Source organism: Furipterus horrens, unplaced genomic scaffold (assembly GCF_987537825.1).
Source record: "Furipterus horrens unplaced genomic scaffold, mFurHor1.1.pri manual_scaffold_5, whole genome shotgun sequence".
NCBI classification, from domain to species: Eukaryota; Metazoa; Chordata; class Mammalia; order Chiroptera; family Furipteridae; genus Furipterus; species Furipterus horrens.
The window spans coordinates 122862647-122923349 of record NW_028327175.1 but is presented as its reverse complement, the minus strand read 5'-3'; the positions used below and the strand labels follow the sequence as shown (position 1 = coordinate 122923349).

Below are 60703 nucleotides of genomic sequence, written 5' to 3'. Positions count from 1 at the left end.
CCAGGGTCTCCCTGGGAGGTAGAGGTAGAGCCTGCTCATTCCTGGACACAGCCAGGGGTGGGCAGCTCTCACTTCTCCCTTGGCCCCTTTTCTGGGGGAAGTCTCAGAGCTCCGAGCTTTGACCCCTGGCAGGAAAGAACCTCCAGTCTTACCTCAGGCCCACCCTTGCCCCCTGGACTAGAGCCAGAGCAGTTGGTGGTAAGATGCTTCCTGGGTGTGACCTTTCACCCAACAAAAGTAGCCCTTTGATTGCTGGAGCCAGATTGCTCGCCCTGGGCCCAGAAGGACCATAGACTGCCAGGACTGTGGGCAAGTACATAACCTCTTTGTGTCTCATGGCCTCCCTGTAAGATAGGAACAATGCATCTTATGTCTTTAGTCATGTCAAATTACCTGCAGGATGGTTTCTAATATATGAAGGACTGTTTATTCAACAGCACGAGGATTACTTCTAAATGAAACTAATCCCATATAAGTGAGATAATGATAGAGGAATTCCTGAGTTAAAGATTTGAGCTGTAGTTATAGTTGATAGGCTTAAGTGATTAATGCACATGGAAAGCTGTTGTTCAGGGAACTGGAATACATGTCTCTAAGAGGTAGACGAGCAAGTCAACCTCTGTGCTCCAGGGGGTCTGCAAGTGATAGAGATGGTATCTGAACATCCATGAAGCAGATAAGGAACTGTTAATCAGTTGTCGGCAGCCGTCCGTCTCGAGAGACGATGGTGTAGCTTCTTAAGAGTCTATCTGCTCCGCCGGGAATGGCTGTGCAGTCCGACTCGGGAGTGACATGGTATCTGTCTCCTCCCGTGTTGAATCGACATCTTGCGATGATGCTGAAGCTACAGAGCCTGGGCAGGGTGATATGGAGGGTCTGCTGTTGCCCATGCAGCAGACCCCCCCTCTCTTCGCAGCTGAAGGGTCCAAGGGGTGCGCCGCAGGAGTTGCCGGTGTTGACTACAACGTCAAACCGCCTTAGGGACTCCGGCTCCGGATTTTCTGTCGGGGTTTACTCCCTTAGCCTTTCCCCTGAAGAGGTATGCTGCAAGGCAGCGGAGGCTTTTTGGAGTCAGAGTTTTCCTTCTCTGATGTGCCCTGACTGGAAGATCGAACCAGCGACACTTAGCTCGCAGGCCGACGCTCAATCCACTGAGCTAAACCAGCCAGGGCTGTTAATCAGTAGATAAAGTAATATTAGGAAAATCGCTGCTGGACTGTAACTCTTACCTGATTAACCTTTTTTCCAATATAAAAAGGTCAGCTTGAGATGATACATTAAGACGTATTTTAGGGTACACAACCTGCAGTCTTCTCAGATCACTGGCATCTGAGTAAAGCGCCCACAAATATTCAATCCTTATCTCTGCTTATTGGTTTTGGTACTGAAAGGCAGCACAAATGCTGACTTTTCCAGTTTCAAAAATATGAGGTTGAATGCTACTTTTTTAAAAAAAAAATTGATATCTTGTTCACCACAGATTTTTCACATTAATTTTTTTGAAATATTGCATTCAAATGTTGTTTACCTTGAATACTAAGTTTTGGGATATCACCTTAAATTCTGTGCTTAGAGGCCAGTGCCTCAGTCGCTTCACCTTAATCCCAGCCCTGCGATCCACGATCCACGATCCACAATCCACGGTCCTTCAACCTCACGATCTTAAAGCACTAGGACTTTCCAGCCACCGCTTCTCACCACTGCTCTCTGCCACTAGGGGGCGCTGTCATCATGCCGCAACACCTCACATCCTCACTCTCAATTTCCAGGTGAGATGTACGTCTGGGAGGGGAGGAGTGCAGTGGGGGTGGAAACCTCTGATGGAGGGGACTGTGGCCTCATGGGTTTGCTGAGCCCCGAAGCCTTTCTCTGGAGGAAAGATCACCCCTAGCCATTTCCTTCCACATTCTTGTTGGAGAATGGGATGGCAGTTCCTACTGGCTCTCTGTGGTGTGCTCAATGCTCTTACCATTTGGCCTTCTCCTTGGGAATGTCAGTGTTCAGGTGGCGGCATGTTTGGGGAAGTAACGAACAAGCAGGGCAAGCTGGGAACGGAACACCTCCTTGCTGAGGGGTGAGGATGCCTGGGACCTTTGGCATCCCAGTCTGGGGGGCGGGGGCCTGGAGGATGTCCACATATGTGATTTTGGGAGCAGGGGTTAATGCACCTCCCTATCCTAGTGTTATAATAGGTAGTTAGCTAATTATTACTAAGAAAGAGAGCAAAGGAAATTAGACATTGAACGTAAGAAACTGAGGTGCATGAGCCTGTGTACTTCACCAGGAAGCTACAGCTTCACACCCCAGGGGATCCCAGTATCATTCTGCCAAGGGGATTAAACTACATTTCCCAGCAGGTACACAGAGGCTGCCAGCTGAGGGGCCTGAACCGCGTTCAGGAACACAGCACCCAACACAAGGACGTGGTCTCTGAGCCCACCCCTGAGGGTGGCCCTTCTCTGAGTTGGGGGTCTCTGAGTGCCACCCAGTGACCCTTCTGGAGAGTGAGGGTGCTCCTCCACGTGTCATGCAAAAGACATGTGCGCTGGGGATCTCACTGGGTGAAAGCTAGCCAAGGGCAGCACCAGGACATGTGCCTCCACCCAGCCCCTGTGCCCTTTGGTGGTGCACCCTTCATAATCCCCACCCCCCTAAGCACATTGGTGTTATCAAAGGTGGAAGAGACTGGGCAAGGATGTCCACTTCCCCTTTCAGTTTACCACTGAGAAAGGAATCTGCTTCAGCTTCTCTGACTTCATCAGTGTCGATCAATGGTCATTGGTGCCAATTCAACACCAACAGGAATCCCCAATTTGGGGTGTGGTAAAGAAGGAGACTTTATTTAGTGCCAACAGCTCAGTTGTGATACAGCATCATTATGAGAACAGCACAACTGTGAAAAAGCTTAATAATGTTACAGCATGGCTGCGAAGCAAGTGAGGTGGCCCTGGCCTGAGACAGCCCTGTTCTACTCTGCCCTGCTGAGAGGTCCATGTTCTCAGTGTTTCAGCTCTAGCCAGAAAAACACAATATTCAGTAAAATGGAAAGTATAGCTCTCCAAACCAGAGGGGAGCTCACCTATATAGATAGAAGTCCCCCTTGCCCTCGGTCCCACGTTGATCTGCCCTCATGTAAATGAAACTTTAAATCTTTGCAGTTTGATTGGTTCAAAAGGCACTGTCCTGATTGGTCAAAACAGAGCTGCTCTGACTGGTTGGTGAAGATTCTAACGTGGATATAGTCACACAGTTCCAATTGCCAGGGAATACCTCAGTCCCATCTGTTGAAATGCATTTCCAGAAACTTCTTCATAAGTAAGTGCTGGCTCAGATGTAGAGAATAGTTTAGGCAGGTAGTTCAGTTAGGGAGGCAGACAGTTAAGTGCAGGCTTCTGAAGTGTGGTTTGCATGTGAGGACCTGGTTTAGAACCAGTTGCTAGTCTCTGCTTTTAAATTTGAACCTAGTTGGCCATCAGGAGCCCTTCTGGATAGGTATCTTCTTTGTCAGGGTCCACATCAGTAACCAAGAGAAAACAGCGAGCTTTCTTAAAATTTCTTAGTAAGGCACAAATCATGGGGGATAATCACATTTGGGAGGAACACAATTTTAACATTAAAAGTCAGTAGCAATGCCTGTTCTTAACATCCTGATAAAAATCACCTCAAAGAGTTTCAAAGTAATTTACATATTTTTCACACTATAAGATGCACCTGACCATAAGCTGCACCTAGGTTTACGGGGGAAAACAGGAAAAAAAATATTCTGATCCAAATGGTGTACTAAAATATTTAATAAAATATAACAGAATAATATTTAAGCCATGTAAAGTGAACAGCAGTCAACAGCAGTATTAAGAACCATTATCACTGTCATTCACAAATGAGGAGAGACTTTAAGGTTCAAGTACTTTTCTAGTTTTCTGGGAACCCCAAGAACTCATCATCACTAGTGTCAGAATTTATGAAGCTCATGTTATGAAGCTCAGTTGCTCACAATCACTGATACACTTTTTTCGCTATCTTCATACATGTTACTATCTTCAGTTCCATCTAAAGCATTGCTAATGCCACATTTTTTGAATGACTGTACAATGGTTTCACCCTTCATTGAGTGCCATGATGTTTTCACCCATTCACAAACTTGAATGATAGTGGGCCTCTTCTTCCATCCAGTAGGTGTCAGATCATGTTTACCAGCAGCCATCCATTTGTTCCACTCTTCTCGAATAAAGACTTTAAATGGTTTGTTGATGGAAACATCAAGAGGTTGTAACTGGCTGGTAAGACCCCCAGGAATTACAGCTAGATGAGTCTTCACTTCTTTAAAGCTCTTCATTTGGTGTTGAAACCCGGGTGGGGCTCCGCCAGCAGTCAACAACACCTCGCAGCTAGAGGAGCAGTGGGCTGCGGCAGCATGTCCCAGGCTTACCTCCTGATCCTGTCTGTTAGAACCCTCTCACCCCCTCCTCTCACGCCTTGCTTGAGAGATCTTCCCATCTGACAACTTCCGCCTCTGGACCCTTTGCTGTGGCCTGCCCTCCATCCACACCGGACACCGACTCGTCGAGTTTCATCTCATTGGATGAGTCTCTTGTCAGGTTGACAGTCTTGTCTCTGAGCCTACTGTGGCTCTGCTCGAAAATCCTAGGCCTAGGTCGATCTTCCTTGGGGCCTTGTGCCTCGTTGAAATTCCAGCAGCGGTTGGGGATGCTCACCCTGTGAACAGTTCGTTTGAGGCCTTTGCACCTCGAGCCTTTGCACTCGGTTGAACTTCCAGAGGTGGCTGGTAACAAAGGGCAAATGTAATTAAAGGGTCTTAAGGGCAAATGTAATTAAAGGATCTCTGAGAAGGGAGTAGACAGCATTAGCATATTCACAAATCACAAAAGCGGCATTTAGATGAACGCGTTAGTATTGTAACTCTGGAGTATCCGGTCATGGAGAAACGGGGAAGGAGAGGGGAGGGGAAACTAGTTGCGTTAGGGCAGGGAAGCTAATTGCTCTCACTTTAGGGTGGCAATTTCAGGGTGGGGAAGCCAAGACTATAAAACCAGGTTCCTTTGTCTATTTGGCGCGCACATTCTCCTGGCTGAGGGTGCGCCCGGCTCTGCAGACTCGTGAATAAAGGCCTCGCTTTACTGCTCAAGTCCTGTGTACCGGTTTTTATTGTGAGTGCTTCTCACACTATGTCCTTGTTTCTAACAGTTCATTTAGTCTCAGGCTCACCCTCTGGGTAATTACTCTCAGCACCATGGGAGCACATCAATCCCTTTGGGTTGTCTCTGTCAGAACCTCTGGAACCTTAAAATAGGGTCCCAGGTAAAGCTAAGAAGGTTAATTTTTCCCTCCATTGTTGCATGGCCTCAATATCCTCTTGATAACCAACACCGGTGGCCAGAAAATGGAACATTTGACATCCAAATTCTTACTGACCTCAACAACTTACTCAGATGTAATGGCAAGTGGTCCCAGATTCTCTGTCCACTCCTCCTCCCTCCCCTTTCAGTTTCAGCCTGACTGCAACCTATCCCTCTCCTCCAGGAGGTTGCAGGACCCCAGGGACGCATTAGGGTACATGTCCCCTTTTCCCTCTCCTTGGAGCTCACTGGCATTTTTCTCCACTCTCTGTCTCAGCCATCCACTACTCCCCACTTATCCCTCCATTATCAGCCATTTGAAATGCAGCAAGTATGGTCTCTCACCTTTGAGGTAAAGGAAATGCTGTGCTGTGGGGGTGGACCATTCAAATTGGCTAGGCCAGTGTTTGGAGGTAGAAACAATGAAATCTGAAATGAGTGCGTGGGGTCTGCTTGGGTTCCGAAGACAAAAGAGGCACTTCCTCCCTCTGGCCTGAGTTCTCGGGTGTCCCTATGTGAGTGGAGGCCTCGCCAAGGTGTCTGGCATCAATCCCTAAGATGTACAGGGGCCTCATAGAGAACTCCCATCACTGTAATGTAACTTTGGCTCACCTGGGGATGTGCAATATAAGGGCTGGTAACCCAGCACTCTGAGCCCTCATAGCTGTTTTAGACAGTCAGGGGAGAAACTGAGACATGCAAGAGTTAGGGATGACCAAAGGGATAATGGTCTTTGGGAACCCTACTCACAAAACAGCACACTTTGACCTACTACATGGATTCCTTAGTCATTTCTGCCTCTGAATCTGGCCAAAAGAAAGTGTATTTAAATTATTGGTCTGTTGTATATTTACAGCATTTCTCTCTACCCCCAGGTGACTTTAGCAACTCAATTTGCATCTGAATACTCCTTGCCAGAGCAGCAAGGAAGGGCAATGTTAACATTGTCAGGTAAATGTCTTGATCTCTCTCCTCTAAACTGCCACGCCCTGTGGGCACTGGTCAAGCATTTAACCCTCCAGTGGTTGCATGGATAACAGTAGTCATCCACACAAAAAATCATCAGTTTTAGTTCAGTGTTGGCATTGTTAGAAACAAGGACATAGTGACTCCCAAACCAGTAAAAAGTCATTAGTAACAAAGGGCAAATGTAATTAGAGGATCTCTGAGAAGGGAGCTGACAGCACCGGCATATCTACAAACCACAGAAGGGGCATTTAGATAACCGTGTTAGATTGTAACTCCGGAGTAACCAGTGATGGAGAAACGGGGAAGAAGGAGAGGGGAGGGGGAGCTAATTGCGCTAGGGCAGGGAAGCTAATCGCTCTCACTTTAGGGCAGAGAAGATAATCACTTTAGGGTGGCAATTTTAGGGTGGAGAAGATAATCACTTTAGGGTGGCAATTTTAGGGTGGAGAAGATAATCACTTTAGGGTGGCAATTTCAGGGTGGGGAAGCTAAGACTATAAAACCAGTTTCCTTTGTCTACTTGGCGCGCACATTCTCCTGGCTGTGGGGGTGCGCCCGGCTCTGCAGACTCGTGAATAAAGGCCTCGTTTTACTGCTCAAGTCCTGTGTCCCAGTTTTTATTGTGAGCGTTTCTCACAATTTAGGGGCTCGTCCGGGATCCTCCGCCTGTGTGCGGGAAGGGCTCTGAGCCAAGGTGGGGAGACGCGTCCTACCCGCTTTTGGGTGGCCCGCTTGACCCAGGGCCCACCCGCCCCAGTGTCCGGAAACGACCCGAGACTTCTTGTTGGGACAGCAGTGGATCGACGCAGGGGGAAACAAAAGCAAACACCGCGGCAACTAGGCAACCTCGTGCACGGGCCAAGGTAGGAAAATTGGACTTAAGTACCGCCTTGGTGGTTGGGCATCCTCGGGAAGCTGATTGTGCGTGTGGCTGGTACGAGTTGTGCGTGTGGCTGGTACGAGTTGTGTGTGTGGCTGGTACGAGTTGTGGAGTGCCTCTCCGCTGGGTCCGCTGTCCCGTGAGGGAGACGGCCGGAGTGCACCTCCGCTGGGTCCGTCCTCCCGTGAGGGAAACGGCCGGAGTGCACCTCCGCTGGGTCCGTCCTCCCGTGAGGGAAACGGCCGGAGTGCCACCTCCGCTGGGTCCGTTCTCCCGTGAAGGGAAGCGGCCGGAGTGCACCTCCGCTGGGTCCGTTGTCCCGTGAAGGAAGCGGCCGGAGTGCCCCTCCGCTGGGTCCGTTGTCCTGTGAGGAAATGGCCGGAGTGCCACCTCCGCTGGGTCCGTTGTCCCGTGAAGGGAAGCGGCCGGAGTGCCCCTCCGCTGGGTCCGTTGTCCTGTGAGGAAACGGCCGGAGTGCCACCTCCGCTGGGTCCATTGTCCCGTGAAGGGAAGCGGCCGGAGTGCCCCTCCGCTGGGTCCGTTGTCCTGTGAGGAAACGGCCGGAGTGCCACCTCCGCTGGGTCCATTGTCCCGTGAAGGGAAGCGGCCGGAGTGCCCCTCCGCTGGGTCCATTGTCCTGTAAGGGAAGCGGCCGGAGACTAACGAAGCATCTCGGTCTGTGTGCAAGTAAGCGAGTGTGGAGTGCCCCTCCGCTGGGTCTGTTAGATTGAGAACACAACCGGATTCAGCCACGGGAATCAGCTGAGGATGGGAAATAGAAATTCTAGGCCTAGGCGTGGGGCCAAGGAAGGCCTCACAAACATCCCATCAAACAGTCCATTAGGGAGAATGTTAGAGCGTTGGGAAGAGGATCCCCTGACCAAAAGTAAGGAAAAACAGACAATGGTAAAATACTGTTGTCTCCTTTGGCCAAAGGAACCCATTAAGGGGAGATCTGTTTTCTGGCCCCAATTTGGGTCTGATGAATGTTGGGTTTGTCAAGCCCTGGTTTTTTTATGTGAATGATCGGGCATCAGCTTCTAGGGAAGAGAAAGAATATGCTCTCTGCTGGTTGCAACGTACCAGCTGGTCTACGGGCCTCTTCCCCGTAAACGAAAAGGAAAAAAAAGAGGATAAAGCCTGGGACCCTCTGTCATGTCTTCCGCCACCTTACGGCCCTGGCCAGCCGGCAGCCAACTGGGCGGAGGCAGCGCGGACAGACAGTACAGACGGAAGAGGCCAGGAACGCCTAGCAGATACCCCACCAGTATGCGCCCCCACGACACCTACAGCGCCGGTGGGAATCTATCCTAGATTAAGAAAGGAATTAGAACAATGTAAGAAAGACCTAAGGAACTTCCCCATTCCCTCAGAGCAGCCGATGTTTCCTCTCAGAGAGGTCCCTATAGGTCCGGGGCAAATTGGATATGTTAATGCTCCTCTAACAAGCACTGAAGTCAGAAATTTCAAGCGTGAGATGAAGTGCTTGATAGAGGACCCCCTTGGACTGGCGGAACAGCTAGACCAGTTTCTTGGACCATGCACATACACGTGGACAGAATTAATGTCTATTCTAGACATCCTTTTTAGTGGAGAAGAGAGGGGAATGATCAGACGGGCTGCTATGAGGAAATGGGAAAGAGAACACCCTCCTGGTCCGGGAGTTATCCCGGCTGAACAGAAATTCCCCAACGTAGATCCTGAGTGGAATCATAACAGGCCAGAAGATAGGACTCAGATGAGAGACCTTAGGAGTCTCATCATCAGGGGAATTAAAGAGTCTGTCCCTAGAACACAAAACGTCTCAAAGGCATTTGAGATACACCAAGAAAGAGATGAGGCTCCGTCTGTGTTCCTACAGAGGCTCAGGGACCAGATGAGGAAGTATTCAGGTCTAGATCCAGAGGACGCTGTGGGGCAGGGACTCCTAAAGGACACCTTTGTAACAAAAAGTTGGCCAGATATTAGTAAGAAATTACAGAAGGTAGATGGGTGGAATGAAAGAACGGTTGAGGAACTCCTCAGGGAAGCTCAGAAAGTGTACGTTAGGAGGGAGGAGGAGAAGCAGAAGCAGAAGGCCCGGATCATGGTCTCAACCGTTGAGAAAGTCATCCAGGGGAAGCAAGGGCTAGAAACACCAAACAGAAGGGGTCGCCAGGGGCCCAGACGAGGGGGCAACGGGGAAAGAAAGTCTTTAAGGCCTGGGGTATGTTACAAGTGCGGGAAACCTGGCCATATTAGGCGGGAGTGTCCTGACCTCCAGAAAGAGAGAGATCTTACAAACCTCATGACCTTTGATGAGGAGTAGGGGTGTCAGGGGCTCCTTTTAAGTAGATCCCACCAAGAGCCCTTGATAAATTTAAAGGTGGGACCCCATAAAGAAGAAACTACATTTTTAATAGATACAGGGGCAGCCAGATCATCTTTAACTTTTCAACCCCAAGGGACAGACTTCTCTAAGGAAAAGATATTAGTGTCGGGGGTAAAAGGGGAGGGATTTCAAGTGCCAGTTTTCCAGCAAATGCAACTACAATTAGGAGAAGAACTAATTGAGGAGTCTCTTCTATACGTCCCTGAGGCTGGAGTAAATTTATTAGGTCGAGACTTAATTGTCAGGCTAGGCTTAGACCTCGGGGTAGAAGAGGGACAAATTAAGGTCAAGCTGAATCTCCTAACTGAAGCAGAAGAACAGCAAATTGATTCTATAGTGTGGGCTAATGAAGGAAATCGGGGGGGGGGGGCTGAAGATTGCTCCATTTGAAATTGAACTACAAAAACCAGGGGAAACTGTCTGCAGACGCCAGTACCCCATTTCCAATGAGGGAAAAAAGGGCTTACAGCCTGTTATTCATAAACTCCTGCAGGATGGGCTTCTGGAGCCATGTATGTCCCCCTATAATACCCCCATCCTCCCCATCAAGAAATCTGATGGCAGCTACCGGCTGGTCCAGGACCTAAGAGCCATAAACCAACTCGTCCGGACTCGCCATCCTGTTGTCCCTAACCCCTACACTCTCCTTAGCAAAATCCCCTTTGAACATAAGTGGTTTAGTGTAATAGATCTCAAAGATGCATTTTGGGCTTGCCCCCTTGCTCTAAAAAGCAGAGACTTGTTTGCCTTTGAATGGGAGGACTTAACTACGGGAAGGAAACAGCAATATCGCTGGACAGTCCTGCCCCAGGGCTTTACAGAAGCTCCAAATCTGTTTGGCCAAGCTCTTGAAGAAATCCTTACAGAATTCCTTCCTGTGGGACACACTCAATTACTGCAATATGTGGATGACTTACTCCTCTCTGGTCCTGACCAAGAGGAAGTGAGACTCTCTACTATTTCTCTCCTAAACTTCTTGGGTCAGAAGGGCTTGCGTGTGTCTAAGGAAAAACTGCAGTTTGTAGAACAGGAGGTAAAATACTTAGGCCATCTAATAAGTGCAGGGAAGAGAAAAATCAGCCCTGAGAGGATAGCCACTATTACTACCCTTCCCTTACCTCGGACTAAGCGAGAATTGAGAAAATTTTTGGGGCTAACAGGGTATTGCAGGCTCTGGATAGAGTCATATGCTCAGAAAACCAGACTATTATATTCAAAACTGTTAGAACAAGAACCAGATCCTCTTCAGTGGACGACTGAGGGGATAAATACCATCAATGAGCTAAAACAAGCTCTAGTAACTGCCCCAGTTTTAGCCCTTCCTTCCTTAGAGAAACCTTTCCACCTCTTTGTCACCGTGGATCAGGGCACGGCACTCGGGGTTCTGGCTCAGGAGTGGGCTGGAAAGAAACAACCTGTTGCCTATCTCTCCAAACTCCTTGATCCAGTTTCTCGGGGGTGGCCAGAATGTATCCAGACGGTGGTTGCTACAGCTTTGTTAGTAGAAGAAAGCAGGAAATTGACCTTCGGGGGGCCTCTCACTGTAACCTCCCCTCATCAAGTCAGAACAATTCTAAACCAGAGGGCAGGACAGTGGTTAACTGACTCCAGGATTCTTAAGTATGAGGCTGTCCTCCTAGAAAAGGATGATTTTTCTCTCTCTCAAAGCCCAAATTTGAACCCTGCTAGCTTCCTTTGGGCAGGAGGAGAGGGGACTCAAGAGGTTTTAGAGCATAACTGCCTTGATGTCATAGAATACCAGACTAAGGTCAGACCGGATTTGAGAGAAAAGCCCTTACAGGGTGGACAGTCCCTCTTCATCGATGGCTCTTCCCGAGTAATCAATGGGAAAAGGCATAATGGATATGCCATTATTGATGGGGACTCTCAAGCGCTTTCTGAGGGAGGGAGGCTGCCTAATAATTGGTCTGCACAGACTTGTGAACTTTATGCTTTAGGGCAGGCATTAAAACTACTAAAGGACCAGGAAGGAACCATCTATACGGACTCTAAGTATGCCTATGGGGTAGCCCATACCTTTGGAAAAATTTGGCTAGAACGAGGACTAATAAATAGCAGGGGGAAAGAACTAGTACATGAAAAACTAGTCAAGTCAGTCCTGGATGGCCTCCTACTCCCTGCAGAAGTCGCTATAGTCCACATCAATGGGCATCAGACCGGGGGCTCATATGAAGCTAGAGGAAATAGGCTGGCTGATAATGCAGCAAAGCAGGCTGCGTTAGAGGGAGAAAGTAAAGTCCTCTACCTGGTTCCGTGCCTCCCCCCTGTGTCAATGGCTCCTACCTTTTCCTTGGAGGAAATAAGGAGATTAACTCAGATAGGAGCCTCGAAGGATGCAACTGGTAAGTGGAAACTCCCAGATGGGAGAGAGATGCTGAATAAGCAGGTCCTCAGGGAGATTATGATAACACTGCATCAAGGCAGCCATTGGGGACCTCAGGCTCTCTGTGACACAGTCCTCAGGCAATATGGGGGATTTGGAATTTATACAATAGCTAAGCAGATCTGTCATGGATGCCTCATATGCCAGAAGGTGAACAAACAGGCAGTACGAAAGATGCCAGCTGGGGGAAGGCCACCGGGACTCAGGCCCTTCCAGAGCATTCAGGTTGATTTTACTGAAATGCCAAAGGTGGGCCATCAAAAATTTCTCTTAGTTATAGTAGATCATTTCTCTGGGTGGGTGGAAGCCTTTCCGCTTCCATCAGCCACAGCAAGCAAGGTGGTTAAAATAATCCTTGAACAAATTATCCCCAGATTCGGCTTAGTCGAAAATATTGACTCAGACAATGGGAGTCATTTTTCCTCCCAAGTGCTAAAGGGTGTTATGAGGTGTCTGGACATCAAATGGGAATATCATACCCCCTGGCACCCTCCTTCCTCAGGCAGAGTAGAACGCATGAACCAGACCCTAAAGAAACAATTGGCTAAACTGATCTTGGAAACCAAGTTACCATGGACTAAGTGTCTTCCATTGGCTCTCCTCAGGATCAGGACAGCTCCTAGGAAGGATACTGGGATATCACCCTACGAGTTCCTATATGGACTCCCTTACCTGGGGGGGAGGACTGAGATACCCACCCTGGAGACACCAAGGATCAGTTTTTAAAGAAATATATATTGGCTATTACATCTACCCTTGCCTCTCTCAAGGTGAAAGGCCTCCTTGCTCAGACCCCACCACTCGAGTTCCCGGTTCACCGCTTCCAGCCTGGCGACAAGGTCCTGATCAAGTCCTGGAGAGAAGAGAAACTTCAGCCCAAGTGGGAAGGACCTTTCCAGGTGCTCCTGACTACTGAGACTGCCGTGAGAACTGCTGAAAAGGGGTGGACTCATTACACTAGGGTGAAGGGACCCCTAGAAGAAAAGGCAGAGGCTGAGTGGGAAGTAACCTCAGAGCAGGGAAGGGACCCTCTGAAGTTAACTCTCAGGAAAAAGTCATGTTCCCCAAGTGGGGGTGTGGGCCCTTTATAATGCTCTGCTGGATAACCGTCTCCTTCCAGGGCACTCTGAGCTGGGTCAGGCCGATAACCCTAATTATTAATGTAACTGAAAGTACAAATCCCCAAACCCTGAAGTTTGATGCATGCCAAGTTTTGTCTTGTGGGGACCTTACTTATCAATGCTGGCTATCATCTCAGGAGAAGTATCTCTGTCCCTATCTAGAAAACAATGGGATTCTTACATATTTAGGGAATGTCCCTTGTCCTACATGGGAGGATATTTGGTGGACAACTAACCCTAGTGGGCAAACGGCTGCTCCCCCTGAGCCAGTAAAACTGCTCCTGCCTAAAATAACTTTCAGCAAAGGAACTCCTCCCCCAAACTGCCAGCCTCTCCAGTGCAACCCTCTTTTTCTGACACTGAACCAGCCACAGTCCTTAAGTCAGGAACCCCATGTGGCTACCAGAGTTTATGGCCTAGGAGCTGATGTATCTGGCATAGATCCAGTAGGGTGGCTAGGTCTCTACTTAGTGACAACTACTCCTTCCCTAGAAAATCTAATTTCCCCCAGCCGGACCTCAGAAACACCTCAGAAAAGACCCCAGAATAATCCAGCCAAGGTAAAAGTTTTTGAGGTGTTAGATCTCAGACAGACCTTAGAGATAGAGACTGGATATGGGGACACAAATGCTTGGGTAGAATGGGTCAAATTTACTGTTAGATCCTTGAATAAAAGCAACTGTTATGCTTGTACCACAGGGAGACCCCAGGCACAGGTCAGTACCATTTCCACTAGGTTGGGACTCTGACCCCTCGGGAATGGCCTGTATGCTCGCTCTCTACCAGGATGAGAATGCATGGGGAAATGAGACTTGCAGAAGCTTGTCTCTCCTCTTTCCCTCTATAGAGAGTAATGGGACTCAATCCCTCCCTCCATACTCAGTGGGACCCATGAATTACTCTTCTTGCCTCTCTAGGTGGGAAGCGAATTCGGGTACCCCTGTGGGAGAACTCCTAACATGCACTCATACCAGAAATGCGAGCCACCTTCACAGTGGGTCCGGCAACTATATTCCCCTCCGAATCCCCAGAGCAGATGTCTGGTGGTATTGTGGGCAGAGGAGTCTCTGGAAAATCCTACCTGACAGGTGGAGTGGAACCTGTGCCCTGGTTCAATTGGCTATCCCATTTACCCTAGCATTTCCAAAACCGATCCAGACTGCCCCTGTTAGGAAAAAGAGGTCAATGGTGCCTGGTGGATCCTTTGATCCTCATATCTATATTGACGCCATTGGGGTCCCCAGAGGAGTTCCAAATGAGTTTAAAGCTAGAAACCAGATAGCAGCAGGGTTTGAGTCAGTGCTTTTCTGGTGGTCAACCGTTAATAAAAATGTTGATTGGATAAACTATATTTATTATAACCAGCAGAGGTTTATCAATTATAGTAGGAATGCCATAGAAGGAATCGCTCAACAATTAGATGCCACCAGTCGAGTGGCTTGCGAAACAGGATGGCACTGGATATGATATTGGCAGAAAAGGGAGGTGTATGTGTAATGCTCAGGGGGCAGTGTTGCACCTTTATCCCTAATAATACTGCCCCTGATGGATCTATCACTAAGGCTCTGCAGGGACTAACTACCTTAGCAAATGAGCTAGCAGAAAACTCAGGTATTGACAATCCCATAACAGGATGGTTAGAAAACTGGTTTGGCAACTGGAAAGGAATGATCTCATCAGCTCTGGTATCCCTCGTAGTGGTAGCAGGTGTCCTCACAGCTTTAGGCTGTTGTATTATTCCATGCGTCAGAGGTTTGGTTCAAAGGCTAATTGAGACTGCACTAACTAAACAGATGCCAGCAACTTTTCATAATCTCCTCCTCCGAGAGACCCAAGGGAATCCTAACTATGAGGAAGAAAGTCGAGAAATCCTCCTTAGATTTGAAGGGATTAATAGAATGGTTTGAGTAGTCAATTTTCCAAAAGAGACAGGAGGGAATTGTTAGAAACAAGGACATAGTGACTCCCAAACCAGTAAAAAGTCATTAGTAACAAAGGGCAAATGTAATTAGAGGATCTCTGAGAAGGGAGCTGACAGCACCGGCATATCTACAAACCACAGAAGGGGCAATTAGATAACCGTGTTAGATTGTAACTCCGGAGTAACCAGTGATGGAGAAACAGGGAAGAAGGAGAGGGGAGGGGGAGCTAATTGCGCTAGGGCAGGGAAGCTAATCGCTCTCACTTTAGGGCAGAGAAGATAATCACTTTAGGGTGGCAATTTTAGGGTGGAGAAGATAATCACTTTAGGGTGGCAATTTTAGGGTGGAGAAGATAATCACTTTAGGGTGGCAATTTCAGGGTGGGGAAGCTAAGACTATAAAACCAGTTTCCTTTGTCTACTTGGCGCGCACATTCTCCTGGCTGTGGGGGTGCGCCCGGCTCTGCAGACTCGTGAATAAAGGCCTCGTTTTACTGCTCAAGTCCTGTGTCCCAGTTTTTATTGTGAGCGTTTCTCACAGCATGGCAATGCTGCGTGCACTCAGATTAATAATCTTCAAAAGGTGTTATATCACCTCAGTTTCAGCCAAGCACCTAAGCCATGCAATTTACCTGGAATTCTGTGACAGAGAGAGTTGGATGACACACGTCATCCATGCGACCAATTCTGTAAGTATTTGAAAATTGTTTCTTAGCTGTTTTTTCTCATTGTAAATGAAATTTATGACTATTTGTGAGTATTTATTTACTTTAAATTGTGTGGTATTGTTTCTTTAAAAAGTGCTGTTCTGTTTTGTCTGTACTGAAACTACTTTTACAGCCCAAACATGTCAAACAAACAGCTTGAATGGTGGTTCAAGAAAAAAGATGAAGATTGTATAGATGGACCTCCTTGTTTGGAAGACAAGGTGTCAGATCATGTGAAGAAGCAGTTGCAAATATTTGTGACAATAAAACATAAGAAGTAGCAAGTACCCCTTGTGGTGGAACATGTGGCTAGTGCTTTCTTTGTGGAAGGAAATGCAATAAAATAATGCATATATCATGTCAGGCTTGTGGAAAATTAACTTGTCCAGAACATTGCAAATATCTGTGCAACACTTGTTATAATGATCATAGCAAATAAAAGTTTATCCTGTACCTTCTATACTTACTAGTTTATCTTAGATACCAAATAAGTTGATTTAAAGCATTCTAATAATTTTATGAGCCACTTATGTATGAAAAATTGAATTAATAGGTTTCTTAGATGATTATTAATTTAAAAATGTTTAAAAATTTTGTTTGTTTATTTAAATTCCTATTTTTTAAGTGGATGACCAATGTTATACATGTGATCTCTCACGCTCCATTTGAAAGTGCGACCACTGCAGGGTTAAAAGCCACTAAGGTGCTTGCCACAAGAAAGACTCCCATGAAAGAAAAAGCTGGGATGTGGACTGGGACAGAACACTAGGTTTTCCCACCAGCCTGAAGAAAAAGTCCATGCACTGTTAGGCACACAGTAAAGAAATCACAGTCCCATCCCTGTGGTGCAATTGCCCACTTAGGTTTAGATCTTCAGAGAGCAAGATTTTAGCCTGCAATAAGAAGTCCTGGTTTTCCCAGGTTCTGTTTTCCTAAATAGGCCTTCTTGTTCAAATTGCCTCACTCATAAGTCTTTTTCCCTTTTCTCTGACTGCTCCATTTACATCTCTACTACCCCCATTTGTATTTGCTTTACAAAGTAGTTGCTGCGCTTGTTTTCCAGCCAAGCAGCCATCTAATCCCCTAGCAGGAGGTGACGCTATTCCTTGTCTGCCTGACTCAAATCTTGACAGAAAGGCTGTAAAAATGTTTTCCTATATCTGCCTAATAGCCAAGGTTCTGTTTAGTAAAATACTTATGTGTTGTGGTATATTACTCAAATACTTAACTAATGTTCAAAAATTAATGTCTCAATGCTAAGAAATGAAGTTTTATCAGCCTATATTAATGTTATATACCTTTTATTATCACTTTAAATAAATAGTTAAATATTATTTCATAATATATATTCCTTAGATCAAATATTTGACAGTATTTCCAGGATTTAAATTTTAAGACTTTTTTCTTATAGCTGTGAGGTATTTCAAAGGGTCCTTGAAATATCTCAAGGATTTATTCTTTTCTTCCTAAAAGAAAAGGAAAATTATAGACTGATCAGACTTATTTAACACATTTTAAAATACTTGGGAAGCTTGGTCAAATAAGGAAATTCTACAAGAATCTCCAAAGGTCTACAAAGCCCTAATCATTTATAATTCTAATGATTATTTTAGAACGTTATGTTGTAGGATTGCATATGTTGCAGAGCATCTGAGCATGTAAGTCGTAGATGGTCTGTGTAAGTTGAAGAAAGTGAAGGGAAGGAAAGAGAAAGAAAGGAATTAAGGAATAAGGAAAGAATCATACCACAGCCGTGTGTGGCACGGAAAGGAAGGACATGGGAAATGGAAAAGAAATAAGGAAAAGTAAGCATATGGTTAAACTTGAAGGAGTAAAAGGTATTTAGAAAGTTTGTGAATGTTGCAGAAGGTCTGTGAAAAGTTGTAAGGATAAATGGAAAAGGGTGTGAAAGTTTGAGCCTGAAGAAAAAGAAACCTCACCTGCTTGTTTTCTGATCTTCTGTTTCTGCTCTGAAAAGGAAATCGAGGTTTCCCAGGGAGAGTTAAAGCTTCACACTATGTAGGAAAGTGAACAAGGGAGAGTGTAAGGCATGGAAATGAAGAAGGTTTGTGAAAGGCATATAGAAGTTTTTTTAGAAGTTTGTGAAAGTTTTGAAAAGAAATTGTATGGTTTTAGTAATGGAAAGTATAGGGCATGGAGGTGGAATTTTAATTGAGTATTAGAAGGACAAGAATTTTTCTTCCTCACTTACATTTTTCTCCCTACCTGATCCCTCCAGAATTTGGCTTTCTGAGGGAGTGAGTGATGACTCCATGTTTCTTTGCATGAAACTATTAAGACTGGTTGTTAACAGGGGTTTTGTCAACGGAGACTTTGAGTGGAATGTCATGCCTCAAGGAGGTATGCCTGGGCTCTGGTTGTTACCAGAAAGCCCCAGGGAACTGGGATTGACTTTCAAAGCTAATGAAGGTCCATGAGGAAAAAGCCTGGTTCCTTGGTGGGTTGTGCAATCTGTGGCAATCTTTCCTGGGAAGAAACAAAGGTTGCTTTCCTGAAAGATGACTAAAAAGAACTTTAAAGCACAATGATAAACCTCAAGAACTTGAAAGAAGCAGGTGTTTACAGGTGAGGCCAGGTTTCTTTGCCCTGAAGAGCAGACTAAACAGTCAACTTGTAGGTTCCTTGTGTGAGTTCCAGCAAAGTAGACTTAAAGATCATATGTGATCAATGGCTTCTCTTGTTGTGTTCATGCAAACGAACAGGCTAAATTAAAACTGGACTTAATACAGTACCTTTAATGACAATGAGGGTGATCTTAAGGAGAAAAATAGTGATTTAAGGAAAATCACAATGCTCACTGGTGGACTATAGACTAGTGCAGCTAACTGTCTTCAAAGTTTATTTTGGAATTTGAAATTGGGTTTGTGACATCATCAGAGATGCTCAATGTACAGGCAAGAAGAATCTGTCAAATTGCAGCTGTTAAATGGCATTCCAAAAAAAAAAAAAGGCCTTGCAACTTATTGTCTTCCCAAAAGACATTCTTAACAGACTGAGTGACTGGTTTGTAGGTTGTTGTGTAAATTAACCATTTTGCACAAGTTAGCTCATTGCAGGTTTATCTATCCACCTGATGAGCCACTACTCGTTCCAGCCAGGGGACTGAGTCTTACTAAAGACCTGGAAGACTCAAGGCCCTGACCAGCAGCTGGCCAGATATAGACTGGTCTCTACGACATCCTGTGGACAACACATTCTTCCCTGAAGCTGATGGGAATCAAATCCTGAATCCACCACACAGCATCATTATTAATCATACTATTTTATTCATAGGACTGTCAACGAAGCTACGGCACAAGCAACTCACTCAACCATATGCTGAGAGATCACTGCTGACAGCCCAGCCACCAGGCTGAGACATACACCACTTGAATGGGAGTGACAGGGCTGGGAACTTTCCTCGAATATCATCAGGAGTTATCCCTAGAGCTTGAACAAAGCCTAGATGATACAGAGCAGGCTATTTTTAAACATTGGTATCAGGTCAACTCCTTAGCTGGAGTTGTCCTTCAGAATAGAAGGGTTTTAGAGCCCCTTACTGCCCATAAAGTGGGTACCTGTGCCTTTTGGGGGGAAGACTTCTGCTTTTATGTTAACCAATCTGGACATGGTTAAGAGGCTAATGGATCAAGCTGCCCAATTAAAGTATAAAATAAGCAGCTCATCAGACTCATGATTTGACTTAACTGTCCCTCTGAAGTCCATCCTTCTACCCCTCCTAGAACTTTTGCTAACACTGTAACAGAACCCAAGGGCTTCCCCGATTGAAACAGAACCCATGGGCTGTTCAGTTATTAGGGGCCCGATTGCCCGCCACCAGAAGCATAACTCTCAATACCAGAGTTTGGTGAAAATAGAAAGAATTGTTTATTTAATAGTTATATAGATTTAGATTATTTGCAGACTTCTGCCATTAAGTCTTATTTTCTTTAAAACACTCACAAACACATAGTTCTGCCTTCCCCTACCAAACCAGGCTAGTTTTAGAAAAACCAGAGGTACAGTCTTCCTACTTCCCAGACATAGTTCAGTTTCACCAGCAGCTCCCAATCATTCAAGCCTGATCGGGGAGGTTTTGCCTCTGTTGCAGTTTTCTCCAGCTCTTAATGCAGAACTGTTACAGAACCCCTGGGCTGCTCCAGTTGAAAACAAACCCACGGGCTCTTTAGTTAGGGGCCCGATTGCCCGCCGCCAAAATTATAACTCTCAATACCAGAGTTTGGTGAAAAGAAAAAGAATTGTTTATTTAACAGTTATATAGATTTAGTTATTTGCAGATTTCTGTTGTTAAGTCTTATGCTCTTTAAAATACCCACAAACACATATCCTTGCCTCCCCCACTTCCAAACCAGGCTAGTTTTAGAAAAGTTAGAGAAACCGCTTCCCTACTTTCCAAACACAGTTCAGCTTTACCAGCAGCTGCCAATCACTCAATTCTGATTGGGGAGGTCCTTTCTGTGCTGTGGTGCCCTCCAGCTCTCAATGCAGGACCGCCTGGATTCTCAGCCTCCTTGCAAACTGCCTTCTTCCTGCAAATCGCATGGATCTCCTCTCCTCAAAACCGCATGGCAAGAGCCTCTTAAAGCAGCCTGGAGACCCCTTCTCCGAGTCACATGGAGAAGGCCTCTTTACCAAGCCACGTGGAGGGAGCACACAAGAGAGCGAGAGAGCGAGAGCCCCAGACCGAGCGCGTGAGCGTGAAAAAGAGAGATAAAATGTCCACAGCTGCTTATATATCCCTGACTGCGTCATCTGACACAGTGGGCGTTGCAAACCGTTCTGACCATTCACAGACCCTTACGTAGGCTCTGTGTGCTTTCCATACCGTCCCCCGGTTCAAGACTCCTCCCATCTACCTGAGGCTTTGGATGCATTAAAGCCATTTTGCATAAAAAAGACACTAGCCACCAGCCTCAGGCATGTGGAAGCATTTGAAAAGCTGCTTACTTCTCCCCATCCCCCAGCAGCAAACTCTGGGGATTTTTGGACTCCCCTGTTTCTGTAACAGAACCACATGGAGTTCCCAGCCTCCTTGTAAACTGCATGGAGTTCTCCTTTTCCTTTCAAAGCCACATGGTGTTCTCCACTGTAAGAAACAAGGAAATAGTGACTCCCAAACCAGTAGAAAATCATTAGTAACAAAGGGCAAATGTAATCAGAGGATCTCAAGGGCAAATGTAATTAGAGGATCTCTGAGAAGGAAGTTGACAGCATTAGCATATTTACAAATCACAAAAGGGGCATCCTGAAGGGGGATAGTCATCACCAGAAAAAGGGAAAATGGGAGAAGGTACTTGACAGTAGTAGCATATATACAAAACACAAAAGGGGCATTTAGATAATCGGTTACATTGTAACTCCGGAATAACCAGTAATGGAGAAACAGTGGAGAAGGAGAGGGGAGGGGGAGCTAAACACATTACTATAAAACCAGTTTTCTTTGTTTACCTGGCGCGCACATTCTCTTGGCTGAAGGTGCATCCGACTCTGCAGACTCATGAATAAACGCCTCGATTTGCTGCTCAAGTCCTGTGTCCTGGTTTTTATTGTGAGCACTTCTAACACCACTGCCCTCCTTGTGTAACAGAACCTCTGGGCTGCTCCGATTGAAACAGAACCCACAGACCGTTTAGTTAGGGGCCCGATTGCCCGCCACCAGAATTACAACTCTCAGTACTAGAGTTTAGCGAAAAGAAAAAGAACTGTTTATTTAACAGTTAAATAGATTTAGATTATTTGCGGATTTCTGCTGTTGAGTCTTATGTTCTTTAAAATACCCACAAACACATAGTTCTGCCTCCGCCTACCAAACCAGGCCAGCCTTAGAAAAGTTGGAAACACCGTTTCCCTACTTCCTAGGCACAGTTCAGCTTTACCAGTAGCTGCCAATCACTCAAATCTGATTGGGAAGGTCCTTTCTGTGCTGTGGTGCTCTCCAGCTCTCAATGCAGAACTGCCTGGATTCTCAGCCTCCTTGTAAACTGCCTTATTCCTGCAAACTGCATGGATCTCTTCTTCTTCTCAAAACCGCATGGCGAGAGCCTCTTAAAGCAGCCTAGAGAGCCCTCTCAAAACCGCATGGAGAACTCAGCTTCTTTAATCCGAATGGAGAAGGCCCCTTTACCAAGCCACATGGAGGGAGCGCAAGAGAGAGAGCAACCTGGAGAGCCCCCTCCGCCAAACCATACGGAGGGAGAGCGCAAGAGCGAGTGAGAGAGAGTTCGAGAGAGAGAGCCAGAGAGAGCGTGAGACCCAGCTAAACTGTCTGCAGCTGCTTATATATCCCTGACTGCGTCCTCTGATGCAGTGGGTGTTGCAACCAGTCCTGACCATTCACGGAACCCTACGCAGGCTCTGTAGGCTCCTTTGGTACCATCCCATAGTTCAAGACTCCTCCCATCTTCTTGGGCCTTGGAAGTATCAAAGCTATTTTGCATAACAAAGACACTAGCAACTAGCCCCAGGCATGCAAAGGCATCTTAAAAGCTGCTTCCTTTTCCCTATCCCCCAGCCACAAACTCTGGGGTTTGTTTTTGGACACCTCTGTTTCTGTAACACTTGCAAACCATGTGGATCTCCTCTCCTCTTCCTTTCTCAAAGCCACACAGAGTTCTTCTCCTTCCTGCAAACCACATGGATCTCCTCTCCTCTTCTCAAAACCGCATGGAGATCCTCGCTAAAATGTCTGCCGCCTATTTTTAAACCCCTGACTGCGTCCTCTGACGCATAGGTATGGTAACTGGTTCTGACCATTCATAGAACCTTGCGCAGACTCTGTGTGCTCTTTCTGCACCATTCCATGGTCAAAACCCCTCCCATTTTCTTGGGGCTTTGGAAGAACCAAATCCATTTGCATAACAAAGACACTAGTTACTAGCCATATTCATGCAAAAGCATCTTAAAAGCTGTTCCCTTTTCCCCATCCTCCAACACGCAGGCTCTGGGAATTTTTGGAGACCCTCAGTCTGTAACAACACTACTTTTAGCTCTCATTCTAGTACCTTTCCTCCTGTGACTCCATGTCAGCTTCATCAAAAGAACCATCAATACAGCTATGGTACAGACAGCTCACAATCTCACGCTCCTGTCTACTCCTCGGTACCAACCCCTGACAGCATAAGAAACATTGGAAATATAGACACGGAGGGTAATGTACACTCTAACTACAGCCCTATGTTAGCAGGAAGTAGCCAGAATGACTGTGACACCCTTTTCCCCTAAACCTTCATTCATGACACTGAATCTCAACATCATTCTTTGTATTAAAAACAAAAGATTGGAAATGTCAGAACAAGGAGGCAGCTAGAATGCACACCTGGACTTTGGATATGTTAATGGACCTAGCTGGTCCCAGAGGAAAGGCTGATGGACCTAGTCTGATATGTTAACTAACCCAGTGAGGGGGTGGGGGTGGGGGAGCAATGAGATTCAAATGACCTACTGAATATGTTGATAAGCAAACTCACTCTCACCAAAATGTGTGTTTCACAAGTATAAAAAAGATGCCTGCAGAAGTGCAGGTGGGACTCCTACGGGCCCTCAAGGAGGACTGGGAGTCTCCATTCCCTTGTCCCCATTCCCCTTGCTTCTATATGCCCTTGAGTCATTCCAGGGCTAGCCTCTCCCCTCCACCCTCCTTCCCCCTTTTTCCTTGATAAACCCATTGCCTGATCCCACAGTGATCTCCGGGTGATTTCTCAGAGCAAGGCTTCCCTGACACTGGTCACTTTGCCTGCCATTCAATGCTTTGATGGTTATTTCTATAGTGATAACAGAGAAAAGTGACTGAAAACAATATCCAGGGCATTTCATCCCCACACTTGTTTGTAGTAATGAGATTACCACAAAGTGCCTGGATGGTCTCATCAAATTTTCAGCAGCATTAGTGAGAGTACAGAAAGGCCTTCAAGGGTATTTTCAATAATCAGCATTTGTGCTGGCAAAATACTGGTTTAGAAAATATCTGAGATTAATAAGTCACCATTTTAGGACCAGCTGGCCTAGAGAACACAGCACATAGGATGTGAGATGAAGGTCTCATATGGGAGCAGCAAATTCAGACTTTGACCTTAGTGAAACTGCAGTCTTGGCTTGAGTTACAGTAGATGAGGCCAACTGTGAACAAGTGTGCCTAGCTAAAGTATTCAGTGTCCCTAGCATTAGATACATATTTTAGAGACATCAGGTCACAGGATATAGATTTATTTTAATACATAACAATACAGTATTATGAAATGAAAGAAGAAAATAAAAGTACAAAGAGTCAACCATTTAACCTTTAGCAAGTTGGAATACTCATATATCTCAAAGTGTAATTTATTTGACTAATTTCATTTTAATAAATACTAGATCCCTTCATTTCAAGTATCTAATAAATTTAATTCCTTAAAATCATACATACTACACAATCTTTTAAAAAGATTTTATGTATTTACTTTTAGAGAGAGGGAAAGGGAGGGAGGAAGAGAGGGAGGGAAACACCAATGTGTGGTTACCTCTTGCACACCCCAACCTGGGGACCTGGCCCACAACCCAGGCATGTGCTCTGACTGGGAATTGAACCAGTGACCCTTTGGTATGCAGGCTGGAACTCAATCCACTGAGACACACCAGCCAGGGCTCAATTTTGGTACATCTGATCCAGGGAGTTCAAATGATATTAACAAGGCTGGATTTCTCTCCATCTTTCAGGTATGCTCTGAATAATGGCTTCAGAATTGAAATTCAATCTGAGGGTCCTGCAACTCCAAGTCCAGCTGAAATGCTACTGTGTCTCAATAGTCCAAGAATGAAGTCCCAAAATTGAGACCCATGGGCCTGTGCCCTTCCCAAATTAATCACTATAGCCAGGAGAACAGAATGTTCTGATTGGCTAGGCCTGGCTCATATGGCCCCTTTTGGAACTGGAGGAGGGCGTCAACCCAATCTGAAACATGAACTGAAAATGAGAGAGGGTGGGGTAATTTCACAAAGAAAACCCAGTGTGTTATTATGAGAAGAAGGCAAGGCAAGTTGAGAGATGACACTTCTATACCCTTCCAGGGGCAGAGGGAGCAACAGCACCTTTTTAGATCTCATCATCACATTGTCATTAGCTCCCTGCTGGTCTCCACCCTGATTCTATTATCTCCAAGTCCCTTGACCATTTATTGTAACTAATCTAGGTCCTGTATCATCATTCAGTTGCCTTTCTGGGACAATTCCAATTTCAAATATGCTGTCCTAGAGCCCCCATAGACAAAATTTACATTTAGTAGATCACATGTTGGATTTATTTGCTTTGTAAAATATGCTCCTGATATGTAGCATCCCAGGAAAGAGGCACAGGAGAAAGTAGCACGGAGGCATCCCTCCACACCCTCACCACCAACAACTGAGGAATGTTTGAAAGTGCCTGGGATGTTACCCAGGGGATTTACTTAAACAACTAGTAAGCTTGCTCTTCCCTCTGCCCGAAGCAAAGAAAAACCTAAACCTCTAGTAACTGGAAGCTTTGGTAGCAGCCCAATTAATAAAGTATGTATGAGAGAACTTAAGAAACAATGGTGAGCCCTGGCCAGTGTGGGGGCTCTGTTGGTTGGAGCATCCTCCTGGTAGACTGAAAGGTCAAGGGTTTGAGCGCCAGTCAGGGTGCATATGAGAAGGCAACTGATCAATGTTTCTCTCTCACATCGATGTTTCTCTCTCTCTCTTTCTCTCTCCCTTCCTCTCTTTAAAAGCAATAAAAAAGTGGCCCTGGCTGGCATGACTCAGTGTGTTAAGCATCATTCCAAAAAGCCAAAGGTAAGGTTTCCAGTTCAATTCCTGGTCAGGGCACGTGCCTGGGTTGCAGACCTGGTCCCTGGTTAGGGTGCATGTGAGAGGCGACCAAAAGATGTTTCTCTCCCTCTCTTTCTCCCTACCTTTCCCTCTCTCTAAAATAAATAGATAAAATCTTTAAAAGCAATGAAAATATGCCCTCAGTTGGGGAGAAGGAAAGAAAGAAAGAAAGAAAGAAAGAAAGAGAAGAAAGAAAGAAAGAAAAGAAAGAAAGAAAGAAAGAAAGAAAGAAAGAAAGAAAGAAAGAAAGAAAGAAAGAAAGAAAGGGAAGAGAGGAAGAAAGAGAAGAAAGGAAGAAAGAGAGGAGTAATAGTGAGTACAAAGACTGCAGGAGTCAGCTATGTCTTCTCTCTACACACAGGCAGTTAAGACAGAACCATGATCAGCCTAGGAGAGCAGAGACTACCTAAAAAGAAGCCTCTGGGTGCTTAAGCAGGTGCACTACAGGAGGGTGACAGCAGCAGAGGATGGCAGCAGACCTCAGAGCATTCACCAAGCACCAGCAAGCAAAGCTCTCAGTGGGAGTTTCCAAGCTGAGACAAACGGATGGGAATCTCCAGGGAACTGTGTGACAATGACCAACAAAACTCTGAGTGGAGAGAGGGAAGCCTAGAACCTTTTCAGGTAAAAACACCACTCTACATTTCTATTTTCTCCGCAAGCCATATCATATGGGGAAGGGCTTTGAGGGGACTGTATGTGGAGGAAGATGCCAAGTAACTATAACTGAAATTCAGCCCCCATCTTCTCAGCAGCAAGTCCAAGTCCAACTGGGAGAAAGCAAGGGTAGAAAGAATTCCATTATAGCTCAGGGAGGAAATAATTTATCACTGCATAATATTTGACTGTTACACAAGGTTACTAAAAAACAAAAAGCCTAAGAAAGTTAAGTAGAAGCTAAATTCAGTTTAAACTTGCTTTGAAAATGTACCTTCATCATTTTTCTTCTGTACGTTTAGATTAGGTACATATAATTCCTTTTTCTTTTATATATTCATATTAGGTACATCGGCTCTTGCTCAAAGCTGGAAGCATCCTGTTGGATGGTAGTTCTGCTAAGGCATTTCTACATGGTTAATGAAAGTAACATGGTTCAAGCATTCATTAAATACATAGTTCTAGAACACCTACTTCATACCAGGTTCTGTCCTGGTGCTGAAGACAGGGCAGAGACCAAGGCAGACATCAGCCCTGCCCTCTCTTGCAGCTTTCTAGTGACCTTAGAGATAGGATTCATTCAGGCCTGCCTAGGTGTTCTTTTTCTTCCAAGAAGTCAGATTTTTCAGACTGAAATAACATACTTGCAGGAGACACGTCAAATTTGTGGCTACCCAGCATCTTTTGGGTACTCTTCCTATATTTGGGGATTTTCTCCAAGACGTAGTTCCTACCTCCCTAAGGCAGAATTTCTTGAAACTCGTCGTCGTCGTCGTCGGCAGCCGTCCGTCTCGAGAGACGATGGTGTAGCTTCTTAAGAGTCTATCTGCACCGCCGAGAATGGCTGTGCAGTCCAACTCGGGAGTGACACGGTATCTGTCTCCTCCCGTGTTGAATCGACATCTTGTGATGACGCTGGAGTGTCCTCTCCAGTGAAGCTGAAGCTACAGAGCCTAGGCAGGGTGATATGGAGGGTCTGCTGTTGCCCATGCAGCAGACCCCCCCTCTCTTCGCAGCTGAAGGGTCCAAGGGAAAGACGGAGTCAATACAGCTTGGCTTCAGGTGCGCCGCAGGAGTTGCCGGTGTTGACTACAACGTCGAACCGCCTTAGGGACTCCGGCTCCGGATTTTCTGTCGGGGTTTACTCCCTTAGCCTTTCCCCTGAAGAGATATGCCGCAAGGCAGCGGAGGTTTTTTGGAGTCAGAGTTTTCCTTCTCTGATGTGCCCTGACTGGAAGATCGAACCAGCGACACTTGGCTCGAGCCGACGCTCAATCCACTGAGCCAAACCAGCCAGGGGCTTCTTGAAACTAGAGCACATGCAATGGCCTAGGTGTTGCCAATTTGGGCCCACATGACTCTATGATTCAGAAGACAGCAAATCAAGGATTCAAGCTTCACGAAGATTCCATTTTCAAGAGCAGGTGAGAGTGGAAGAATCTGGCTTTCCAGGGCAGCACTGATGAAGTTTTTGGCATCCAGTGCTCAGCAGTGTGGGGTGTGGTGGTGTCTCACTGCAGCTGCCACACAGGATGGTTTGTGTCTGGCTGTGCAGATTGCAGGCGTCTCTGGCCTTCCAGAGATTCTGTGAGATACCTAAGATTCTCCATTGCTTCGCTTTTAAAAACTAGTTAGAGTGAGTTCTATTCTTTGCAAAGAACTGTGGCTAATACATATATTGAACTACTGTTATGTGCTAGACCAGCAGTCCTCAACCTTTTTGGCACCGGGGACAGTTTCATGGAAGATAATTTTGCCCGGTGGGGAGTGGGGGATGGTTTCGGGATGATTCAAGCACATTACATTCAAGCTCACCTCCTGTTGTGCGGCTCAGTTCCTAACAGGTTGTGACCAGAGGTTGGGGACCCCTGTGCTAGACTCTAAACTGATATATCCTATGTTACTTTATTTATTTATATATTCATTTATTTTAAAGATTTTTATTTATTTTCAGGGAGAGGGAAAGGGAGGGAGAAAGAGAAGGAGAGAAACATGGATGGGATGGGTTGCCTCTCCCACGACCCCAGCTGGGGACTGGGCCTGCAACCCAGGTGTGTGCCCTGACCAGCAATGAAGTACAAGACCTTTTGATTTGTAGGACCAAGCTCAATCCACGGAGCCACACCAGTCAGGGCTATCCCATGGTACTTTATTTAAACTTCATAAGGGTAATTTAAAGTACATACGATTATACATTTTACAGATTAAAAAATACTGAGATTCAAAAGGACACACTTCATTCCACAAATATTAACTAAAGGCTTACTCTGTGCCAGCCACTGGGCCTATAGTATGGAACAAAATAGTTCCCTGCAGCTATAAAAAGAATGGCATGTTGTATTTTAAATGTCCCCTTACCAAAATAAAAGGCACAGTGCAGCAGCTGTCTGGAGAGGACCTCAGCCAGTCGGGCTTCATTTCAAATATAGAGAAACCCTAAAAATAGCCGCTCTGTCTCAACAGGTGATTGGCCCAGAAGAGAGGGGAGGGTGACCTAGGCCTTAGCGAAGGAGAGAGAAAGGACAGCACTGTGGTTCCTCGCTTCCCTCGCAGCGATGGCGCTGCCTCTGAGGTCCTGGAGTCGGGGCTTGGCAACTGCAGCCAAGGGAGACCACGGAGGGGCAGGCGGTGAGTGGGGCCAGCGCCCGACAGCGGCTTCTTGACCTTGCGACCCTCAACCCCTTCCCCTCCCCCGGGTCTTTCCAAAGCCCTCCCGCCCCTCTCTCACCCTGCCTGTGCCCTTGCAGCCGGCACCTGGCGCTTCCTGACCTTCTTGCTGGCGCTCCCGGGCGTAGCGCTCTGCACTCTCAACTGCTGGCTCCACGCGGGCCACCACGAGCGCCCCGAGTTCGTCCCCTACCACCACCTCCGTATCCGCACCAAGGTATGTTGCCGAGGCCTCGGCGCTGGGCGGGGGCGGGCGGGCTGCAGGGGGCCCGGGGCTGACCACGTGCTCTCCCTTCCTCTCTCCACAGCCCTACTCCTGGGGGGACGGAAACCACACTCTTTTCCACAACGCCCATGTCAACCCTCTGCCCACCGGCTATGAACGGCCCTGAGGCCCGGGCGGATGCCCCGCGCTCAATAAAGATGTGGAACCCTGTGGCCGAGGGCTCCGTGAGCACCTGCGGGGAGGCTGGGGCGGGCGGGGCTGGCAGCCAGGCGCGGACTTGGCGCCGACGCGTGCGCACAGTGCGCGCTGTCCCCGCGGAGCCTGATTTGGTGGGGGGAGCCGGGGGGTGGGGGCGCGGAGAACCATTTCTTCTTGCTCACCTGTGAATAATTAGGGCTCTGGGCTCTAAACGGCATTCACAATGAGTGTGTGAATTCCAACTAACTGGAAACCACTCTGATTTCAAACATAAGGTCTATAGCCCTGTATTGTGAGGTTTCATGACCTAATTACAAATGTGGAGTATTATGGTCATTCTCCATGACCACCTTTAATGGGTCTCCCATGTTCGTTTGGGAAATCAGATGCTTCTTTCTGGAAGCCGGGCTCTTCTAGCTTCTGGTAACCCCATTTGAGGGGGACATTGGTTCAAACCAGCTCTGGACATTTCATTCACCTTCTAAGATAGCCTGCTCACTGTCAATTGCCAAGGAACATGAAGCTTGGGCTGAAACCCATTACCAACACACATACAAAACTTCTATTTGCTCCTTCCCTGACACTACTCACAGCACCACTAAGAGAGGATGGTCGCAGGTCTCAGTCATCTAGAAAGAGAGAAGGTTCTTGATACCCACCAACAGGGTCACCCAGCCCTTCCCACAACAGCACTCAGGCTCTAGATTAGAACTCCTTCATACAAGGAAAACACATTATAAACATCCTCCTTTACTGTGACCATTCTCATACATAAGAAAATTCATGCTAGCATCATGCTTGCTTCAGTAAAAAGTAGGTTCTCACTGAAGAAGTTCAGCAGATATGTACAAACATAAAAATCTTCCAAGGCCTTGGGAAGGTGGTGTAGCACCTTGTAAGTTGCTCAGGCCAGTCCAGATCTATGCAGAAGTTATTCCCATGGGAGGAAGATACATGGGCTAAGGCAAGACCAGCCCATGGGGATAGAGATAAAAAGGAAAGTAGATTATTAGGACAAAGGCAAATTTGAGGCCTCCTCGCTGAATATGGCAGTGTCTTCAGGCTTGTCATCCAGTATTTCTCTGTACTGACGTTTGAAGAAGCCAATCTATGAAGGGAAGTAAATCAGAAGATCTGGGTAAGAGGGTAGGGAAGAAAGTTGGGAGTAAGGAAGAAGCTGAGAGAGAAGGGAACTTAGCTGACTTGTATTTGTGCCAGAACACTTATGTGAACAACAGCTATTGTGTCTTGAGTATTGACTGTGTTCCAAGAACAGTGGTTGTACACATAAAAGCATAGATTCTGTGATCAGGTAGGCCTGGGTACATACCATGGCTTCATTTCTGTCTTGCTTCAACCACTCTGTGATGCAACCATTATTATATTCCAAAAATGCAGCATAAGCCCAGAGAGGTTGAACAGCTAGCTTAACATTAAACAGTAAGACAGAGCCAAAGGTGCATGCAAGCCAGCCTAATTCCATTGTCTGAGTTCTTCCTGATAGACATTCCATCCTGTCTGTGGGAGGGCTTGGGTTGAATGCTGGTGGTGTCAAGTGTGGGGTGAAAACACTCACCTTGTAGAGTGTTGCAGTGATGAGAGCCAGCAGCAGTAGTCCTCCCACAGTGCTGCCCACAATGAGAGGGATAGGACTATAAACCTCATACTCTTCTAGCACAATCTCCATCTGATTTGGAAATCAGAAAGTATCAGGCCTCTAGCTGTCCCAGACTCTACCTAGATTCTCTAACCTTTAACAATCTCCCCTGCTTCCCCAGGCCAAACTCCAAGAGGTGAAATACAGAAGCACTCATGGGTTTAGGGGCAACTGTCCTGCCTAGGGACCTTCACCCTCCCTCCCTCCAGGCTTGTGAGGCCCCGACCCAGCATCACAGATTTAGCGTCAGAAGCCCTCTCACCAACCCGGCTACTGTCTACCACACAGTCACTACCTGGGCTCTCAAAAATGCCTCTTGTCCTGGAAGCTGGGAGTACACAGATCTGTTGAACGTGATTTCAGCCACACTCACGAGCGATACTTTCTTCTGCAATGTCTGCAAGAGAGAGCAGGAGAGCGGGGAACTGCTCTGGGGAGAGCTCAGAGTCAAAGAAATGCCCTAGCTTGATGGAGGACAGGCACAGACATATCGGGCACCACCTGCGTCTGGGGGCGGGACTGTGCTTGCTGGGCCTGCACACCTGGCTGACCCAGCTGAAGCTGAGGTTGCCCTTCAGGGTGAAGTCAAGTTCCTCCTGGATGCCGAAGGAGGGGATGTCACAGCGGAACCTCAGGCAGTCAGCAATGGAGCAGTCCTAGGGACCGAGAAGTAGCATCAGGCCAGAGAGAGATGGGTGAGAAGGCAGAAGACAGGGGAGCAGCCACGTCTGAATTCAGGAGAGTTGTTCAGCAGACATGCATCTGACTGTCACACGCATTCCTGAGTTAAACTCCTCTGATGTGCGGCTGAAAGAGGGAGACAGCCAGAGCCCTGCTCACCAGCACGCTGTTCTTCTGAATGCGGGCCAGGAAGTTGGACTCTGTGGGCACTGTTCTCTCTGAAGAGCACTGAATAGATGGGTTCTAGGAAGACACAGAGAGCAAGCATCTCAGTGGGGTCACCAGAGAGAGATTCGTGAGGGACACAAGAAATCTAGAAAAAGGCATTAGTGAAGGAGTCGCACACGGCCCTTAAGTACCTGGGGGTGGACGATGTTCAGCCCTGTCCACACAGTCACCTGGTTCAGCTCCACAGGCACCAAGAAGTTGATGCTGACAGGCAGGTCCCTCTGTCCCAGGTTGTTCACCTGCACAGAGGGCAGTGAGGGCAAAGACCACACCAAATCCCACACCCCTCCCTAATCTCGAGCTCCTGGGCCACTGCCGCAGCCCATGCTCCTGCACCGCCGTCACTCGCCTGGTATCTGTGCTGGGCCACAGCGCTTCCCTTCTCCTCTGAGGCCGAGAAATTGAGGTACTTGGTGGATTCTTCATGGCTGGGGGGACAAGAGGCATGGGTGGGTCTGAAGTTCTATGGAGGCCTCCCGAGGAGGCTGTGGCTTAGAGCACAGCAGGACAGGTGGTCAGTGGGGTCTTGGGGTACCCTGGAGTGAGGCCTGTGGCTGACCTGGAGTAATGGGAGGATTTGGGGAACAAGGCTGGGCTTTAGCTGGGTGCAAGGTGCTTGCAGAAACTGCCACTGAGGAAACTGCCAAGGTGGGGTTGGGCAGGGGGTGCAGTGAAAGGGACTGAGAGTTATGCCACTGAATCACTGGGGGAGTGGCAGCCAGGGCCTGTCCTCTCCATGCCTCAGTTTACCTTCCAGGCCTTCATGGGCATGGAGGCTGTGGCTAGGCATGTGGGACACGGCACAGGTTTGGGGAGACTCAGGCTAACACTGTTGACAAATGTTTGCTGGTCACTGTGCCTGTCTGGTCTCCCATGGGCCTTCCTTGGGGCCCTTCTCTGCTGTCTCCTTGGCTTTTCTGGACCTGGGGCTTAGAGGTGGGAAAGAACCCACAGTGGGTTCTTCACTGAGTCCCATGTAACGATGCCTCCTCAGGCCCGCCGAGGCCCGTGCCTGGAGACCCAGTGGTCAACCTGGCCCCTCACATGAATGCTGATTCCAGTTCTGCCCCTCTCCCTCGCTCCTTAGGTACCCGTCCGTTGCCTGCACAGTTCAAATTCTCGACTACCATTCCTACTCTGAAGTCGCATCCCTGCTCTGCCAAGGGGCTCCCCCTCAATGCCCCAGTCTCATCCTGGGGGCCCCACTGAGTGCCCCTTCCCATAGAGTCACATCTGCAGAGGACAGCTGAGCCGTAGGGCCACACATGCTTAGACATTGTGTGCTCTACCTGTGAGTGCCCTGCAAAGTGTGCTAACCCCCGTGCAGGCTCCCGCAGACAAGCTCAGAGCATGAAGCTGGCTGGGCTGCTGAGAGAGCCCAGTGTGCAGGTGTGAACGATGGTGTGGAGCTCTGGGCAGCAGGAGGACATCCAAGGAGGTACATGTGTGGAAGCAGTGGGGGATTACATCCAGGCTAAGTCACATGGGCCTATTACATCTCACAAGTGCAGACATCCCACAAGGACAGGGGTTTGTGTCTGGATTTGATTACACGTGATAGAGGCTCAATAAATCTTAGCTCATGTCAAATACGTTTATGGAAACAACCACATCACTGTTCCTGAAACACCACATGCTAGAAGGGTGTCTGCTCAAACATTTGACTTGACTCCTAGTTTCAAACATCTCATCTACCCTGCCTTGGGCAGCATTTTAAGCTTTTCCTTGACACCTCACCTCAAAAGCCGGCAGGTTTTCTCCCTATCCTTCCAAAGGAGACTGGGAAAGGGGGGAGGAAAATGGGGCTCTAAAAGCCCTGCAAGTTGTAAATCTGTTCCTTGCAAAGAAGAACTGCCCCACCCTAAAGCCCAGGCCCAAGCCCAATGCCACAGAACCCTTCAACATTTAGCTGAGGTTTCCCCTGATAGGTGACCCTACCCGCCTCTTAGAAACTTACATAGCCTCAGGCTGCAGGACAACAGAGAGGCCCTTGGTAAGATTTTGCTTTAGATCAGGATAACCTTGCTCCTCAATAAGGCTGTAAAACCTTGAAGACAGAGACATTTCTCACGTGTCTTATGGAATCCAGGACAATCGTGGGGCTCTGGAGAAAGCCTTCTGAGACCTGTAACCTCTATTACATGTACAGTGTAATGTTAACATCACACTATATTGTCGTAGCTCGCCCACTATAGACACTCAAAGATTGACTAATAAGTGGTACTGGCAGTTATCATCTAATGATGGAAATGGTAGTGATGAAACCTAAATATCCCAGATGTTCAGTGGCTGCAGGGCCTGAGACTCTCCCAGGGCCCCATCAGAATGATGGAGAAGAGCCCTTTTCAGGTCTTGGTTTGGCACCTGCTGATCACAGTGTAGACGGCATACTTCACCGGGAGTTCCAGCTGGGAGGTGGTCTTGCTGGTCCTAGGTGTGTTATTCTCACTGGAGAAAGAGGAGGAGCCGTTGCCAAGTGCTCCTGAAGCGGGGGCTGGGCTCGAGGTGGCGTTGCCCCGAGCCTGGCCCTGCTCACCTGGTCCTGCTCACCTGCTCACATTGGCCATCAGAAGCAGGCAGTCTCCCAGCATGGCCTTGGGGGAGACGTCAAAGGTGGCCATGAAGGTGATCTGAGGAAGAGGCAGGCACAGGGGTTGGGCGCGGAGAGGTCACCGAGCAGTGAGACTGGGTAGGGGCAGCCAAGTAGGAGATAAAGCTGACCTGAGCACCCTCGCGGAAGATGAGGTGTTTGAAGCTGCAGCGGGTGCTCCAGGTGTCCTGGCTTGCTGCTGGGGCGCTGTCACAGGTCAGGTGCAGGAAGCGTGGATGCAGCTGGCTCTAAGCAAGGGCAGGTGAAAAAAGCCAGGTGAGCATTTGTTAGTGTCCAAAGAGACTCCATAGAGTGGTGACAGTTTCCTGGAATCCACTCGAAGGTTACGTTTTTAAAAAATCCTTACATACTATCTGGTCAAACTTCTTCCTCATGTAGAAATCACAGATTTATCAAGTTTCCCCCCTTTTGATTTGTTGATATTTCTAAAAGGCTTTCTATAGTGAATAGTTTCAAACATACTCAAAAGCAGAGAGGCTAGATAGATCAACCCCCATGTACCCTCCCTCAGCAATAATCACCAACATTTTTTCACTTTTCTTTTTTTAATTAATTAATCAAGTAGTTCGGAAGAGGGGAAGGGAAGGAGAAGGAGAGGGAGAGACACATCGGTTGGCTGCTTCTCATATGCACCCTGACTGGGGACTGAACTCCCAGGCACGTGCCCTGACCAGGAACCAAACCAGCGACCTTTTGCCTTGTAGGATGACACCCACCCCACTGAGCCACACTGGTCAGGGCTCTACTTTCGTTTTATTCAGCTGCTTCCAACTTTCTTTTTTCTGGACAATTTAAAGCACATTTTGAATATCTCGTCATTTTATCCACAAATACGTCGATGTATACCACGAACAGATAAGGCTTTTTTTTTTTTTCCTTAACATAACCACAAGACTCAACAAATCACGCCCAGCAAAATTAACAGTAAGTCCTTAATATCAGCTGATATCCAGGTCATGTTCACTCTTCCTTACTTTGTCTCCTAAACTGCTATTTTACAGCTCATTTTTAAAGTAAATATCCAACAGAGCTCCACTTGTTGCATTTGGGTGATATGTCTAGGAGTACTTTCAATGACGGTGCAGTCACCCCTCATGCAGCTGCATCTTGCCATTTCTGGGAGAGTCCTTCCAATGTTAACCAAAGTATGATCCCTTTGGTAATACTAGCCACAGAGAGACACAAGAGACCAACCAAAAATGCAACGTGTAGACCTAGTTCACATACTGGTTCAAATAAATCATGTGTGAAAGATATTTTGAGTCCATTAAAGAAGTTTTATTATGGTCTAAATACCAATGAATAGTTCATCTCAATGGGTGTGATGTTGGCCTTGTGTCATGTAGGAAGTGGGGACTGTCCAGAGCGATAGGGTGAAATAGGGAGGAGTGACATGATGCCTGGGATTTATCTTAAAATACTTCAGAAATGAGGGGGGAAAGCCAGATGAAATATCTGTAGCAAAATGTCCATAATGGATGAACTGGGTGAACAGCTTTGGAGAGGTTTGTTGATCTATTCTCTACTTTTGGAAATTTTAACATTTTTCATAAAAGCTTTGCTAAAAATCTGTTTTGCTTTGACTGCCATGGTCCTGAATCTGTCTTCTAGAACAAAATCACCAAATGATAGCCCACCACCGATTTTTATAGATGTGGTTTTTTATCGGAACACAGCCACGTGCATTCATTAATACTGTCAATGGCTGCCTTCACTCCACAGCAGCAGAACTGAGTAGACGTGAGAGACACTGTATGGCCCACAAAGCCGAAATATTTACTTTCTAGCCCTTTATAGAGAAAGTATGCCAAGACGTGATCTAGAGGAACCAATACATTTAACAGGACAGTGTTTAAAAATGCTTGAAGGCCAAGATATGTTTCCCTTTAAACAAAGACTATTGATATGATGTGGAATATGAAGAAATTTAAGGCATGGTCCCCTCTCTGTCTACATTAGCGGCCTTCTAGGAACTCATTCCTAATGCTCAGCGTCCTTAAAAATGTGACTCCCAGAGCCGAACACAAGACGAGCTGAGGCAAGCCCCAGACAGCACAGCCATGTGTGTCCAACCGCGATCAGCCCAGACCTCCTGGTTTTTGAGAGGCTGCTAAGCAATGGCAGCCCCAGCCTGAGCTTTGAACCCAGCACAGGAGTCCCTGCTGATCCCCAGGCATAAGCTGCTTCCTCCCCCAGAGGGAATAGTACCTGGCTCCCCGCCGCGCGTCGATAAGAAAGCCCTGGTGGGTAGGAGAAGGTGACTGTGGTTCCATAGGAGTCCTCACCATCATTCCACACTTTCACTTCCACGTTCAGCTCCAGGTGACTCCCCACCACCAGGGTCTTCAAGCTAGTGTTGGGGTAGAGGGCAGGGGATAGTTCTGTGCCTGGGGCCGGAAATGGTCTGGGGTGACACACAGAGGGTGGAGGTAGGAAGACACGGGGGTAGGGTGTCTGCTTTTCTGAGCACAGGATAGAAACGTTAGCGACAGCCACACAGGAGCTCTGGATTCCAGGAGGGGCACTGGGAGACCAGAACAGGTCTATGGAGGTGGAAGCTCACCCTGAGAAACTGAAGGAGATGCCAAGGTCATCCTGGCAGACATGGTCAGCTCCACAGTTCTTCTCAAAGGGGAGCTGAGAGGGAAGGCAAAGCAAGGTTTTCTCCAGGGTCTGGACTCCACACCTCCACTCCCTCCTGAAGACCCCAACACCAGGACTCACAGAGGCCGTGTAGTATCTGGAAGCATCCACAGCCAGCATAGGCTGGAGGTTTCCAAAGGAAGGGATGGGAATGCCCACCAGGGAGAAATTGAGACGCAAGGTGATGGGGGTCACCGAGTCCTCCACACAAGCCTAGAAGTCAGACATTGAAGAGAGCAGGTGGCTACGGAAGGCACCCTCATGATCACTAGCTGTGTCCCATCTCCTCACCTGTAAAGTGGGGTATCAGTGATACCCACCTGCACTTGTTAAACACTCATTGCTGATTCTGTCCTGAGGACCCTCTGCTGTGGTGGTCCTCTGCCTCGACTCCCCTTCCCCCAGCCTCCCACAGGCTCAGTCTATTGAGGGTCTTCTCAGACTTCACTGGCTCCTAGAGGCCTCTGAACACCCCTCCCTCCTCTCCCTGGCTTCTTCTTTCTTCCTAGCATTCATCGCTACCTGACTCTTGTTGTCTAGAAACTCAGTTGTGTTTGCTGTTTCTCCAGCACTCCCTCTGGCCATGGACTGTTTTATCCACTGCTGTGTCCCTGGCACCGTGGACAGAGTCTGTATTCTGTCAATAGAAGAAGCTCAGCCATGGCCCCGCAGCTCTCTGACGCAGCCACGCTCTTCTGAAACCAGCTGTGTCATTCCCGGCAGTTTCGGCCAACCCATCCATATATTCATTCATTCACCTACTAATCTGCTCACTCATCGGGCTAGAGTGTGAAGCCCCTCCCGCACGCAGGTGCCATGCTGGCACTGAGCCAGCGCAAGGACCAGAACACACCTTGCTCTTTCCCTGCCCAGCCCACTGCCAGCCTCCGAACCGCCCCCAGCCCCAGGACTCCGAGGCCCCTCACCGGGAGGAGTAACTTCACATCCTCGCAGTGCCGTCTCAGCCCAAGAACTCTGACACGAGTGAGACTCCGAGTGTTCGTCTCCTTGAAAATGGCACGGGGATTCAGATGGCCAGGGTCAAGGGTCAAGTCAAAGGTCACAGAGCTTTGGAGGTCACCTATAGAGGAAAGTAGGGGATGGGGAGGGCTGAGAGAAACAGGAACTCGCCAGGTGGCCAAAAGGGCAAGGCAGGAGACAGGGGTCCTCAGCTGAAGGACTCGTGGGGTCAGGTTGTCCTGAGTCAGAGAGGCCTCACCCAGCTTGTTGTCGGGACCTCCGTAAACGTGAAGGCAGACATTGGCATCGCCCAGTTCCTGGACAGAGGACGTGTGCTCCCGACACTCGTACACAGGCCTAGCAATCTCTGCAGGTGTTATGTAGATGCTCGTCCACACCCTCAGCACAGGCCTCGTCCTGTGGGCAGAGTGCTGAGCTGAGGACAAGCCCTTGGTCTCAGGAGGGTGACCTGGGATGGGGGCAAGGAGACTGGTGTCCTAGGTGGACCAGGGGACCCTCTGGGGAGTGTCTGGGGAAGGCTGTTCTTACCTGAGCAGCAGGGCGTGCCCCTGGGCTCCCACGGCCAGGTCCACAAGTCCGTCGAGGGTGAGATCTTGACCCCCACTCAGTGCCTGCCCGAAATGCTGGAGTCTAGGGGAGAACTGGGACCCGGCGATCCTCTGGACAGAGAAGGAAAGACAAGCCAGTTTGGGGGTGAGAGAAACAAGTTAGAAATCAGCGGAGAGGGGAATGGGGAAGTAGAAATGTGGGAGACGGGAGGGCTGAGTGGTGAAAAGCTGTCACCAGAAGTTCCTGAAAAAGAGGAGGTGGGGCGTGGCAATGACACTGAGAGAAAACGAAAGATTCCTAAGACACAGATGAAGAAGTGGGGATTGAAAGACTGGCCTGGTGACCTGAATTTCATTGACTCATTCATCTAGTCTCAGGTTCCAATTCTGGCTCCTCCACCTATGAGCCCTGAGACCTTGGACCTGGATTCAACCTTTCTGTGCCTCATTTTCCTCATCTTTCACATGGAGGTAACACTGCCGTAGTTTAGCTGTAAGTAGCAAGTGAATTAACTCATATAGTTCTGAGAACAGCACCTGCAATAGGGTCACTAGTCAATGACTGATGATGATGAGTATTAGTGCTGAAAGGGACCTCAGTCCCACCTTCCTCCTGGCAGACGATGCCTATGCCACACAGCCTTGAAAAGGCAACCTCCAGACCCGAAGTCTGATCCTCCAACTCCGTTCCCAAGGCCCCTCGTTGCTCCCAGTCTCCTTGGAGGACAAGGAAGGATCAAGTTCGAATGGGGAGCGGCTACTCCCAAACACAGGTCCTGTGCTGAGGGACCCTGCCTCACCTGTGGGTCCCTTCTCCTTTATTTCCATAGTTCATGTAAGGAGCAATCCCTTGCAGAGACGTGTCCTATAAATCTTTGGGCACTGTTGGGACTGGCAGGCTTTAAGAGCAGTAATAATAGAATGAAAGAGCAATGTACCAATTACCAAGGGAGTATAGAGAGGAAAAGGGGCGTAGAAACAGCGCAGATGCAGTCAAACGGCCTGGCCCTCAGGAAAACTGATTTCACCAGCAGTCCTCACGTTGATGCGTGGGTTCCTGGGGAACAAGGCAAAACTTTCCCAGTCAAGTGTGCGGTGAGATACGTCTTGGAGTCCAGAAGGAAGACCATGACTGATGTGGATCTGGAAAGGCCTTCTCCTGGAATCAGGCCTTGTAGGTATAACCCTAGAGGTATCAGCAATCAAGGGCCTCTTAGCCCCTGCAGCAAGGGGAAGTTACAGAATTTAGTGTGAACTGAATGGAGTTTCATGGCAACAGGTGGACTCTCACGATCCTCAACAAAGCCTTTCACCCTCTTCTTATAGTTCCCAGTTCTTTCAAACCCCATTCAGTTGTTAAACTGTGGCAACAGGAATTGGGTATAATGTAACACCTATTATGTGCCAGGCCCATATGTATATGTGTGCTATATACGTACTATACATACGCACATGTACTAACTAATTTAATCCCCACAGCAGCAGCCTGACAAGGTTTGTTACTACCACCATTGTACAGAAGAGGAAACTCAGCACAGACACGTGAGTAATGACCAAGATCACACAGCTGGGAAGTGACAGAACTTCAGCGATCTCCTCTGACTCTTTTTCTAACAACTTTTTGAGATACAATTCACATACTGTACAATTTACCCTTTTAATGTTGACAACTCAGGAAGCTCACAGAGTTATACAACCATCAACAAATCAGCTTTAGAGCATTTTCATCACCCAAAAGGCCCTCTTACTCTTTAGCAGTCACCCCTTTGCCCCTCGTTTCCTTCCACCGCCAGCCCCTGACAACCACTAACCTACTTCCTGTCTCTTGGGATTGGCCTAGCCTGCAGATCTATTATAAATGGAATCTTCAATAAGTGGCCTTTTGTTCCTGGCTTCTTTCTCTCAGCTGAATAGTTTCAAGTTTCATTCATATTGTAGCACCTGTCAGTCCTTCATTCCTTTTCCCAGCTGCATAATATTCCATCGTATGGCTATACCGCCTTAGTTGATGGACATTTGGGGAGTTTCCACCTTCGGTTTTTATGCATAATGCTACTATGGACACCTGTGTGTAACTTTTGGTGTGAACATATGTTCTCACTTCTCTTGGGTGGGATTGCTGGGTCATACGGTAACTCCAACGTTTAACCTTTTGAGGACTGTTTTCCAAAGCAGCTGCGCTGTTTCGCGTTCCCACTAGCGGTGTATGAGGGCGCCACCTTCCCGCCTCCCCACCTTGTTATTACCTGTCGTTTTTATTCTAGCCATCCTAGTGGGTGTGAGGGGTGTCTCGTTGTGGTTTTAATTTGCTCAAGACTGACGACCAGTGATGTTCACCATCTTTCCATGTGCACCTCAGTCCTTTGTATATCATCTTTGGAGAAATGTCTACTCAGGTCCTTTGCCTATGATTTAATTGGGGCTTCCTTGACTTTTCCAAGGGAAGCAGCCCTCTCTTCTCAGGGAACCCTGCCCCACTGGGTGAAGGCTGCTGCCTAGATGGGTGTTTGGCAGACTTATTGATGGCAGTGGGGAATGCAGTCGTGTAGCATCCAGGGACATGCAGGGGTGAGTGGACAGGCAGACTCAGCATCCGGACCTAAAATGATTGGCAACAGGGAGCCGCCAAGAGACTGGGCAGTGCGTTAGAAGTCAGGAGACTGGAACCCTCCATCACCATTCCTGATCCACTATAAACCTGGGGCAAGTCAAGTCACTTATCTACTCTAGGCCTCAGATTTTCTCTCTAAAATGGGTTTGCTAATGCCCGGCCAGTGTACCTGGTAAAGCTGCGGGGGGATTAAAAGCCCTGGGTGGAGAACCTACTCAACTATCAAGTATCTGTACAAAGCAGAGGATGTACCAGTCAGTATTTCTATTTCTAGAATCCCACAGATTTTGCTTGCTTGCCGCCAATAAGATATCCAGTAGTGGGCAAAGGAGGCAAGACGTGGTAACAGAGAATCTTCTAGGTGGCAGCGTGGAAGGCTGGCAGAAGCAGGAGAAGGTTGTTGTAGTGACAGGATCTGCAGCGGGGCCTCACCTGGCTGTGTGAAGGGCTGATGCCCAGTTCTGAGGCTCCATGAAACAGGTAGACTGCACCCTGGTTCGCCTGTTCTCCCGGGGCCCCGATGGCCATATCTGTCAGCTTGTCCCCGTTCACGTCTCCCAGCACGGTCAGGGCTGCCCCAAAGCGGCCCCAGGGGTGTCCCTGCTCCCCACAGAGAATGACCTCACACCGCCACCTAGCTCTCTGCAGAACAAAACCAGCGTCAGTTCCCAGCCTGGGCAGCCCCTCCACCCCACACCCAGCCCACGTCTCGTCATCAGCCACTCACCCCCCGGGGCAAGGGGCACACCGACACCTGGCCCCCCCGGGTCGGCTCGTAGTAATGGGGAGCCCCGATGAGGACCAGGTCGGAGCTGCCATCTCTGTCCACATCCACGGAGCAGAGGGAGGCCCCGAAGTAGGAGCCAATCTGCAAGGCAGAGCCTGAAGTCACCTGTCTGCCCCCGGCAGAGGGGCACCCTTTTGGGGCAGGTTCAGCCTCTTCCCAGGCATCAGAAACCTCCCCCTACAAGCCCCAAACTCCTTCATCTCCTCCCTCTCTACCCTTGGAGACCCTGCCACCCGCACGTTCCTGTACACCCAACCTGGGTCCCTGTGACTTCAGCCTTCGGCCTCCATTGCCCGGACGCCTGGGTGAAGATGACAACCTTCCCGGTGTGCTGATGGCGGGGGGCCCCCAGGACCAAGCTCTGAACCCCCTTCCAAAGGGACAGCTCGGTGGCGTAACCTGAGGGGGCCAGGCCTCAGCACAAAAGCCCCCTCTCCTGCCACCCAGGCTCCTGCCCCTCCCAGGCAGCTCACCTCCCACCTGTCCTCACCACCAAAGCCTTTGCTTACCCAGGTAAGAGTCCCTCATGTCCACATTCTCCTGAGACATGTTGATGAAGGTGGGGCTCATGTTTGGGGGGTACAGGAAGGCACCACCCGACCAGCTGAAGCTTCCCACAGCCCCCAGAACTGGCCCATCCTGGGGAGAAACGATTCTGAGCAGGGGGAGCAAGAAGAGACAGCCATTCCAAAGCAGTCCTATTCACCGACTTCACTCATTGTTTGGAATTCTTTTCTTTCTTAGCCAGTGTCGCCAGCAGTCTGTGTCCCTCCCTGCCTTCTAACGTCTCTCAGTCCATCCCCACTGCCCCATCCTAGACAGCTCCATTGCCTCTGACCCACCCTCATGGCAAAGCAAGATGGCTCTGTGTCTCCAGCCCCTTAGGATGGCATTTAGGATCTGTCTCAATCAAACCTGTGGAGTTACTCTCTGTTTCAAAAGACATCAAGCCTTTGGCCTGGACACCTCTCTCTCCTGTCTTTGTGGGACTCGTCTCTTCTCTCTGAAGAATTAGCTCAAGTCCCTCCTTTGCGGAGCATCCTCAGTTTCCTTGGGATGTGATAGACATTTTCTGCTCTGCATATACTGTTTACTTTTCAAACTTTTGACTGTGAATAATTTAGAACATATCCCAAAGTATGATAGAAAGAAATGTATAATGAATCCATAAATATCAGTGATCAATTCATGACCAACCTTGTTTCATTTCTACATCCCTGTCGTTCACCCCCACAATTATTTTGAAGCAAATCCCTCTGGTTATTTGGGACCCATATCTACTGTTGCACAAGGCATGCTATATTGTCATGTCTTTATCTGCATGGTCTAGCACTTTCCACCTATTATGACCATGTCCTCCCATGTGCTCCAGCTATGCTGTCCCATCTGTCTTGTTACTGCAGTGACCTTGTTCCTGCCTCGGGACATTTGCACTTGCTTTTCCCCTGTCTACTTGGAGCAATCCCTCCCCAGATTTTCCCAAGGCTGGCCCTTTCTCATCATTCAGCCTCAGTTACTACTCTTCAGATCTCCTCTGATCACCTCTTTTTACCCTATCCCAACACTTAGCACATCTGAAAGTCTTTTGTTTGCTGTTTGTCATCTCCTCCCACTAGGTCAGTTCTCCATTAGAGAAGGAACCTTGGCTATCATGTTTTCTTCTGTGTTCCCAGCACCTACATACACTCCCTGAATGTCTCACCCCACATAGATGGCAAGCTTGAGGACAGGGCCTGCTTTCTTGTTTACTTCTGGGTCTCAACTACCAATCCAGGGCTTGCCCAGGGTAGTGCAAGGGACCTGTCTATCAAGCACGTTCTCTACCCACCTTTGTGAGTACTGAACTGAAGCCTTCTTGTGACATCTCATACTGGAAAGAGCTACTTGTCCTCAATTGGGTTCCTGTGAGAAAACACGTCACTTAGGCTCCCAGAGGCCATGAGACCACAAGGACTCAGCAGAGAAGGGAGAATGTGGTCTAGGGTTTAGGTCCTGGGGAACAATTTCAGGGGAGCTGTGAATAAGAATGGACCTTCAGGACCACAGGGAACAGTTGGGTTGGGACCTCTTCAATTCCAAGACCTAAGCTTTTTCCTCATTTACCTTCAACTGCAAAGATCTTCTCTCGCAGCTGCTTCTGGATGCTTCCAAGTGCTGCAAAGTTGTCCACCTTGAACACATGGTCTTGCAAGGGTGCTGAGCCAATGGTGTTCAGCTCTTGCTTGGCAGTGGGTTCCTGGAAAGCATCTCCCACCTACGGCAGAGAGGAAGCTGAAGATGAGGAGTCCACCAGCTTTGCTGCCTGGGTGAGGTGCAGGTTGAGTCTGGAGGAGTCATGAGGCAGAGGACGCACCCCAATGGCATAGCGAATGATGCCAGCTTTCTCAGCCTGGGGAATAACGTCACTGTATTCCAGGGGGTCTTTGTATTTCTGTCCATCCGTGATAACAATGAGGATCTTCCTGGCACTTTCACGGGCCCCATTCTTACTATGAAATAGTTCTTTTCTGTCAGGGAAGAAAGGGAGACGACTCTAGTGAGATGGGATTGATTCTGGAAAGGAGTTGCAGCAGTAGAAGCGCATCTGGAGATACTGGGGAGTTGTGGTACCCTCCTACTGTCAGGCATGTTAAGAAATTGATTCAGCCCTTTTTGAAAACCATACTGACAATAATTAGTAAGACCAATACTAAAGATACTCATATTCTTTGTTGCTAAAATTCCATCTGCTATGAAACCTCATTCCCAGGAGGCAGTATGGTTCTAAGTAGGAGTTCTGGAGTCAGGCACACTTTGAGCAAGTTACTTTCTCTCTTTGAGCCTCTGCTTCTCTCCATGCGAGATGAGAATAACAATTGTGCAGTAGCTGGTCTCCCAAGATGGCCCCCAGTGAGCCACCCTTGATTCCCTTACCATACTGAACCTGGCCTTTGACTTGCTCTAATCAGTTGCATGCAATGGAATTGACACCATGCCAGTTATGGGCCTAAGATGCTTTGATAGCTTTTGTACTTTGGGAAGCCCTTGAACCACCATGAAAGAAGTCTAGCTACCCTGTTGGAGACCCCCATGGAGTGACCACATGGTGAGAGAGTCCCAGACAACCCAGCTGCCTGACCAGCTGAGCCCCAGGATCATGAAAATAATAATAAAAGAGTTGTTGTTTAAGCCACTAAATTTGGGAGTTTTTTGTTTGGCAACAATAGATAACTGAGACAAATAGGTATCAGGTGATTCTGAGGGTCAAATAAGCCCAAGCTTTTGCAATAATGAATATAGGTAAAGCATTAATTATACGGTAGTTGTTACAAACTATGAAAAATGTAACTGTATGCTAATGTAGCTCTACAAACTTGGAATTTACACACACACACACCAAATGTAACATCAGAGATGACCTAAATGTCCAACGTCAAGGAAGGTGTTTAGTAAATCATGACCCAGGTTCTTGGAAGGAAGGTACACAGCCATTTCAAAAGAAAACGATAAAAGATGTAGAGACACGCAGAAAAGATTTATATAACATGGAAAAAAGGCAGGATGAAAATAGTTTCGACCCTGAATGTGACTATATAAAATGTGTCTGTATAAAGACAAGGATGGAAATGACACTGCTTTGCAGTGGGATTTATTATTCACTTGTACTTATTCTTATTGCTAAAATACTGTGAGGTATAGTTCCCCCAATATTTCCTTAATGTTATCGCCATTTTGTCTTTTCTGTAAGAAAACGTCTAAAAAACACCCCCCCCCCAAACTCCAGTCGGTGGCAGGGAGGAGCTGAGTCTCGCTGACATGGGCTTGGCTTTGGGGAGCTGGCAGCTGCTGCTCCGGGCGATGGGGAGCAGGCCAACGTTGATGAAAACCACACCATCGACCACCACCAGAGGGAGCTCCAGAGTAGGAAGGGTCAGCGCCACAAGCGAAGTCTAACTCCACGGGACAGAGGCTTTTCTCGTGGCTGTCCAGTCCCAAGGAGCCAGTGTCCAAGGCAGAAGAGCCACTCAGGAGTAAAGAGGGTGCATTTGGCAGGAACATCCCTTGTTCAGCATATCTCCATAGCAGCACCCAGGAGTGTGCAGGGAGTAAAGGGTCCCAGACATTCAGCCCCGGCCTTTCCCGTAAGAACCACGTTTTCTTCAGTTCCGGCCTCACCACCTAAGCCATTTTCTTCATGGGCTTCCTAGCACCCAATGCTGAGCAGGCGCATAATAAGCACCCAGTTAATAAAGAGGGCACGCATGGATGAGTAACAAAGGGATGGAAGGCGAGAGTGGAGAGAAAGGCACAAATAAGACACTTGGCAACAATTTCTGAGTCCCTGCCAGGGAGGTCAAGTCGGGTTACACCATTCTCTGAATAAAACCCCAACCTTTTATCCAGCGCTTTCTGTGCAGAAGCACCTCACACGTGTTAGCTCATTCAATCTTACAACCAAGTTGTGAGTTTATCCTCTTTTGACAATTTACTGAGACAGAGAGTCAGCAGTAACTCCTGGGGTTGCCCAGAAAATAAGTGGGGAGCCAGCATGAGAACACAGATGGACTGAACCACAGCCCGTGAGCTGGCTGCCCTCGGTGGGCTCTGGGTCCAGCCAATTTAAGGCCGAAAGGAAAGACAGGGCAGAGGAGTCCTGTCCTGCTGCACTAAGGGGAATGCAGTGAGCAAGGAGGACAGGAACGCTCCAGGACGGACTCTGCCTGCAGCCCCTACACTGCCCTCCGGTGCCCCCCGCCCGCCCCAGAGCCTCCCTCGGCCTGGAAGAAGGGCTGAGCAGTCCCGGTGTGGGGAAGCGGTGTGGCAGGGATCCCGAGGGCGGCAGGAGGCGGGGCTTACACCACTGTCAGGATGCCGGTGGCTGTAAACGTCAGTCCGCGGAGCTGGACGATGGGATCCACCAGGCTCTGGGGGCTCGAGCTGGTCTGGAACTTGGTGAAGGTGAAGTGGATCTCCAGGAGGTTCGAGTACTGCATCAGTGAGAACTGTGGAGGCCAAGAGGAGGGCCCTGGGCTCAGGAGTCATCATTTCTGTGTTTAATAAGCTTTACATTTTGGAATAATTGTGCATTTACAAACCATGGCCCATGTGTTTTTGAGGCCCAGCAAATACACACTGAAACCCAGAAGAAAAGAGCCCCAAAAGATAGCCAGAAAATCAAAATCAAAATCAAATAATGTTTCTTCCGTAGTTTAAAAAGAATAACTTTGACAACCACAATATTTGTTAAACTTAAATTTTAAAAAATTATAGCACATGAAGTCAATTTGTAGGCTATATTTCCTCATGGGTCACGAATTTGTATAAACATATACCTGAATCACTGGGAAATAAAATAATAAGATGAGGAAGTCATGAGTGACATGGAAAACGTAATAAAGAATCATCAGTTATTTTGCCAAGTTACCTTCAGTCAAATTTCACAGAAAAATTATTTTACCGTTTTTTCAAGGCTTTTAAACAGCAAAAGCATCATGTGGGAAACTACTCAATGCAATAGGAGAGCCTCTAGGGTCAGGGCTCAAATCGGCCCTGTGCTGGGACCATGCCTTGACCCTGGACCCTCACCTCATCATGGCACTGAGCCAACAACCCCCAGCGATGCCATGCCCCCTCTCAGGTTGTCTTCCCCAGAAACAGACCCTTCCCCACCCCACTTCCCAGGCCTGGGGGGACCCAGTCTTCACCAGGGTGTTGGTGCCCTCAAACTGGCCCATCACAGCTCTGACAAAGTCCTTCATCTGCTTAAAATCACTTTGGCCAATGCTGCCAGAGCCATCGATCAGGAAGACTATGTCCATCTCTTGATTTGAACACTCTGCAGAGAGGGAGGGAAAAATCAGAGTTGCATGTGTGAGTCCCAACCATCTCCCGGGACCCAGAAAGCCTTCCCACTCCACAGAGTCAGGGGGTTGTTCTTGCCATAGGGGTCAATTCCCACCCCAGTTTCCCACCCCTCCACAGAGGAAACCCAAATTTGTTGCCCCAGCCTCTTCTCCCCTTGGTGGAGTCCCTGGTGCTCCCCTCTTCCCCAAAGGCCTAAAAAGGGGAAGGAGGAAGTAGAGGAAGGGGGCCCAGTGGGTTCCTCAAGCATTTAGTCAACAAACATTTATTGAAGACACACTCGAAGGATGTAATAGAGCATAGGAGAAGGCAATTTAGCAGAGTGCTTCAGAGTGTGCATTCTGGAGCCAGCATTCCTGGGCTTGGATCAGTTCTACCACTTGCTAGTGGTGAATTCAGGCAAGTTATGTAACTTCACCGGGCTTCAGTTTTCCCTATCTGTAAAATGGGGATAATAATAGTGCCTACCATGTGGGATTATTGCAAGGATAAAAAGCATTAATATGTACTCAAAGTGCTTAAGACAGGGTGTGGGTGCCCCCCGCCCCCATAAGGGGCAGCTGTTAGCACCATCAGCATCACATGCTGGGCATTGTTCTAGGCCCACGGAAGGACATAATTGCAGTGGATGCTGTGTGTGCCTCAAAACCTGATCCCTATTAGGACTGAAGCGCTTATTCCAGCCACAGGGGATTGGCTGTCCATGGCACCCAGCTGAGTCCCTCCTCAGGAACCACCCTAGTCTTAAAGGGAGCTAGCTGCCTTGCCCACAGCTGCAACTCCTGCTCCTGGGGGCAGCCTGCATCCAACCGCACCCTGGGCTCCAAGCTTTAACCTCCAAGCTGAGGCCTCTGGTCTGATGGCTTTGCAATCCACCATCTCCCCGGACCCAGGTCGGCTTTTCTTGAACTCTCACAGGTCATGGGATAGAAGACCATAGCTTTTGTGTGTGTGTGTGTGTGTGTGTGTGTGTGTGTGTGTGCCTGTAGTCCATCCTGATATGGAAAGCCCTGCCGTAAGCACATAAAGGAATAAGACATTTCTGAGTGTTCCCACACTCGTATGGGGCGGGGAGGCTGTCTGCAAGACCCAGTTGTTACCTGCCCCAGGGACCCACATCCTGTGTTCCCCGGGGTCCAGCGCAGAGATGAGGGGTTGAGGAGTGACGCAGAGCTGTGGCAGCTCCTCCCCCAATCCGCCCTCTCAACCAGCTAGTGCTGAGAAGAAAGGTAGATTGCTTCTCTCCCTACTTCCTTGAGGACTAGGAAATCCAGCCACGCACAGTGCAAGCTCAGTGTCTGCAGGTGCCCCCTTCTCGCAGTTATCCTCTCACAGCTGTGCAGCTGGTGTTCCCAGTCACCATTTTCTTGTACCTGTGCCCACTTTTCTAGCTGCATTGTGCACACCCTCTTCCAGCCCAAGCAAGCTCCCTCCCAACGTGACTTCTGTTTCTTGCTCCTTTTATTATACCCACTGGACGGCCAACAGTAGGCACCTAGCTGTAGCTGAGTGCCTTCGGGGAAAGGACCAAGCCAATCGGGTGCAGTCTGCTCAAACTCTGAACTCCTCCACTTCCTGACAGTGGAAACTCCCCCCTCTGACCCTCTTTTCTCATCTGTGCACAGGGATCATCCTGCCCACCACCCCGGACCTGGTGAGCATGCAGCAAGGTCCCCGCACTGCCTGGCACCATTCCTTCCACTTCTAGGCAAGCCTGCCCTCACCTACACCAGGTTTCCAAGTCTGTGTCCCATTTTCATCAGGCACTCCACCTCACGAGCCCCAGAGATATCTCAAAGACATATACCTCCTAGTGTTTAACTGCCACATCCCTCTCCTGGCTACACAGACATCCCAGGCAGGGCACGGTGCCCCCAGAGTCCTGCCTCTGCTTCCACAGTGTGGTCTGGGGCATTTCTGCTGCTGCTTCTCCTTTGGCTAAAAGCCCACCATGCCTGGCATCACCGGCTTCCCTGGTCCAATGCCTTGTGTCGGCCATGTTAGCACCTTGAGTGGTCCCGGCCCTCGCTTGGGGCCTGTTAGCCCCTCTGATGCCACAGAGGAGGCAGTTTATATCTCCTTCCTTGTCCATATTGTCCTCAGCTAGATCAGCCATAATGACTATCACATACTCTATGCAAGGCTGGGGCCTGAGCACTCTGTATACAGTAAATCTTCTAATCCTCATAAGCACCTTGATTACTCAACTCCACCTTACCAATGAGGAAACTAAGGCCCAGGGAATGGCGTCACTTGCCCAAGGACACAGAAGATGAACGTAGGTGGAGAAATGCCTCTGCAGTGTGCCCAGCACCACTCTGTGGAAGATATCAGAGCTGGCCAAACTGCAGCACGCTTCCCACAACCCTGTTATTTGCTGTCCTTAAAAGGGAAAGCGTTTGTTAGGGAACTCCTGGCAGCTCAGCAGGCTGAGGCCACAGGGAAGGCCACCTCAGCAGCGGAGGGGAGGCGGAGACTCAGGCCCCATGCTCTGCTCACTTCTCAGTGCCAGCACGTGTTCTTACAGAATTGCTGCCTCTAAGAGACCTACCTGGCTGGGCAGCAGGAAATCTCTGGATAATCTGCAGCTGGGAGCCCAACAGAAGGCAGGAGCCTTCTATGTATATGTTCTCCCCACAGGCTCTTTGCATGGTTGGGCCGCAGGCCTGGATACAGAGACATGTATAGGCAAGGGGCCCCAAGGACACTACCCCTCTTCTCTCCCTGCCCCAGCCTTCTCTGGCCCCAGCCCCTCTTGAGCCTCCTGTGACCCAGGGAACTCACCAACAGTCTGGAGTGTTTGATCGAGGCTGCTAGTGACAGGCCCAGGGACATGTTCACAGCCTCTAGGGGGGCTGAGAGGGCAGACACGCATGGTCACCCCCACAGGCACATCCTCATTTGGAGGGATCTTGGTCGAAGGCTGAGGAGGGGGAACTTGGGTGTAAGAGAGTTGAGGGCCCCGATTCCTGGGTCAAATCACTTACCATGCAGTGAAATGGGCTGACATAGGCCAGTGACAGCATCACAGTTGTACAAGCGTCCTGTTTGGTTGACTACCACCACCTCCAGGGGGGCTCCCACCACGAGTCTGGAGGCACAACATGACAGATAGTCACAGGAAGGGTGGGAGCACATGGCACTCCAAGGTATGAAAGAGAAGTGAAACTTTGCTTTTGGCATTTGGTACTCGTGAGGCTATTCAAAGATCAGGGCCCAGCCTGGCTGGTGTGGCTCAGTGGATTGAGTGCCGGCCTGCGAACCAAAGTGTCGCCGGTTCAGTTCCCTCAGGCCACATGCCTGGGTTGCGGGTCAGGTCCCCAATTGGGGGTGTGTGAGGGGCAACCACACATTGATGTTTCTCTCTCTCTCTCCCCCTCTCTCTAAATATAAATTTAAAAAATCTAAAAAAGGAAAAGAAAAAATCAGGGCCTGAGTTGAATCCATCAATGTGCAGGGCCACACTGGGCTTTGTGTGTGTGTGTGTGTGCCTACGTGAATATGAATATATGTGTATTTGTGTATGCAAATCATTTGGGTTGCTTTTTTTTTTAATATTCACCCAAAATAAAACTATTCAAAACAAAAATAGCATTTCCCAACTGTGGGTAAGTGCATTTTGTTTCTGGGGTACCATCAATCTTAGACACCCAAGCAATAGATCACCTCAAGTTAAATGAAAAAATTTTCTGAAGTTGTAAGCTTTCAAAACAAATAGATTATTCTGTAATTAACTAGACAAAAATATAATATAAAAAATTTAATTGGACAATTTAATATAATTATATCAGAATCCACATCTATATCTATAGTTACATAAATGCAATGGTTTATTTGCAAGACTCCTTGAGAGATTTCTTTTTATTTTGGAAAAATTTTTGTTACTACCAACAACCTCCCCAACTTAGATGAGAAAATTAGACAAATACTGTTGTATTTTAATTAATTAGCCAAGCAAGGCTTACTTAAATTGGTATTTAAAGTTCCTTCTACAGAGTCATTCCTTTATAGAAAACTGAAACCCCTGTGTGTCTAAGATTGCTGAAGAAAACCTAAACAGATGTAGCAGTTTGGAACCTGCTGGTATAAATGCATGAACAAACATTTAGTCTTAAACTATTATTCTGAATATTTTTCTTTAACCCAACCCATTCTTTACATGTAGGCTCAATCTTTTTAGTATTTGGGCTACAATTCAGGAGAAACCAGGAAAAATGATAACCTTGTAACAATCAGAATGTCATCCAATATACATTATTTACTTTATTATAAATACTGGTGAACGGTGTACAATCAGTAGTTTCATATTCGTTTTTTAAGACAGAGGGTCCGAACAAAAATGGATGGCAATGGAAGTGGGACAGTGGCTATCTTTGGATTTGTTGAGCATTGAGTTTATCAGAAAGGGCTCAGGGGAACTCAGTGGGGATTGGGGGCTGGCTGGAGATGTTCTCCATGTTGGTCTAGGTGATGGTTACCTAGGTACACACATATGCAAAAGTCACTGAGTTGGACCTTTTTTAGATTTCTACTTTTCACTCTATGTGTTATATTTCAAAGCAAACAAAGAAAAAAAAAAACAAAACTCTGGTGTCTGGCACTTGCTTTTATGTCCCCAGCCTGCCAGCTGGGTGAGGAAGGGGGAGGAATGGGCATTTAGTACTCAGTGACTTTTGTCCCTTCTTGGCCAATTGACTCTGCCTGGGCTCTCTGGCATTGCCAGTGCCACCTCTTGTGTGGAGCCTTCCTGGAGATCCCTCCTGGATTTGATCTCTCCCTTCATCTTCTCATTATACAGAGACCCTAAGGTCTGGATTGGAGAACACACTTAGATCTAATAACCAAATGTCCAGATTTTGGTCACTCTTGCATTAAATTGTAACTTCAACTCATGGGTCTGTCTCTGGGCCCTGGGAATGTGTGCTCCTGAGTCAGGGCCAGGTACGAAATTTGCCAGTCCCAATGCAAAATTAAAATGGGAGGTCTCTTGTTCTTGAAAAAAAGTTTCTTCTTTTTTTGTGTGGTCTCCCCCTCTCTACCTGTCCTGGTATTTCCTGTTTGCTATCTAGTTTCACAATCCCTCTGGCCCAGGGATACACACAGGGCCAGCGCAGGTCCTTACAGGACTGAACAAGCTCATGCCAGGGACCGAGATCAGCAGCAGTCACTAGGTGAGGTGGGGAAGCGGGCAGCTGAGAACCCTTCCCCTAGAGGCTGTGGGAGGATGGGCCACCCATGAGCCCCCAGTACATCTCCACTGCCCCATCAATCTTTACTTACAAAACATAAATGTAAAACTGACATTATTAATAATTTCAAGAGGGACACAGCAAAACAGTACTTCAAGTGCAGGGACGCAGGTACAGAGGCAACTGCACTGGTCACATGCCATGAAGGCAGTCCTAGGGGGCAGACTCAAGGCCTAGCCCACAGGGTTATGTCTTTCCCAGAGTTTGTGGCCCTTCCTGGGATTGTAAATAGTAGTGTTGTCAGGGGCCTCGAAAGAAGAGGCTTCTCACCTGTGCTGCCCCTCCCCCAGGACTGCTCCTGGGCGTGCTACAGACAGCCAGACAGCTGCCTGCCTGTAGGATGAGGGTGAGGAGATAAAGGGGAGTGGGTGGGTGGGGCCTACCTAGAGCTGCCGAACTGGGCCACGGTCTGTCCAAAGCCAGCTCCGTCCTCTTGGAAGACTGTGGGCTCTTCCACATCCAAGTTGAATCCATGATAAGAAGCCAGAACTGAGGAATATGGGGAGGTGGGGTGGTAAAGACAGTCAGAGAAGCCCCCTCTTCTGGACCTCTGGCTTCCTGGAATCTTCATGCCACGCTACTCTAGCCATGGTTTCCTCTCTGCCCATCTTTATTTCCCGTTTTCCCTGTTCTGTGGTTCCTGTCTCTCTCCTTCCCTTAAAAAATAATCGAAGCACAGTGCAAAAGACAACAATCCAGAAAAATGTTCCTTCAGGGACAGTTCAAAGGATATCCATAATCTGAAATTAGGTCTGTCACCTGCTGGTGTGCTAGATCAGGGATGTCTTTTAAAGATAAAGGGACTATACAGTTTACTGTCTAAATGGGACCTTCTGAAAGTAAAGGGGGCACCAGTGATAATTTTACCAGGGTGACTGGAACTGCCCCAGGCAAACCAGAGCATATGGTCACTCTATTTAAATACTGTCCTGCTTTGTCTTTTCATTATACAGAGACCCCTAAGGTCCTGATTGGAGAACACACTTAGGATTCTGTGATTAATTATTTGAAGTTACATGTTTCCCACGTCCCTCCCAGAATCTAGTGCAGTGCCTGGCTCTCAGCAGGTGGCTCATTGCTGTTTGTTGACTGACCCAGAGTGGCACAGGCACTGGCACAGCCAGGAATCCAGCCCTTCCTCCTGACCCTTAACTGGTTATAGTCTCTTCCCTGGTAACTAAGCTCGAAAGCCTCGGGGGGAAATCCCCTACCTTTCAAGGGCTTTTTCTTACTCCCTCACTCCCAAGCAATCACCTTCCTCCCAGAACTCTGAGTTCTCTCTGGACTGAGAGATTCTAACCCCAGGATGAGGGAAGCTCTATGGGGGGCCAAGCATGAGGCTGGGCAGTGACAAGGAGGGTCCAGACACCTGAACCTGGGGTTCTGGGAAGAGGCCACATATTTAGGGCTTTGGGATCCTATTATGGCCACAGGCCAGGAAGCCTCACACCCTACGTCTTCCTCTCAAAGAATGGTTCTGCTTTTGAGTCTGAAAGCAGCGCCTATGATCTGACAAGTAGCAAGACACCAAGGGGCTCCTTCTCAAGTGCCTCAGGGCCAGGCAGGTGACATCAGTGAGTCAAGTACATGAGTGTGAGCACCAAAGATGATGGACACTTAGAGGTTTTGGCGCTTCAAAAGGGGACAGCATCGCCGGGCTGCCAGAGCTGCGAAGACCTTCCCGTGTCTCAAGAGAAGCTGAAAATCTGGATTTTTGTGTGAAATCTAATTTTTAAAGAGACACATGACCATAGTCCTGATACAGTTTTCAACTTCCAGAGTATTCTCTCAGTAGCAGTGGGACAGCCAACCTGAAGTCAAGACTTGGGGGAACTGCAAAACCGAGGAGGTGATCTCCAACCTTTTCCCCTCTTTGGTGGGTTCGGTGGCTTCTGTGGCTTCTCCTCCTGGGGTGGATGTGTGAGCCCACACAGTGCTCACACGAGGGCCCCGCAGGAGAGGGAGAGGGATGCCTTGTGGAACATGGAGAGGCAGCCCATCCTCTGGCCACAGACAACCCACCAACCTTGCTTCCCTCACCTTTGCTCAGATCACACCCTTCCCCCGATTCCAAGCCATTCCTCCTCCCACACTGGACTGTGGACACTAGGTAGCCCCCCTGTCTTCAGCTTCTTTTGAGAAGTATATGAGCTGACCACCAACCCCAACCCTGCCTTATCAGATAAAGTGACCCGCCTCCCCAAGGCTTCTCCCAGCACTGAGGGCCCCCACTCACTTGCCAGGAAGAGCATAACTCCAAGGGCCATTACGGAGCAGTGCATTGAAGGAGAAGTGTAGGGCTGAAGGCTGCTCAGTGTCTTGGGGAAGAGTTAAAATAATTACTCAGGTCCTTGAAGTAGGAGGAGGAAGGGCACATTGAGGAAGTGCTTGGTTAAGCACAGAACAGAGGCAGAGGCAAAAAGCCGAAGACACCCTAGGAGAAAATCCCCCGTACTCCCCACCACCACCACCTCCAGAGCTCTGGCTTCATTCTCCAGGGCCTGGCTGTCCCAGGAGACCACCCTCTCCAGCCTTTGAAACCCAGTTGGTACCTAGGGGATAGCTCTCTGGTAGAAGTGGTGAAACAGAAGGCTATAGAAGCCCTACTTCATGGATGTGAGCCTGGAGAGGGGCAGAAATGCCCCTCAGGTAGTGGGGGTGTGGGGGGAGGGGAGGGAGACATAGGTGAGGGTGTTGTTTAAAGAAGCAGAGCCCATTAAGAAGAGAATGAAAAACCGAAATGGTAAATTTAAACAACTGACTTACTAGTGAGCAATAAGTAACAGATACATGCAATAACATGGATGAATCTCAACATTACCATAAAAGAAAGAAGCCAGATATCAGAATGCATAGTGTGAGTCCTTTCATATGAACAGGTGAAACTAACCTATGAAGATACAAATCAGAAGAGTCATTGCCTCTGATGGGGAGGTAGGAAACGTCTAACATTTAAAAAATTTAACATAAAGCACTGAATATTTTAACAATTGTTAAATGAGGGAGGCATAGATAAATGGGTGGTTGCTATTTCTTCTTTGTAATTTTCTCTGTGATTTAAGTATTACACAATTAAGCTTAAGTAAATGTTTTGTAAAAACATGAAAAAACGTTCGATATATAAAAGCTCACGAGTAGACTTAGAAGGTTAAAGTATATGACAAAATCCATAACCATGGCATATTATTTTAAGTATTTTATATATATTATATATATTTTAAGTGTAATATATATATGACAGTTATTTCTAAATTACTTAAAATGTAGATTATATGTCAAGTGTAGACAATATAAAATATTTCACTAAATAAAAATTTTAGCTCAGTTTACTTGAGCTGATACTTAATGGACAGACAAATCAATTAGATTCTGGGAAGGGCATTGATGGTGTCCTTGCAGGGGATAGGGCAAAGACTACAATTGCTGGCTTTGAAGCTGACTCTCCTACTTCCTGCAAAGACTGTTGAGAAAACCACAGTCCCAGAATCCCATGGGAAAAAAGCCCAAGATACCAAACCTAGAGTTAGTATTGATTTAATTGCAATTTCAACCTCTCCCAGATACATAGTCTTAATTAACCAGTCTGGAATTTTCTGCTTAGGCACCAGTACAGCAATCGGCCGCATGCGCCTTCTCCATCCACCCAAAAGGAAGAAGAGACAATCTTCCTCCTTGCCTTCTCTTACACTCAAAAGAAATCCTGGTCTGAAAAGAATTCTTTCTTTTCTTTTGCTAATAACTCCCCTACCCCATCCTTATTCCTATAAAAAAAACTTTCCATTTTGTACATCCCCTCCAAGCACCCTTCTAGTGGCTGGATGGGATGCTGCCTGATTCATGAATCACTTAATAAAGTCAATTAGATCTTCAAATATATTTGGTTGAATTTTGTTCTTTAACACCACCGAGGCCAAGTTGAACAATAGCTTTCCCCTCTTGCGCTAAGAGGTCTATAGCAAACAGCATCCTGTTGTTGGTTCTGTGGATCTATGATCTCTCTGTGTCTAGAACCTCAAAATAATTTTTTGACAATTTGCCTAAGTCCCCGAATTTAAAGTTCTCTTCATTTCCTTCACCTTCATCATACCTCATCTAATAGACACAATTCTGAATGGTATTACATCTCACACATAGTCTTTAATTTTGGACTTCCCTTCACAAGCAAGACTTAAGACTAACTAACATTTTGCTGATTCCAGCAACTGTAAAGATTTTCATCTTTGCTTCAGTTGTATTATCACTTGTCTCAGCAAAAGATTTTTGTCTCCCAGTCATTTTTAAAGAACAATAAGGGCAAATTGCAAAAAGATAAGCAAATACTTGCCAAAGCTACCCACTGCCAGGACAGTGTCTTTCTCCCAGGTTGGGCGCTGAAAGTGTCAAGGCTCTGACTCCCCCAGGACCGCTGGATGTGATGTTCCTCAACCCTGGGTACCCTCAGGCCACCTAACAAAGCTTCCACACTTAGGGGAACCACCAACTCTCTAAATATTTTTAAAGCTTGTGATATTGTCATTTATAATAAGAAATATATATTTTGGCTTTGTCCTGTTTCTGGCACAGAGCTCCTAAAACTTTTGGAATTTCCTAAGTGGTAAGAGTATATATAACTGCAGAACCAAGTCAGACTGGTCCTATCATGTTTCTAACAATGTACGGAGTTGCTTTTCAGAAACAACAGACCAAAACCACAAGTCCTGGGGCTGAAGCTTACAAAATAAGAGAACTTGACCTCCAGTTGTAGAACAAAAGTTTGCCTCTCCCTCACCCCGTCCCGGGGAACCAAAGGACCAAGACATGACCGGAACTTGAACACTGGAACCCTTTCAGAAGTGAAGGTGTGGTAGGCTGTTAGATAGACATGAGCAGAGAAGGGATTATGGGCCAGGTAAAGAAGGTCAATGGGGTGGAAAGCCCTGGGTACCTGGTAATGGGCAGAACTGGGAAAACAAGGACCTCATCCCTTTCCTCCCCTAGCATATCGCTGGTTATGTGGTTTAAACCCCTAACCTTTCATATCGTTGGTCATGCGGTTTACACCCCCTGACCTTTTATATCGCTGGTCATGTGGTTTACACCCCCTGACCTTTCATATCGCTGGTCATGTGGTTTAAACCTCCCGAGCTTTCATATCGCTGGTCATGTAGTTTGGACCCTCTGGCATGTCACTAGTCACGTCGTAGATCGCCTTTGAGGATAAGCAAGGATAAACATGTGACTCCCATGTGGGCCCTTGCACAACCACTCCCTTAAGAATTGTGGACAAAAAGGGACCACATACTAAACCTGACAGGCTCAAGGGAGGCCTGCATGACTGACTTATTAACTCAGACATCTAAAGTAACCGCGTGGGATGATCTGCTTTTCTCTTGCTCTTAATCTTTAAAGTTTGTCACTTTAATTATAATGTGTCTTCATGTGGTCCTCTTTGGGTCAACTTGTGTGGGACTCTCTGTGCTTCCTGGATTTGTATGTCTATTTCCTTTACCAAATTAGGGAAGTTTTCTTTCATTTTTTTGCAAATACGTTTTCAATTTCTTGTTCTTCCTCTTCTCCTTCTGGCACCCCAATGATTCAGATGTTGGCACTTTTGGAGATGTACTAGAGTCTCTTTATTCTCTCCTCATATTTTTAACTCTTGTTTCTTCCTTTTGTACTGGTTGACTGTTTATTTCTTCCTTGTGTTCCAAATTATTGATTGAACCTTGGCTTCCTTCCCTTCACTTATTGATTCCCTGTGGGTTTTTCTTTATTTCACATAGTATAACATTCATTTCTTCCCTTATGCCTTTGCCATACTCAGTCATTTCTCTGAACATTCTTATCACCAGTGTTTTGAACTCTGCATCTGATAGATTGGCTTACTTTGTTTTGCTTAGTTCTTTTTCTGGAATTTTTATCTGTTCTTTCATTTGGGCCATATTTCTTTGTCTCCTCAATTTGGAAGCCTCCTGTATTTGCTTCTGTGTATTAGGTAGAGCTGCTTTGCCTCCCTGTCTTGACATATCTGTTATGTTGTAAGCGGCAGAGCCTTAGGTATTCATCAGTGTGGGGGGACCCATTTTAATGCTTTGTGGCACTGTATGTAGGGGAGAGGTCAGAGAGGGAACAATAATGCTTGCTCAGCACCTACACCATTTTCATTCACTTTACCCACTTCCCTTATGTGACTGGTGCCCCTCTAGATGTTGCCCTGGTGGTGGTTCCCAGAGTGGGTGGGTTTTTGTGCATTCTAGGGCCATGGGGGACCTCTAAATGGACTCTCCTGAGAGATACGCAGTTTATTCCACCACCCCAATCCCCACTGGTTTTCACAGCCAGAAGCTATGAGGCTTCATTTTCCCAGTGCTGGAACCCTGGGCTGCATGAACTGGCCTGGGGCTGGGATCATTCCCCAGGTGTCCCTCTCAGCTTTTATCCACCACACATGAATATGGGATTGCCCATTCAGCCAGCCACTACCACATCCTCGCTGCCACTGCCTCCTAACCACCACACTGTGTCCTCTCTACCCTGGCTCCCCATCTAGATGAATATTTCTTCTTTAAATCCTTGGTTGTCAGGCTTCCATTTAGTTCAGTTTCCTAGCAGTTCTGGGTGGTTTCTGTTTTGAGATTAGCTGTGATCCTTCTTATGGGTGTGCAAAGAGGTGAAGCATGTCTACATATGCCACCATCTCAGCCAGAAGTCCCTATTGAGTTTTATTGTGGCTTCATTACACAGGCATAACCAATTAAATTAGTAACCATGGGTGATTGAAGTCAATCTTCAGCCCTGGAGTTTGGGGGCTGAGATTGAAAGATTCAACCCCCTAAAAACATGGATGATTCTACTGGCAACTAATCCTTATCCTTAGGTTATTTCTAAATGTCACCTCATTAATATAAGAAGATACATTTATTGCTCTTGCTCTTGTTATGGAGCAAGGGCCTGCTACGTGACATGCATGGAAGCCAATAATATGACACTGGTTTGAGGAAAAGAAAGCTTTTAAAATATATATATATGTTTTATTGATTATGTTGTTACAGTTGTCCCAGTTTCTTTTCCCTCTGCTTCCCTCCACCCAGCGCCCCCCCCCCCTCCAGTTGTTCCCCCCCGCCTTAGTCCATGTCTATTGGTTGTGCATATAGTTCTTCTCAACCTCTTCCCATCTCCCTCCCACTCCCCTTTCCCCTCCATGCTGACCTCCCCCAAATATATTCCCCATACCTATAGTTCCTTTTCTACTCTCGTTGCCTACTTAGTTTGCCTTTGTTTCGGTTCCCTAGCTTCTGTTGTTGGTTGCTGTGATGCAGTTTTCATTTTAATGTTCATAGTTTTGATCCTCCTTCTTCTAAACCACTCCCTTTAACATCTCATATAATAGTGGTTTGGATCTGATGAACTCCTTCAGTTTTACTTTGTCCTGGAAGTACTTTCTCTGCCCTTCTATTCTGAATGACAGTTTTGCTGGATAAAGTATTCGTGGCTGTAGGTTTTTGATTTTCATTACTTTGAATATTTCTTGCCAGTCCCTTCTTGCCTGCAGAGTTTCTTTTGAGAAAT

General features: G+C 47.6%; 2 protein-coding genes across 2 annotated transcripts; one reads left to right on the top strand and one right to left on the bottom strand.

Annotated features, from left to right (window-relative positions):
- The first annotated feature begins 28710 nt into the window (after positions 1–28710).
- Positions 28711–29332, top strand: COX6A2 (cytochrome c oxidase subunit 6A2). The gene is made up of 3 exons (XM_090277683.1): positions 28711–28855; positions 28975–29111; positions 29203–29332. The coding sequence occupies exons 1-3, from the start codon at positions 28783–28785 to the stop codon at positions 29284–29286; spliced, it is 294 nt and encodes a 97-aa protein (XP_090133809.1). The 5' UTR covers positions 28711–28782; the 3' UTR covers positions 29287–29332.
- Positions 29333–30048: 716 nt separating this feature from the next.
- On the bottom strand, positions 30049–55472 carry LOC150009719 (integrin alpha-D-like). Its single transcript, XM_090277685.1, has 30 exons — positions 55392–55472; positions 53539–53644; positions 50894–50997; positions 50691–50761; positions 50458–50572; positions 47750–47880; positions 46902–47047; positions 44419–44572; positions 44169–44319; positions 43894–43967; positions 42575–42704; positions 42322–42464; positions 42006–42146; positions 41711–41920; positions 38648–38778; positions 38358–38515; positions 38065–38219; positions 37220–37351; positions 37059–37132; positions 36704–36845; positions 34606–34722; positions 34435–34514; positions 34249–34332; positions 32234–32312; positions 32016–32123; positions 31816–31899; positions 31518–31631; positions 31271–31372; positions 30895–31005; positions 30049–30426 (listed from the first exon to the last, which is right to left on the bottom strand). The coding sequence occupies exons 1-30, from the start codon at positions 55435–55437 to the stop codon at positions 30328–30330; spliced, it is 3492 nt and encodes a 1163-aa protein (XP_090133811.1). The 5' UTR covers positions 55438–55472; the 3' UTR covers positions 30049–30327.
- Positions 55473–60703: the final 5231 nt, after the last annotated feature.

What these genes read in the sequence shown, in the direction of transcription:
- COX6A2 (XM_090277683.1), top strand. Translation starts at nt 28,783, where the DNA reads ATGGCGCTGCCTCTGAGGTCCTGGAGTCGGGGCTTGGCAACTGCAGCC. An exon ending in AGACCACGGAGGGGCAGGCG is followed by an intron (nt 28,856 to 28,974) that starts GTGAGTGGGGCC and finishes GTGCCCTTGCAG; the next exon opens with CCGGCACCTGGCGCTTCCTG. An exon ending in ACCTCCGTATCCGCACCAAG is followed by an intron (nt 29,112 to 29,202) that starts GTATGTTGCCGA and finishes CTCTCTCCACAG; the next exon opens with CCCTACTCCTGGGGGGACGG.
- LOC150009719 (XM_090277685.1), bottom strand. Translation starts at nt 55,437, where the DNA reads ATGCACTGCTCCGTAATGGCCCTTGGAGTTATGCTCTTCCTGGCAA. An exon ending in TCAGCCCATTTCACTGCATG is followed by an intron (nt 50,762 to 50,893) that starts GTAAGTGATTTG and finishes CTGCCCTCTCAG; the next exon opens with CCCCCCTAGAGGCTGTGAAC. An exon ending in TCAGCCCTTCACACAGCCAG is followed by an intron (nt 38,779 to 41,710) that starts GTGAGGCCCCGC and finishes TTCTCTGTCCAG; the next exon opens with AGGATCGCCGGGTCCCAGTT.